Raw genomic sequence first — 72,089 nt, forward strand, 5'->3', positions numbered from 1 at the left:
CCAAGACAACCTTACAAACCCTCTCATTTATTATCAGGGACACATACAACCTTAAAAATAATTCTCAGTTTGAGAAGAACAATCCCTCTCATTCTTATTCATACTAACAAACCTATAACTCAGTGCCGATATCGGCCCATGAAACATAGGAAAAGCTTCGAAACTTTGAAACTCTGAATGATGTTTCTTCCACAATAAGAAGCACGCACAAGTTTTCTACTTTGCGAACAAAGTTTTCTAACCTTTCTTCCTCTTGTTCTTATTCATACTAACAAACCTAAGAGCCATACTAGCCAACTTAACAACGAAAAGGCCAAATACTTACGGGCAAATTCCTCGCAGAATAGCATTCCTCCTTAGATCGGTTTCAAAAGGCTTTAGAATTTTCATCTCACACAATATGCATATATGATAGCATCCCACACTACGCCAAAATAGACAATAGATAACGCTAGTTAGATAGCGCTTATTTAATTAAACGCTATAAATTAAAATAGGGATCAAAAGATAGCGCTTTATAAAATAAACGCTTTAAAAGTTCATATGCATAGATAGTACTTTATCCAAAAGACGCTATCTATATGTGATTTATATTTAAAAAATAAATAAAAATTATATGAGAGACCAATATAAAGCGCTTCTTATTTTTTAGTGCTATTTATTATTTATTAAAACAATTCTAGAACATTTGTTCGTGGTAATTAACCTAATTTAGAGGGTTAGAATAGAATGTATAAAGACTCGTGGGGTTTTAATATTTTTTTTAAGAGGTTTTAATTTTATTCTTTATTTTTTCGCCCTTCTCCTTCTTAACTGTTGATTTTTTCAGTCTTAAAATACAAAATCAAACCTATAAACCCTAAGTTCCTAAGGTGCATCCTCGTTCACGACAAAGAACCCGTATGGGCGTTTGACGTTCACCAATCACCACCATCAATGTCTTACTTGAAACTGCCAGAGCCGCTGTCAACGACGTCGTTAACCATCAAAGAATTCACCCGTCGTGTGTGGTTGTCCATTTCATATCGGTATGGTTGTAGGTTGAAATTCAAATTTTAGAACAAGGAAGATTTTTCAAAAAAAAAAATTATGAACCTTAGTGTTGTGCTCTGTGTAGGGAAAGAAGGCAAGAATGAAGAGGAAAAATCGTATTTGAGTGCGTCACGAAAGGTTCTGAAAGCTGACTGCGAAAAAACTCCGAAGGAATCAACCCGACGTGAACTTCAAGAGTTGGGAAACACGTTAGGTTTTGGTTATTATTCAACATTTCCTTTCTTTTTTTTACAATTTCATTTTTTTAGTTTTGCTTCTCTTTTTTTTTTTAATTTTATTTGTCGTTGTTCTATATGTGGTGAGGTATTGGATGTCAATTTTAGGACTAATTTTATTTTCGAAGAACCTTTAATCGATTGTTTTTGGATCTGTTTGAAAAAATTCTTAGTTCTTCAAAGTTTCGAAATTTTTTAAATTAGTCTCGATTTAAGGTGACTTTTGTTTTAAACGTATTTTTTTAACTTAAAATATATTAATTTGAAATTTTCAATTGTATTAAAATTAGTTTAAAGGAATGTTGATTGATAGTGATGGTGTGGACAAAAGGATACTGTTTGTCGTGGTAATGGTAACAGGATAACATATCTAGTTTTATCTATTTTTATATAGATATATTTAGTGTATATATATATATATATATATATTCATATTATAGTGCAGGTTTTTATGCCAATTTCAACATATATTACTATTTTGATGTAGCATTTATAACATAACATTATTGAGATATTTATGCTTGTTTGAACTCAATACAGATCTTGATAGACTCAAGAATGACAAGGCAACTATCCTTACTGAAACCGTCCATGTGCTAAAGAACTTAAATGCTGAAGTTAATTGGCTTAAAACTGAACATAAAGCACTTTTTGAAGAGTCACACAAAGTAAGGTTATTATTGGTTTAAATTTTTATCACAAGTTTATAACTTCAATCTTCTACTTATTTTCTCTATCAATTTTGTAATTTGCAGCTAATGCAAGAAAAAAATGAACTCAGAAGAGAAAACTGACTGTAGTTGGAAACATATTGTAGAACCTGTGATGAAACTTTATACTGAAACAACTGATGTATCCAGCATTGAAGACAAGGAGATTGCACTTGTTTGCTGCTATAAGGATGCAGGTTCAGACTTTGGATCATGCCAAGCTAAGGAACTTATTAATCACCTTGAGAGTGTGCTAGCAAATGAATCAGTAATAGTCAAGAGTGGCCAGAATACGTAGATGTTAAACCACAGGTGTGTACACCAATATTCTCTAGGAATGAGTTGTTTTTGTATATTCATTTTATTTCTGGGATATTGATATCACTCGCAGGCAGCTTCATCACTTATATTTTTGCATAAATTAATTCCACATGAAAACCTGTTCTGCAAGTTAGCTAAACTTATCTTTCATCAAGGCATTTGAAAACCATTATTGTAGTTGAAGTGTCTAGTAAAGGCACCATGGTAGAATTGATGAGCAAATTCGCTTTGTGGTTCTGCTTTTGAGAAATTCCAAGTGTTTTGTATCATTTTACTATTTTACTTGTAGCCTTTAACAAATACATATGGTGATGCATGTAGGGTGTGAGCAAGGGACCAATGGCCAAACGAATACTTTCTGCCATGCAAATTTAAAAGGGAATGTACCTTGATTTTATTCTGTGCATAGGAGATGATAGGTATAATGAAGACATGTTTGAGATGATCACCAGGTCATTGGGTTGGCCGATGATTTTGTTTTGTGCATGATAGGTTTGATGAAGACATGTTTAGGATCATTTAAGGAGTGTGCAGAACAATGATTATAGTTATATATTTTCAACATTATGTATTTTTTTTATTTACATTGTAATTTCTAATTGATGTACTTTATCTTAAATCATCAATAAAATTAATTATGGTTAAATTTTGTGTACTAATTTATATATTTTATTTATTTTATATTATAATTGTTTTTAATTAAATTAAGAAATTATATATGCATATGAGTAATTATAAAAAATTGTAAATAAAGGAGGTTTCAAACCTCCATAAAATAGGCAAGAATAAACGAAAAAATAAATAAATTATAAGAAATACATAAACAACGCTTGTTGAATCAAATGCTATCTATAAGAGCAATGATAGACAACACCTTCTTGAGGATACATAGACAGCGCTTGTTGAGCCAAGTGCTGTCTATAAACTGTCATTAGATAGCGCTTTTTTATAAGCGTTGTCTATTAATAGACATCGCTCCAATAGACAGCGCCTGAAAAGCGCTATCTATTAGCAAAAAAAACGCTATCTATTGACAATTTTGGCGTAGTGCCAGAAAACATGTACAGGCATTAACCAAATTTGGCATGTCTAGTCTGGACATAGTTGGATTAAAAAATAAAATGATGTGATAAATAATTTATATTCCAATTTCTTATATATAATATTAAATCGTAAATATTGGTAGAAAACAAAGGATTCAAAAGATATGAATTTAACTGATACAAGCAATACCAGATGTATGTATCAAAATACCACCTTTTAGAGGTGAACCTTTGAAGTGAGCCCAAAACTACTTAAACTTCATAACAATATCATCAGAAACATCAATTTCTGATTTCAGTTCATTGACTCTCCCGAAAACAATGAAAGAATAAAAATTCAAAATAAACTTGATCAAATTCTTTCTTTCCTTACATTGAATCATAGTAGATGACTCTAATTTAAAGTGTAAGTTCAATTGCTGAAAGCACTTAATCCATGCTTTGTTTAAGCATATTAAAACATATATCGTGTGACAGAAGAATCATAATGTTTTCCTTAATACAAAATCCTAAAAGTATAGGAGAATCATAAAAATGATATCAATGCAGAGTAAAGATTTAAAACACCGTATTGCAAACAAATCTTGTAGAGTTATACATGAAGACAAAGGAACAAATTTTCCAAAATAAATGAGTAAAATTATGATATAGAGCTATTCCTATTTAACTATACCATAGTCGGGAAGAAAATGCAGAATGGAACATATTATTAGAATCCAAACCATACTAATAAATAATGAAACAAAGAGGAACAAGTAGGACCTTGCGTGCTTGTAGCCATAGGAGAAAACTATCCTCGTCAACGCAGCGGCGAGAGGACGCGGGATGCAATTTTCTTTGTGAGCAAGACAGAAGAAGCAAAACCTAGTTTTCTTTGAAAGCAAGAGAGATGACGCAGCTACCAACATCGGTGGCAAGGGTTGGTTGTGCAACGACTATTCCTTTTTGGGCTCACTAGAAGAGATGAAGGAGAACATGGGTGTCTCTCAGTCCCTTGGCCCCGTCGTTATGGAGAAGAAATGGAAGAAGAATGGCCACTGACGGTGCATATGAAACCCTAACCCTCCTTCTTTTCTCCCCGTCCCTTCGTTTCTAAACCTATCTTTCTTTCTCACGCGTCCCACCTCTTCTGAATCAGTTTAATGCCACGACAAAACAGTTAAAAAAAATTTAAAATCAAAATCCTAATTCCATGTCATGGGACACATATATGGGTTAAAAAGAGGTTAAATTTGGTGAGTTAAAGTATCATTTTCCTATTTTCAATTAAAGGTACATCATCATCAGTCTAAGTTTAGTGATAGATTGAAGGTATTAGCCAAATCGTAATAAGTTTCAAAAGGCATTTTGTTTCGCATTTTCAAAAATATGGACCTAATTGAAACTAAAAAGAATCGTAGGACCTAATTGAGTTTTTGAACAAAAACGTGGACCAATGGAGTATGTTAACCTACATTAAAACACGTAACTCTATTTTTTATGGCGTCTGAACTCATTACATTGTCTTAAGTGTAAAAAAAAATACTTGAGAAAACATTGGTTATAATATTTTTATAACATTCATAACACCAAGATTAAAGATGCAAAAGTCTTAATCGTGTTTTAAATTTTACTCTTCATTAAGGTTGTTGATGTTGTTTTTGAGTAAGTTTTACAACACCTAACTCACTTATTATGGCTTCCAAATTCATTCCATTGTTTTAAGTGGAAAAAATACTTCAGAAAACATTGGTTATAATATTTTTATAACATTTAGAACACCAACATTAAGGGTGTAAAAGTCATAGTCGTGTCTTAAATTTGACTCTTCATTAAGGTTGTTAGTGTTGTTTTTGACTAACTTTGACAACACCTAACTCGCTTTTTATAGCCTCCCAACTCATTTCATTGTCTTTAGTGGATTAAATACTTGAGAAAACATTGGTTATGACATTTTTCTAACACTTAGAATACCAAGATTAAAGGTGCAAAAGTCATAGTCGTGTTTTAATTTTCACTTTTCATTATGGTTATTGACAAAATAAATATGGAAATAAATAATTCACATAAAATGCTAATAACATTCCATTAGTTTGTCTTAAACGACTACAAGGGAACAATAATACATAAAGAAAACATATTACATTGTCAAACTTACACCACATCCCAAAGACTAACATCGGTAACTCTACCATCATCGATGGATGATGGACCACAAACATTGTCAGACTTCTCAACCTTCATGAAATTGACATAAAAAGACATCGTCTCGATGGGGACCATCACTAAATGCCAATGAATCACATGTTGAACACCTTCATCATTTCTTAAGAAAACAAAGTCAGAAGTTCCTTTTTCAACAAATTGGGGAGGGACATGGTACCACAAATGAATTAATTTTGGCTCCCATGGTCCAAACAAATGACTTCTAATGATCGTGTACATATGGCTTATAGTAATCCCATTTGGAAAAGTACAAAAGGAAAACCTTCCATTTTCAAAATATATACCAACATTAAAGGAATTTAAAACATTCATTTCCTTAGTAAAAACCATCTCTACTTCGTCTATTAAACAACTCCACATCTTCTAAACATACTACCACCATCCTTTTATAGTCTATTAAACAACTCCGCATCTTCTAAACATACTACCACCATCCTTTTATAGCACTGAACTATCAACAATCACAAGTCTTATAGCCCTTCTTTGCAAATTGCGCATCAGACAATTCAATTTTCATTACACTTCACTATGAACTTCATAGGATTTGACTTCTAAGCTTTATTAGGTAAGCATGACAAATACTAAGTCTCTCAATGAATGCTCTGACATGCATTCTACCACAAAGACAAAACTTAACACTTTTATCAGGTAAGCGTGCCAAAACACATTTTTACTTTTAGTACACTAAAATCTAACGTGTCTTATAATAAATGGACTAACTTAGCCTCTCAAACGAATGCTCTTACATGCACTCTACCACAAAAACAAGACCTACCACCTTTATTGGGTAAGTGTGCCAAGGCACATCTTTACTTTTAGTACAGTTGAATCTGACGTGTCTTACAATACATGGTCTAACATAGTCTCACATGCTCTCACAGGCACTTTGTCACAAAGAGAAGACATAAGGTTGAACTTCGTAGGGACATAGGCTGACTCCTTATTTCAATCAATAGCAACACCCTAAATACTTCCCTTATAAATACCAATACTTCAAACCTAACCTATCATAATCTTTTATTGCCTAATAAACCCAGCCACTACAACCACTCTCTACAGATCAACACATCCACTTCTTTGAGATGGAGAACTTTGCCATCAATGACCAAGAAAACTATTCAAATTCCTATCTCATAACCTTGTTTTCAAATGGACAAATCATTGAATCTCAAGATGGTGTGCAGTTCCAATGTGAAAGTCCAAAACTCTTTCGCATGCCATACTACTGCACATTCAACCTTTTGAAGAAAAAAGTGTGCACAACTAAGGAAATTCCAACCACCACATCCATCAACAAGTTGTACTTTTGAAGACCCACATTGAATGAACAAGGAGCCATTACGTATTATGCTTTTCAAATATCAACAAAGGGTGATGCTGCACAGATGATTGTTTGTAAGTCTTATTTCCCCATTAACACAATAATTGAATTCTTTGTTACCTTCACAAGGTCGACTGAAGAAATACTTTCTCTTCTACACTTAACTCCCCTATCCTCTTCCACAAATCCAAACTTTGTCTCGTGTTCACTAGCAATACTATATTATAGAAGACCTCTCAAACGGGCAAGTATCACAAACAATCCATATGGTTATGGTTTATACTGTTGGCAAAAAGAAGGAAGCCCATTGATTTTGAATGATGATCAAGCAAGAATGAAGACAAAATGTTTAAATGTTTAAATGTTATCTTGTAAAATAAAATAAGTGTGTTGTAGAATAGTTTAATTAAACGTAGAATCAACATCATTGCATTTGTCTCTCTAAAGGATTCTTATTTTTAGAAAAACTGCAGTGATAATCGATTATCACTAATGATAATCGATTATCTGTGCAAAACTTTTATTTTTCGAAATCCTACTGGAATAATCGATTATCTCTTGGAATAATCGATTATCCTGTTCAAAATTTGCTTTTCAGAAAACCTACTAGAATAATCGATTATCCTTGGCAGTTGGAACATGACGTTTCAGTTTTTAACCTAATTTTTGAAAACCCTATTTAAGAAACTGCAGTTCAACTTCGAAAATACCTTTTTGAGAAGCTAGAGTGCTAAGTGTTGTGACTACAAAGAGAGTTCTCTGAGTGTTCTCATAAGAGCTATGAAAAACCTAGTGTGGGTAGAGCGATAACTTTTCCTGAGAGGGTTTCTAGGAGATTGAGTGTTGTTGTTGTTGCTAGGAAAGCTAAGGTCAAGGTTCTCTGTGTGATTCAGAGAAAGGTGTTCATCTCTTGTGGCTTCAAGAGATGTGTTTTCTTTCCTTATTCATTCTTTATTTGATTGTAATATGATATTTGTTAGTGATTTAGTTATCTCTTTATTTGAAGAGATTAACAACTGGACATAGGATCTTTTGATCTGAACCAGTATAAATACTTGTGTTCAATCTTCTTCTCTATCTCTTTATTTCATCTACTATTGTGTTTAAAGGAATTAATATTTAATTTAATCGGTAAAATTTTGGAAAAATTTTAAAGTATTAACTTTATTACTTAAAACCAATTCACTCCCCTCTTGGTTTTTGTCCAAACCCTAAATATTTCGTTGCGCGATACTAGCATATACTTCATATCAAAGACTCCTACCACCATGTCGATCCCCCACAAATATACCTTCAATGAGCTTCTACAAAGAATAACCCAAAAAATACATTGTGGGGATCGTAAAATAGTAATCGAAATTGACTACCTTCGTCCAATTAGGGTAGTTAATAAAATCTTATCCATGATAAGGTTGAAATCAAATCAGATAATAGTATTGCACAAATGACCAATCGTTGGTAAAAAGTTCAACGTATAGACCCATCTGTGTATCATCCCTATACTTGGAAATACATTGAATTGTTCATCCAAAGAAGAGATATATACATCCATCAAACGTCTGACAAACAATAGAAAGATATGAAACCTTGGAGTTATGTCAATTCAAGATATAAACCACCATTATTATAATTTTTCAGTTTCATTTCATTTCATTTTCAATTATGTTAATTTTGTTAGGTGTAATTGTTTTCATTCAATAAATATATTTCCTATTCACTTATACATTTTCAATTTCATTATTATAAATTCTCTAATTAAAAAACATATTATAAAAAAATAACAAACAAAAGCAACTTATTTAAAATATATATTTTTTCAATAAATTACTTAAAATGAAAAAAATTATAAAACATCTTTACAACTTGGTATAATTTATTCTTATACTTTTTTTCTCTGCATATCTATTAACAACTAACATTTTCAATATTTAAATAAACAATTCCAAACTATACATTATTTTGTAAATATACATTCATCAATTCCAAAATATCCATTCATGTTATTATTAATTTTTAATAATTAAATTTTAATAACTATTCTTAATAAAAAATATAACTAAAAAAACATTTCAAAAATTAAATTTTACAAAATCCAACCATAAATATAAAATGTTTTCATCTTATATATATACAACTCTTTTTTATCTTTCAAAATTTTATGAATCACTACAAATATTATTAAGTTATTTTCCCCATCTTAAAATATTATATTAATTTATTTAAAATTTACTTTTTTTAATTAAAAAAAAAATCTAGCTTGGAATTCGACTCCAGGGAAATTGAATTCTAGCTGCTATGCCAGCTTGAATGGACAAAAACGTAGGTCAAAATTCAGTTTCTCAAGAATAAAATTGTGAACTCAAACTAAAACCATGATACTGCAGTAAATATTATTAATAGTATGCTATATACGAAAACTGAAAAGGAATCAGTGTTATGTTAGAAGAAAAGTAGGGTCGTCTAGTCTTTACTTTCTCTTTTGTCTAATGTCTTCCTCGTCTAATCACCTTGTTGTAGTTTGCGTTTACATCTTTTGTCTTGTGTGATTCCCTCTCATTCTTAACTATTTTTAAATATTTCTGACTTTTAGTCTTAGTCGTTCCTCTTGTTTACGCATTCAAATCCACTACAAGCTTTCTTTTCTTAGACAATCAACAAATATTCTAAGAGTACTTATTAAGGAACTGTCGAGGGCACTATCATTGTTATCGAAACCTCTGCTACCTATGTTATCGAAAGGGAACTGTCGAGGTGCTTATTGAAGCCTCATGGGAACCCGTGGGGAACATTATGCAACGGTTTCCTTTTTTAAGTAAATATTATTAGAGGAGAACTAGATATTAGGTCCTGAATTAGGACTCAATAGTTCTACCCATTATTAATTACTTAGCGTTTTCTTATTTTTTATTTAGTTGTTTGCATTTTTCTTTAGCCGTTCTTTTCAGGGTCAGACCAAATTCTTAACAATCTTGAAAGGAAACCTTTTCGCTCACTTAATTTCATTATGCTCTGCTGCAATTTGCAACACAGTATCAGTTTAATTGAATAAAGTTTAATCCTTCTATCATATACTTTCAACATTTATTTTTTGGAGATTTCTTCTCAAACTCTAATGTTTTTTCCAGCAAAGACTACACATAAAACGTCACACACCTAAAACAAATGTTTGAAAGATTAACATTTGTCTCTAACAATAAAAAAAAACTTCTCATTTATGACAAGGTAAAAAAGATCTACTTTTACCATCTTCCAGAAGAACAAGAAATATAGCACACATCTCTGAAGAAAACAAGTGAAACCCAGGGACTAGCAAAGAATGAGCATGTCTTATTGAAAGTGTACTTGCATATCATATAATACATGGAACAACCTTGTATTGCATCTCTCATAATCATCCTTTTCTCTTCTATGTAAAGGGAATTAACAACTTTGTCCAGAGACAATACCAGATTCAGTTAAGAAACTAAAGTTACCAACAACCATTAAAACTTAATCTTCCCCTTCCTCTCTATTCCTCTGGACAGCTCCAAAGTGTTTTACCAGTATGTCTACAACAATAGGCACCAGATTCTTGCAAGGCACACCCTTCTGATACAACTCAGCTAAATGTGAATCACTTCCAATTCTTCCTCCAAGGAAAATATCCACACCTTCAGTGGCTTTACCATTCTCATCCCTGGCCATGCACCCCATGAAACCAATATCTGCAACTTGCACCTGCCCACAGGTGTTGGGGCACCCAGTCCAATGCATCCTCACAGGCCTAGTCACAGCCACTTGCCTCTCCACTTCCTCAGTAACTTTCAGTGCCCTCTCCTTTGTCTCAATTATAGCTTGCCCACAGAACTGGTTCCCAGTGCATGCCACCAGTGTCTTCATTAGCAGAGAAGGTTCAGGTGAAAACCTGTCTTTCAATAGAGCCTCTTTCAGCAAAGCTTCAAGCTTTGAGTTGTCCACATTTGGGATTATTATGTTTTGCTCCACTGTGAGTCTTAGCTCACCACTTCCATATTCATCTGCCAAACGGGCCAATTCATCCATCTCATCTGCTTGGATTCTACCTACTGGAATGTGAATACCAACATAGCTTAGACCCTCTTGTTTCTGTGGATGAACACCTAAGTAGTCTCTTCTTTCCCATTGTTTCTTAACCAGATCTTCCTGTGCTCTCTCCAGCTGCTTCCCTGCCATTCTTTTCTCCACCTCTGACCTGAATACTTCTATCCCCTGCATTTTATCAAACACTTTTATCACTTATCATTTTCCTTCTATAAATTGCATTGCAATTTGCATTACTTTTTGTTTATATTGATTACAATTTACAAAAACAGCATAATCTACTTACGAGTTCGTCAATCAACCACATCATTCTTGTTTTCTGCCTGTTCCCTCTGAAGCCAAGGTCCCTATATGTCTCAAGGATAGCTTTACAAACTGGGATTACATCATCTGCTGAGACCCACGCATCGAGTGGAATTGCTTCAGCACATCTCTTCGCACTGAAGAAACCACCAACCAGTAAGTTGAATCCAAAACGACCGTCCTTATTATTAGCCGGCATGTAAGCCAGATCATTGATGAGGGGATGCTCAAACAGATCGTGGGATCCCACCACACACACATTCCACTTCCTGGGCCTGCACAATTTCAAACATTGAATCTAAGGACCCCACATTAGATCATAAAATTTAATGCTCAACTACCATGATTCATAAGTGGATGTTTGGATTAAACTCTCGATAAGCTCTCTAAGAAAAGAACAACAACAAGGAAAAATGATGTTACTTCAATAAATAAGCTTATGCAGAGATTAATTTCATTTTTCCTTCTTACATTTTTCTACCAGAAGTGCTTATGAAGAAGTTTTTCCACACATACTCCACAAAGTGTATACTTACAAGTTTGACATGGCTGGGTTGCCAAGTGAATTGGCAGTGATGAATTGAGATAACAAGTTGTTGTAAGGTCTAGTGTCAACAATCTCATCAGGGTCAATGCCTGCAAGAGGGTTACCCACAGGGTTTCTCACATTATCCATGCCACTCTGCAGACTCGTCAAACCAACATCTGCTAGTCCCTTAAGAATTTCCGGCACATCAGGTAGCACCACACCTCTGATTTGCCAATTCTGCCTCGTTGTTACATCAGCACACCCATCTTTTCCGTACTTCCTGATCACACTCGCCAAATATCGAGTCTGAGCACTAGTAGTCACGCCATTTGGAAGCTTCAACCTCATCATGAATCTACCATCTGGTTTTGCAAATGAAAAGAAATTAGCCCAACCAACCTTTAATGTGTCCTCTGTGTGAGTTACTAAGACTAAACTCTGGTTTTGGTTTCAAATATAGAAGTACAAGCACTTGTAATAGTTTGTGGTCCTCACAGTTTGAGACTCGGTATAGTTTCAAGCTTTCTTTGTTTCAGGATTACATACTAACGAAAGCAAAAGGAAGTTGAAAAGGTGAAACTTACAGTGATGTTTTCTCCTATGAAAAAGGCCAAGCCACTTGAGTCTAACATCAATATCATCCTTGGTGTGCTTGGAGCTCTCAATTTCCTCAAGGGACATCTTAGCCAGATCCTCGATCCCACCTTCCATGAAAAGCTTCATGGGGTCTTTCTCAAGCTTCACCTTTTCTTGAGGGCTGATGCCCCCTCTGTGCTCTTCCTTCAAAACCCAGTACCCATCTCTCTCCTCCACTCTAGGCTCCAACCTGGAAGCCTCCACCGCCTCTGGGGCAGCCGGAGCCGCCGTGGGCGTGGCACAGAGCAATGTCTTGGAGCGAGAGGTGGGGCAGCATGGAGGGGCCAGAAAACGAACAGCAAAAGAAGACATGGGAAGGAACGTGTGTCGAGAATGAGTTGGAGTTACTGTAATGGCGGGTTGAGAGAAGAGTTTGCATTTTTGTAGGATGAGAGGAGCAGAGTGAACAAGGACCTTACAAGTAAGCAAGAGCTGATCTTCCTCGGATCAAGAGACCCTTCAATGCCACCAAAGGTCACTTCCTTCTCATATTAACACTTTCTTTTACCAAATTATTTTCCCTCTCAAAATTCCATGCAATACCATGCCATCTTTACTTTTTACACAAAATATTGGTTAGTTTTTTCATTCTTTTTTAAGTTTAACTAAAGCATTTATAAATAATTGTTTAATTTTTTTTATTAAACTTGTTGCAAATGATGAATAATATTATTGAGTTTTTATAGGTATATTTGCGGATTAGTAGTTTTTTTTTTTTTTTTTATGGAGATCATTACTAAACAAATATAAGATTCTTGATTTTATGTATGCCCACGGTTTCTCTCTTCTTTTCTTTTTCTTGTGTTTCGTTTTGGACTTTTAAGGTTCATTCATTGTATCTGTGAATCTGTATGCGGCTGCATGCAAAGTTTTGAGATGTGACTTCAACGAAGACCACTAAAAGAGGACTTGAAAATAGTTTATAATAAAATGAGAAAAGAAAAAGAAGCCAATTTGAAATGCAACTTTCAAAGGTCACGTCTGCAACTGGGGTAGCATCTATTGAATTATTTTAAGGAGTAGTTAGTTATTGATCAGTAGTAATTTTAAAATAATTAAAATTAATTAATTTATTGAATTGAATAAAATCTTAAACATGCACTTAATCGTAAATTATTAGAAACACATGGTAAGGGTATGGAAAATTTTGTGGATATGAGACGGATGGCTCCTTAAACCTTAGGAGTTTGCCAAGAGACAAAGGTGATCCAAATATTACGGAACTCTAAAGTGACAACTGTGCATGTCTATGCGTCATTTCGCCACTTGTTTTTTTGCCAATAGATTATATATATTTTTTTTATCTTTTTTAATTTATTGTTTTCAAAAATTTTGATCGTGTTAATTCTTTTTTATCAATTATAATAATTTTAACTGGTGAAGAAAAAAAAAGTAAAATAGAAAGTTTCATAATTATTTCAACTGTGAATATAAAAAACTATAATGAATTTAACCTCGTTAAAAAATTGATTAATTTAGTTACTAATATTGGTTTCGGTTGTAATTATTGTATTTTTTATAAAATTTATTTAAATAACTAGTGTATGGAAATGGCCTATAAAAGCTAACGAATGAGATAACAAAATAAAATATATTAACATTTTTGTTCTTTTAAAACTAAACTCTTAGATTTCTTCTTCTTCTTAATCTTCATAAAAAGGAGAAAGAGACAACTAAAAGGATTATTTTTATGGACAAAAATAATTAAAGTATTAATAATTCATACAATATATAGACGACCAAGAAAACAAAAACTTATAACAATATAACACAAAAAAAAAACAGAAAACTAACTCATTTGTGAGCTTATTCATGATATGTTCTTAAATATTTACATATCTCCAAATATAATGTATTATAATTGAAAAGAAAGTCTTAAATTTCTTTATTCTTTATATTGTTTTAATCCTACACTATTAAATATAGTTTAACTAATATTTTTATGACATATTTAGTAAAAAAAACAAATGTAATATCGGATAGTTTACGTGGATCTTAATGACATATTAATTGTATTATTTTTTTATTATTTTATGTTAATTAATTAAATTTAAGTATGTTCATTTTTAGTTTTGGTGTATAAAGAAGAACGGAGGCTATATAAGTGTCGTTACCATGTATTGCAATAGATGGTGATCATTATTATTAAATAATGTTATAATTGATTGATACACAAAAATATTATTTCTTTGTTTATAGATTTGTGTTAACTTATATGAAAATATTATAGTTTTTCAACAAGTAATGATTATTAGACTCTGAAACTTTACATTACGAAAAAAAAATGTGCGCAAAATATTTTTTAACACTTTACTATGACAAAGTACTTTAGGATAACAAAGTAGTATAGTTTTTATAATATTTGGTCTTTGGAACCCATCTAACTATGATTTAACTCTTTATATTTATGCATATTTTATATATCCAATCACAATGATTTTGGACTTTAATTATGTGATACACAAATTATATATTGCTTAAAATGGTGTTGAACCATTTCTTTGCAATTTTGTTTGTGACGTGATGTATACAGTAAGCTAAATTAATTGTGTTTGAAAGTGATTTGTTTGTAATTTAATAGGTAAATAGTTGATTCATTATAACAAGTATCGATATATTTCATTTTTAGTATAATAAAAAAAATCTAGTTTTAATACGAAATTTAATTTAATTAATTTTGTTTGAACTTTATTAATGGTTAAAGTAATTAAATACATATTTAGTCTTTAGTAATTAATGTTAATATACAATTATCATTGAATGAAACTAATAATTTTAAACTTATAAAACAAAAGCCAAAGAGTAAAAAGCTTTTCTCCAAGAATAATTAAATAATAATGTTAATTTCTTTTCTTTAATAAACACATGTGACCGTTACCAAAACAAAAAATTTGCTCAGTTACTTTAACAATTAACGGAGTTTAAACAAAATTAAGAATTAAAATTTTGTATTAAGACTATAACTATTTTGTTATTATATTAAAATCAAAACATGTCAAATATTTATTGTTCTAAATTGACTGTTTACCTATATTTGACTTAGGTTAAAAGTAAAAAATTGCACATATAATGATGATTATTACTAGGGATAACAATTTGGGGCGGGTCAGGCAGTCTGGCCAGCAAGTTCGCACAAAAAGATGCATGATAAATTGGGATGTTGAACCTGCTGACCTGCAATGGTCAGTCCCGCATAAGCCCATAGTCTACGCGAGCTAAAGGCGGGACATGATGGACTGACCTGCTTATAAAATTATATGTTCTCATTTTTTTAGTCCTCACATCATTCATTACGTTGTTTCTTTAAGTTCTTTCTATTATTATTAGGTTAAAATACTTCTTTGGTTCTTGTTTTTGTACCAAAATCTCAATTTGGTCCTCATATTTTTGTTAGTCTCAATTAGGTCCACATTTGTGTAAAGCAGTAACAATTAGGTCCTTTTCGTTAGTATAGAACTAACATCGTTAAGTAGATGCCACATGTCAGCTCCTCATTTTTTTTTGAATTTTTTTAAATTTTGATTTTTTTTGAATTTTTTTAAAAAATATTTATGTCACGTGTCACGTCTGTAGTGTGCCACGTGTCAATCTAATATGGTGACACGTGTCAAATTATTGTATGAATCTTAATTTGATCCTCATATTTGTTAATTTGATTTGATTTCAGTCCTAAATATTTTCAAAAAATATTCAATTTCATGTGCTCCAAATTTCAACCAAATTTAATTTTTATATAGATGTTATTATAATACTTTTATTACAAGTGATATTTCTATTACATATTTTAAACAATATTAAATTTATTTAAATTTATATTTTACATTATATTTTATTTAAATTTCATTTTAAAATTATAAATATATAGATTAATAAATTTATATTCGAAATATTTGTATAACATTAAATATCAACAATTTTTTAGAGTTGGCTTAAAAATAACAATTTTATAAATTCAAATGTAAAATTTCAAAACATTTTTATAACAAATTAAAATAAATATTTAAAATTTTAATATTAAATACACTTAATATTATTAAAATATTTAATAAAAATATCAATTTTAATAAAAATAATCATAACATTATATAAAAGTATAATTTGGTCTAAATTTGGAGTGCATGAAATTGAAATTTTTTTAAAACAATTGGGACTTAAATCAAATCAAATTAACAAATATGAGGACCAAATTGAGATTCATACAATAATTTGACACATGTCACCATATTAGATTGATACATGGCACACTACAGACGTGACATGTGGCATAAATATTTTTGTAAAAAAATTAAAAAATTCAAAAAAATAAAATAAAAAATTCAAAAAAACGAGGAGATGACACATGGCACCTACTTAACGGTGTTAGTTCCATACTAACGGAAAGAACCTAATTGTTACTGATTTACAAAAATGTTGACCTAATTGAGACTAATAAAAATATGAGTACCAAATTAAGATTTTGGTACAAAAGCGAGGACCAAGGGAGTATTTTAACCTTATTATTATTATTATTATTATTATTATTATTATTATTATTATTATTATTATTATGTTTATGTTTATGTTTATGTATAATCATTGTATATAAGATAATGATTTTAGTTCTTGAATATGAAATATCTTTTTATGCATTTTTAGGTACATGTCTTGTAAGGTGACATTTTTCTTGTCTTTGATTAGGTAAACTAATTGGAATTATTTCGATAGAATATGAATATTAGTTATTTTGAAAAAATAAAAAGAAAAATTATTTTGCTCAAAAAAAAAATATTTCGCTCATCACAAATGCGGGTCAGCTCGCGAGCTTGTGGGCCAACTCGTAGGACGGGACAAGCCAATCCGGCCCGTATTTTACGCGCCAAAACGCGGGACGGGTCAAAACGGGCCGGATTGACCCGCTTTGCCATCCCTAATTATTACTCTAATACTTGTCTTAGATGACTTCAGCGATATGATTGAAGCAAAAACTGTTGGTTAAAATAGACTAAAAATTAAAAAAGAAATGAAAAGCATAAAATGAAGGTTTCACCAAGAATTAGCATTGTAAGTGACTAGAACTTAAAAATGAAAAATAAAAGGTGAAGCATATTTATATTAACCTTCTGGATAAAATCAAAATAATACTAGGGTTTTCTATATTATGTAATTAAAAATACAGTCTAGGTCGATTTCCATAGGACAAATATCAATTTATATTTCATCTTTAATATTTTTTTTTTCATACAAATTGAAATTGGAGATTTAAGAATTTAAAAATAAAAAATGTTAATTGGAAAGCAAAATTTTATATTAAAATTAAAATTAGTAGTAATCAAAACAAATTAATACATGTACTCAAACAACCAAACAATTTAAAAATTATAGTTTTCTAAAGATTATAGTTAAGTTTAAATAATTTATCGATTAAATCAATCAACTAAATCAATTTATACAATATAAATCTTTATATATTTTAATTTAATTTGTATAAATTATCAAATTAAGATTCAATTAATTCTAATTCAAACTATAATTTCAGAACCGTAACTTGATATCAGAAAGAGTAAAACTAAATTAGAAAAAGAAGAAAAAATTCAAATCAACGAAAGATTAACGTAGAGCTCAATTTGTGTTATTTTTTGTTGGATTTGTGAATTGATCCTCGTAGACTTAGTTTCATGAAAAACTATGATTCTTTGTAGGTTTTATGACTTGTAAACATTAGTCATACATAAATATAAACATTTATGACTTTGAATTTGATGTATATAAATCTATGCTTTGTGTTAAATGACAATTTTATGCAACATTCATGATCCATAAGTAAACTTACTATAGAAAGATCTATGCAAATTGATGCAATGTTAATCATTGTTTTTGCATTATATCGACAATCTTATGTAGAATATGTGACCTATGAATAGTAATGTCGCATGAGTTTGAGCATTTACGCTATTTGATTTAATCGATGCAATATGTATTGCTTCTTTTCGATGAGATAAAGCATAATTCTTTACATTCTTTGCAAGATTTGTGAACTGTGAAAACGTTGTCAATTAATGCACTTATGATCTTCACTTTAATAAATGAAATGTGAATCATAGTATTGAGACCGCTGGGTATTGGGTTTCATGATTCCTTGGAGACGAAGACGAAAAAACAAAAGAGGAGTAGAGATAATAGAGCACGTAAAAGGAAAGGACAATGGCAGCATATAAGGTAAGCTTCGAAACTTTTCTCTTGGTTGTTTGAAAAACTTCTTTGTAACAAAGGAAGAGACCTATCTTAAATAGCTTTTAGGGAAAGGCAAAACCCTAGGTAACTGATTCTAGATCAGTTATCAGAAAATAACAAAATGAAAAAAAAAACTTAAAAGGCTTTAGGGTTTAAATACCCTCCCCTCAAGTTGGATGATGGATGCTCAACATCCCAATCTTGAAAATGTTTTCCTTGTAATTGGTGCAGTGAAGGATCTTGGTGAAGACATCGACGAGTTGATCGTTTTAACAAATCAGAAGAAGACGAAACAAGTTACGTTGAAGCCTTTCGCGAACCACATGACAATCAATGTTTATATGCTTAGTACATTCATGGAAGGTGGGGTTGTGGGCGATGTGTCTTGCGAACTGATTATCATAATAGAACACAGTAGGAAAATTGGTCTGAATATGCAAGTCGTGGAGGAGATAATTGATCCACTAAATCTTGAATGTAGTAGTGGTAAGCGCCCAATATTATGCTTCTAAGGAGGATTTGGAGACGGTGCTCTACTTTTTAATCTTCCAGGAAACTAACGAATCACTTAGGAAGATGCAAAAACCAATAACGCTTCATGTGGCTTCTGGGCATGTAGCCTAGACAAAGTCACTGAATCCCTTAATTTGGATAATAGTTTCAGCAGGGAAGAAAAGACCACGACCTAGATCAGTCTTGGTGTATCAAAGAATATGTTGAGTTGCTTGGTGATTGTAAGACCCATGGAATTAATTAATTAAATAAATAATTAATTAATAAATGTGGGTGGGAAGATCATTTATGGCATTAATTTTGATTGGTATGATTTGGAAGAGTACTAGTTCAAATGGTTGAGAGTACTTGATTGTGTGAGAGGACTTGGGTTCGAGTCCTATGTATGTCAATTGTGTGTTATTTAATTATTATTATTTTGATAATATGTTTAACCATGTTTCTTATGATATAATGCTTGAAGTGTATTAGTTTAGCAAGAAACGTGAATGGGTTAGATGGTTTAACATTGATTTGGCATTAGAATGATGATGGGTTCATTGATGTTGTATTTCATTGAATTCCAGTATAATTGATAGGTAAAATTGATGAAACAGTGTGAATGGAACTTTAGGGTTTTCATATTGGTTTTTTGGTAGAACTAAATGTAATAGGTATTAATTACAGTATAATGGTTGTTGGAGTTAGTCAAAGCGATTAGTGTGCCATATTTATCATGTTCTTGGGAAGCAACGACTGAGGTAGGTAGAGGAGATCCTCGGAAGGGAGTGAGGGATGCGTCACGGGTGCTGAGAGTTTGGGATTTTTCCCAGAAATACTTGTACCGCCTGGCAGCACTGGGCTTGCCACTAGGCGCCATCGCAGAAGCAGTGAGTCTGCGTGGCTGCAACTGTAGTGCTGGTTTTGGGGTATTTTGATGTTTAGAGAGGAAAGGAAATGGAATTGGAAGATGTTAAATGGAGAGTTGGAAATGTTAGCGTAAGGATAATCTTGTAAGAAGCGTGACTTTATAACTTGAGAGCGGAATAAGTTGGAGTCTTGTGGAATTTAGAACTTAGAGTGTGCAATGATTATAGGTATAGACTGTGTACACTGGATTTAGTAGAAAGGTTGGGTTTGAAATTATGTAATCCAATGGACTCATTGATATAAACGTGTGAGGGCTGGGAAGCAAATTGTTAAACCAGAATATAGTGAAAAATATAGCTTGCAATTGATTTACAGATGTTGTACTGAATTGTAAAGTATGGAAATTGTAAAATAGGAGAATCAAATATGTTGGGGTCAAACGAGATAGATCATAAGCACAAGTGTGGACACTATAGACTGTGGTTATAACCTTAGGACTTAGTTGAGTGAGTAACAAGGGATGGACGCAAGCAACAGTGCCTAAATTCAGACTAGTACAGTGAAAGTGGCGTTACTGATATGGTGCCTGGCGGTGGGGTTAGGCCGCCAGGCGATAGTGAGGGAACAGTGGGGTCCTGGACTTGGTGGTGCCTGGCGGAGGGGAAGGTTCCGTCAGGCGATAGCGACAGAAACAGTAGCTCTGGAGCAGCGTCCGCCTGGCGGTGTGGACGGTCTCGCCGGGCGGTGGTTCAAACTTTGTGTTTTTTTAGGCGCTTGGCGCCTGACAGTACGTGTCCCCCGCCAGGCGGTATGGATGCTGATAGCGCCTAGCGGTACGTGTCCCTCACTAGGCGATTTGGCTGTTGTAAGTCCTAGTTGTTGGACTTATTAGGAGTGATGTACAAGGCTTTTGGGTGATGCTTAAAAGGTAAGATTGTTGGGTTCCTTGAATTGAGCTCGGAACGTATCCCTAGAGTTGAGCTTGTGATAGGGGTTAAGTACGTACATTCCTCGAGTTGAGATCGGAATGACATCCCTCGAGTTGAGCTCGGGATGGTGGATGAACACGAGAAACCCTTGAGTTGAGCTCGGGTTGGTGAGTGTTGCCGGTGTGAGTGTGCTGGTTGTGGCCAGTACAGATGGGTCCAGATGGATTGCCCTCCTCAGCAGATAGCTGACGAGTTTGGTAGTCTTGGGACGTTACGGACTATGTTTGTATTTGGGAACTCCACTTGACGTTACGGTGTATGATCTGTGGCAATGGTTCCCGCACGTACTCTGTCAATTGTGGCCGATAGGTTTGGCAGCAAATTACCTTGGGGTAATCACTAGGAGAGGTAGAACACGAATGATCTGGTTGTGGCCAAGTGATAGAGAATAGAAAAAGAGACTATATTTTGGGTCTTTGCATAATATATATATATATATATATATATATATATATATATATATATATATATATATTGTTGGAAGGGGGAGCCTTTCATCCATAAATGAAGAACAATTTTGATGATGTCTACTGATCTAGGATAAAACATTGCTTGGTCCAGTTAGGATATGCATTAGGAAATTAGTTTCTCTTTATCAAATGTATTTCAGGCCTGCTGTGCAATTCTGCATATGATTAGTTTTTTAACTAATGGATTAGCTGTGAGTATGGTACAAAGTAAGTGAAAATATACTCACGATAATCGATTAGGTAAATTGCTAATCGAATTAGTGACAGCAAAAACCTTTGTATAAAAGCTGTTTTGGAATCTGTCTTGTGTCTGGAAAAAATCAGAAAGATCACGCAGTTTTCATCTGAGATAGAGCCATCTGAGAGACACAAAGTTTCAGAAGATTCTGCAAGATAACTCAAGTACAGATCCAAGAAGAATTGATGGTTGATTCTACCATGATGAATCTTGCTTGATTCAAGGAGCATCAAGTCAAATATGCATAGCTTAGGTGTTTTCGTTTCTTGTTTTGTTTTCTGTATTTCTGATTACAGTAGCTTCAGTGTTTGAAGTGTGGACCTAGGTGCAATTGTGTGGATGCATTGCTCCTAGGGGGAGTTCTTGATTGTTGAATCAAGTTCTTGGGTTTTGGGGGTTAGAATTACATAGGTGTGCTTGTAATTCTTGGAACCTTTCTGTTTAGTGGAATCCTCCTAAGTGTGTTACTTAGGAGAAGACTGGATGTAGATTCTTTTTGAATCGAACCAGTATAAATTGTGTGTCTTGCTTCTTTCTTCTCTCTCATAATCTTTCTTGATTGATTTAAACAGTCCATTAACCCAGAACTGCGAAATTGATTAATTGAGCTTTAAAACCTAAAGATTTATTTAAGATTCATCTTAAACCATATAAAAGCTTGTTAATCAATTCAGATCCCTTTGTGGTTAAGATAATTAGACAGATATGTTTTTAACAATTGGTATCAGAGCTAGCTAATCGCACGATAATCGATTAGAAAGATCCTGATATGTCTAATACATCTCAAACTTTGCTGAAGGGGCATCCATCAACAGGCCACCTCTGTTTGCTGGTGAAAACTACCCTTTTTGGAAAATTAGAATGAAAATTTTTCCTGAATCAGTGGACAAAGGGGTCTGGGATGCTGTAGTTAATGGACCTTTTCAACCCATTAAAGTTGTGGAAGGCAAAACTGTTCTTAAAGAGTTCTCACAGTGGACTCTTGATGAAAATAAAAGGGCACACTATGATGTTAGAGCCAAAAATATTATATCCTCTGCACTAACTTTGGATGAATTTTACAGGGTATCTGTGTGTGAATCCGCCAAAGAGATGTGGGATGTTTTGGAGGTCACCCATGAGGGCACGGATGAGGTAAAAAGAGCAAGGAAGAATACTCTCATTCAAGAGTATGAAATGTTCAAAATGAAGGCTGGAGAAAGCATATGTGATGTACAGAAGAGATTTACACACATAGTAAATCACCTTTTAACTCTTGGCAAGATCTTTGACAAAGAAGAACTGAATATCAAAATCTTGAAGAGCTTAAACAGGACATGGCAGCCCAAAGTCACTGCAATTTCAAAATCCAAAGACCTCACTAGCATGAACATAGCTACACTCTTTGGGAAGCTAAGAGAACACGAACTAGAGCTTGGAAGACTCAAGGAAGAAGAGGATGGAGAAAAGAGGCACACAATAGCCTTGAAGAGTGCTGTAAAATCTGCAGCAAAACTGAAGAAAGCAGAAACTGTAGATGACTCTAATGATGATTGCAACTCTGACAGTGAATCCTTGAGACTAATGGTGAAAAAGTTCTCAAAATTTCTGAAGTATAAGAATAAAACTAATAACAGTCATGCAGAAAACAAGAAGCAATCCAGATCTGGAACTCAAACCTGCTATGAGTGTGGCAAGACAGGACACATCAAGGCAGATTGCCATGTGCTGAAGATGAAGCAGAAACTGGAAGAGAAAAATGAGGCAGAGAAGCACCTGAAGAAAAAGAAAGCCTACATTGCTTGGGAAGAAAATGATTCCAGCACATCCAGTGAATCTGATGACAGTACTGAAGAGGAAAATAATCTGTGTCTGATGGCTAAAGCAGAATCATCCAAAAGCAGTGTGAGTAGCTTCACATCTGAACATGAGGAAAATAATTACTATGAACTGCTTGATGCATTTAATGAACTGCATAAGGAAGCTACAAAACTGCAAAAGTCAAATAGCAAGTGTAAAGGAGAGATTAAATGGCTTGAGGGTAGGATAAAACAGTTAGAAGAGGAAAATGAGAATCTAATAACTTGCTTGGAGAAATTAGAAAAATCTGAAAAGCATCCTAGGTCCAGATGTGAGCACTGCCCAGGACAACTAGAAAAGATAGAGTATTTGATGAAAACTCTCTCAAAATTTACCCTAGGAAGATCCAACCTAGATGCTGTACTAGGATCTCAAAGGAGTGTGCTGAATAAAGAAGGAATTGGTTACAGTGGCAACTCTAATCGATTATCGTGTAGAAATTTCCTCAACATCAGCAAACCATCCTTTATTATCTGCACTTACTGTTCTGAACCTGGCCATTTTTCTAATTCCTGCTACTTTAAAAATTGTGGGGTTCCTAAAGGAGAGTACAAATGGGTACCTAAAGGAACACCTCAAACCACTAACATGAAAGGACCCAAGTTCAATTGGGTACTTGCATCTTCTCTTTAATCTTTGTTTCAGGTGTGTCTTGATGCAAGGAAAACAATGTAGCTTTTATATAATGGATGCTCAAGACACATGAAAGGAGATGTGAAGAAGTTCTGCAACATATCTTACAAAGCCAATTATTGGTCATGTTACAAGAGGTGTTAATAACAAAGGTCAAATTTTAGGCATTGCCAAGGTGAAAAGTTCCTCTTCTATTGTGATATTGCAACTGATTTAAACTGATGTTGCAATACTTAATTGCTGATTTGATTTATGGCTGTCTGCACTCTGATGTAAACCTGCGCTACTGATTTCACCTGTTGCGTTGTTAGTATTGTCATACATTGTATGCCTACTGTGTTCAAACTGTGTAGCTGCTTGCCTAACCTTGGCCTTAATCCATTATCGTGTTCTGTCTGAAGCTTAGTCTGTGTTAAGTTCTACATCACATAGTTGCTACTTAATTTCTCAAAAGGAGCCCGCTAATCCATTATGCGAAATTGTTATGCATTCTGGTTGTTATCCTGGTTGTTATGCATTATCTACTGCTGCATCTTTTACTTTGTTGCGCTATTTAGTTTTTTTTTCCCTGTCCCATCTTGAATATGTCTTTTTGCTACTGTCCAAAAAGGGGGAGAATTATTTTGCCACTGCATTGATAAGCTATACTGATAGGGGGAACATAAAATGAAAGTGATATCTGTTATATGCCTGTGCTGTTGTTTGCCTTGTGCGCCTGTACTGTGTACTGCTGTTGTTGTTTGCTTAATGTGCTGCAGGTAGGCTTATCACAGTCCATGTTTTGGACATCATCAAAAAGGGAGAGATTGTTGGAAGGGGGAGCCTTTCATCCATAAATGAAGAACAGTTTTGATGATGTCTACTGATCTAGGATAAAACATAGCTTGGTCCAGTTAGGATATGCATTAGGAAATTAGCTTCTCTTTATCAAATGTATTTCAGGCCTGCTGTGTAATTCTGCATATGATTAGTTTTTTAACTAATGGATTAGCTGTGAGTATGGTACAAAGTAAGTGAAAATATACTCACGATAATCGATTAGGTAAATTGTTAATCGAATTAGTGACAGCAAAAACCTTTGTATAAAAGCTATTTTGGAATCTGTTTTGGGTCTGGAAAAAATCAGAAAGATCACGCAGTTTTCATCTGAGATAGATCCTCCAATATTTCATCTAATATTTCACAATTTCCAGACACTAAAAAAGCTCGAGATCATCAAAAAACAACAAGAAGTCATAATATATTCTTGAGTGAAACATATTATGCTTGTATTAGATTTTCAGTTTTTCACTCACAATATACAAGAACTGTGATTTCTAGATGATCAGATAAGAGCACTAAAACTAAGCATTAAATATGGATTTGCACTTCTACAGAAACGAGTTTAAATTTAAAGTGTGATGTCTTTCTCATATAAAACATCAATGAGTTGGCCAAGAAACTAGGCATAAATAAAGCCATGCCATATTCACTGCCATACTCATTCCTAAAACTCTAGCTAGTGCTCACCTAAGTGAAGCTAATTCAGGAAGAGCAGAGATACCATTTATAGCATGCTACACAAAAATGACTTCAAACTTGGCACAAGGATTGTTCTCCAAGTGACTCCTGAAATCTGCATCACCTTTGAAGCTGAAGGTATAAAGAGCTTGTCTCTGTGTCAAGCCAACTGGGTATATTTTGTAGAGTTTTAAATCACTCCCCCCTCTTATAACTTCAGGCCTTTCAGACTTCCATACAGGCACATGATTCAAGGATGTGAACTTCAAAACAACAGCAGCCTTCACAGCATCCAGAGTTAAATTGCTAGACCTGCCATTTGGAATTAAAATCATGAATTGTCTTTGCGTTATTTCAAGAGCCATAATGGTAATAGTCACAGATGGTCTGAGTCTGATGAAACAGAATCATAAGATATTCTAAGATGGTAATAGATACCTCAGGTAAATGGACTCCATCTCAAACCTTCCCCTTTCTCTGACATAGATATGATATACAGTTTCTGGCCCTCTAGTGCACTTGCAAGGACGTCTCTTAAAGCTTGGACTATTTTCTTCCTTCTCTCTACTCACTGTGGCCAAGTGAATGCAGAGGCGGCAGGATGAATGCACTGCTGCCATATCCACAAGGGCCTTGAAGGAATCAGATGGACCCTCATACTTCCACCTATATTAGTAAGATAATTCAGGGTGCATCCTAATAATCACAAAATAAAGAACAACACAAAATCCATTCACATTTTTAAACCAGAAAAAGGGAAGTTAATCAAACAACTTCCTTCTCTTCAGCATTTAATTTACCTCAATGATTGATTATATGCTTCGGGATTTTCTGCTAGGTATCTCATGGTCTTTGCAACCGACTCAATATCCTCTATCTCTTTAATATGTAAAATTGAACCAGGAGAAGGAGCAAAGTCCTGAATATTTGGAGCACCAACAACCACAGGGACAGTTCCTACAATTAAAGAGATTAATATTGAGAACCAGCATTAAAAGTGAGTTCATATGATATTTCAATTGTGCAAAATTTAAGAAACCAGACCCCATTCTGTTTATATGGAAATGCATTTTTCATGTTGAAGCGTCCCAGAATACAAGAATATGACTTGATTGCACATTAATATATTATCAAGTATTAGAGAAAAATTTGTCTTTCAGGAAATTATTGTAAATTTCCACTTCACTCAGTATGATTTCTTGAATTTATGCCAACAGTACACTATCACCAAGTGTATCTTGCACACTATTTTAAGTTCGGTTCATCATTTCAAAGTTCATTCACAAATGCTGAGTATATTGCCGGTTTATGATGCACACAGACACAATATGTGTATCTCATACACTACACCAATGCATTATGTATATCTAAAAATATATAAAAAAATCATAAAATATAAAATTGCAATTCTAGGAAATTACTAACAAAACTAAAAAACTATAAACCTTTGTTATCATAAATCACTCTCTTTTGTCTTCCCTTCTTAAATCCGTCAAGAGACAAAGCTTCAATGTTCCTATATTATGAATATCATAATTGCGTCTATGTCTTGTATGTATTTCTATTAATTTTTTGTAATTTTTTAAAGGCTTGGATACTTCATAAATACATATAAGAATCAGTACATCGGTACCAACTATGTATTTGGATACCCGAAGCAGATCGAAATACTGGTACATTGTTGGCAAATAGTTTGAAGCAACGAACTCAAGAAACTGATAGTGGATCATATTCAAGTGTGAAAAATTCAAGGAGCATTGTGTAAGAGTTAAGATGATTAATTTCAACTAAAGAATGTCTACTCCAGCCTACAACCATAAAAAGGACTAGTTGATCAATAAATTTAAGAATTTCATTATTTGAACATAAAAATTTGACAGTATAAGTTTTTTAATTTTATCTTTTCCATATACATACATCTTGAAAATTCGCCATAAAATCAAAGGAACAAGGTTTGTTGTCTAAATTTTATGTTCAAGAAATATTTTCCTGAATTTAGTCGTGAACTTTTTATCATCCTTAATTTTGCTGAACTTACTTAAAGTTGAGCATTCAATTCCATTTCAACAGAAAATCTTAGATGTAAAAGAAAATCAGATGGGATATAAGAGCCAAACTAAAATGTTTGTGTAGCCCACGGAAAACTAGTGTTATATTAATAAATGTAGTATATATAGAAAATGCAAGAGAATAGAGATAAAATATATACATATCCATACCAGCAACAAGGGATTGGAAGAATTTTTCAGTTACATAATCTTCCTCATTCGAATTTTCAAATGCTAAGCTAAATTTGTAGTGCTTCAGGGCTTCCACTTTGTTCACTGCAATAGAGTAAGATAATAACCATAATTGTATTCATTAACAAATAACAACAGCATCGCGTAATCTTTGGAACTTCGGAAGTCATTGACTCAAGCAGAGGAGTAATTTCCTTAAACTTTAAAATCAATTAGTCATACCACAGTCAAACTATTCTTGGATTTTACATAACAATTATAATTGAGATTCGCAATGTTGAGTTGTGAACATAATTTGTTCATGTCCAACAACATATCAAGCATCAAGGATAATTTTGTATGTTTTCCCTTCCTGATCATGTGCAGAAACTAGAAACGAATTCATTTTAAACTAATAATAAGTGCAAGAAAAAGATAGAACACTTCCATGTTTCACACTCCTCCATCCTTTCTATGGGAAGATTCAATAAGAAAAATTACTCTTCAGTGTCAACAAGGAACAAAAAGGTGGAAAGGAGAGAATTGGAAATAGGGTGGAGAAGTTGGAGAACAAACTGATAGTATTACTCAAAACCCTGATCTGAATTCATATTTCCTTCTTCTTTTTCATTTTTCACCCTTCTAATTTAAAAATGCACTATATCCTCAAAGCCGTTTAGATAGTTCTTTCTAAAACATTAGACAATGCTTTTAGACAAATAGTGATGCATTTCAAAATTAGTGGCATTTGAAAATAGACAAATTTCTAGAGGAACTAAAACCAAATTTGAAAAGTTTAGAGGGACCAAACACATACTTTACCCTATGCTCTAATTAAAATAAGACTTTGATCTCAGTAGCCAGTTTTGACCATTAATCTAACCTTTATGATGTGAGTTATGAAGATCAAACTTCAATTAATTAGATTACAACACTAAAAGCACCTAAAGTTCGGAACCTAAGTTTGTTCCTTCTAAAAATATAAAAGAACATTAGAAAAACAAGTGCTCTGACAATGCTATCAGGTCAGTGAAAATTAGAAAAGCTTTTGACCCAAAAAAAACAAAGTTATCCCAGAAATCCAGAAGCATTTGCAGGCACATTGCAGACATGTTACAATCTTTTAGTGTCTAAATTCTGCAATTAAATTGCTTTCTCGCTCTTTTTCAGAGCAAAATAAGAAGCAAACATTAATGTACAAAACAAAGTGCAATTTCAAAAGTAGAAAACATCTATAATAATATTAACACGGATAAAAGATTACTAATAATTATTGAAGTTGAATCTAGAAAAAAAATCACAATGTACCTCTTCCATCACGGTTCCTGTGACAACCACCATAAGAATCAATCTTGATGTTTGATTTTTCAAGGCCCTCAAGAGCTTGCAACCGGAAATTTCGAGCACCACAATTGGAAATGAATGCAGCTGCAAGAGCAGCTTCAGTTTTAGGCTGCACAGGTGCCATTATATCATACTCAGCCCATGAGAAATATCCAACAGGAACATCCGAAGATAGACTAGTTGTCATTACAATGTTATATCCCCTCCTAGTACACAAAGACATTGTAATATTAGTTCAATTATTGACATTTGAAAAAAAAAAGAAAAACACAATTGGAACGAATTACTGTGTCCACTTTAACAGAGAACAAAAAGAAAAAAAAAAATCAAAGAACAAAAGTAGCTAGAATTGCAATGATATCACATTCAAAAAAATGTAGGCATCTAATGAAATAACACTTTACAACAGTGCTTACCCACCGTCTTGCCATGGCAATATTGTTCTCAGCATAGTATTCTGCTGATTCCATTGATCGCAGAACACTAGCTGTCCCACTTGGTTGAGGTAACCCAAATGCGGCATCTGGCTTCTTATCCCCACTAAACCCAAATTTACATCCAACCGAACACGACTTCCACTCCTGCATTTGAATGAACTACAATTTAAGATCAACAAGAACAATATCTGGGACTTCGTAATTATAAGGAGGTTCATGAATTACATCTTGACCAATTATCAGCATCAAGCAAACATGCCAACAAAGAGATTTGGATTGAATAACAAGATAAGGTGTTGTTAAAGAGAGAAACAACGAACTTCACAAAAATAAATATCCACCACAATGAGTTGGAGGATCCTGTCATTCAACAACTAGCAGGAGAGGAAACAAATCCCCCACGCAAAGACCTAAATAGCAGAAAACAGTAATTCTTCAACGCCACTCTCAAGTACAATGTGACCATGTGTTCATCCATGACCATGATCGACACACATCCACCACTACAGCAAAAACAAAAAGTCTTTACACTAGGTGAAGTCGGCAACATGGTCACCCAACATCATTCAACTCGTGTAAAGATCAAATTTTCAGAGTTAACAACTTCCCCCATTATCCTTCTTGGTCTCTTCCTCCCCTCATTCACGAATCTTATCTCCTGATGAGAGCTCTGATGGCCTTCTATGCACGTATTCAAACCACTTTAACCAATTTTCGATCATCTTTTCCTCCAACACCAATATCTCCTCCTTTTGAGCTAAATACCAACCTAGTGAGAATCAACTAAAAGTCCTAAGCTTCAAAACTAAAAAAAAAAAAAAAATCTACCAGAAGATGCTTAAACCAACTATACTTATAATTAAGAAAAAAGCGACAACAAAGAGAAGACAAGAAAAACAGAATTAACCAAACCTGGTCAGCTCCAGAAACAAAAATAGGCTCTTTGGAGAAGTCCCTGGAATATGTGACAGCATCCTCCCTCTCCAACCATTCCTCACAACTATCCAATTCAGAAGTCCGATCAGAAGCCACCAAACCCAACCCCAAATCTTCACCTTCAACGACCGCTCGAGAGCGGTAAAAGAAGTCAGCGAGGGAGTCAACCATGGCGGCGTTTTTTGCCATATCCAACCTACCCAGAAACGCGATCTCCGCGATGACCACAAGGGCAACCACAAGAGGCATTAGATTGTTCCATTTCCTCTTTGGGTTGCCACCCGTAGCCAAAACGGGTAAGCTCTCTTGTTGGGTGCCCTCTGTTCTCAAGCCTCGAAGATTCGTCAAGAGACCCATCATTCAATTGTGCCCCCAACTCCCAATTCCGCAAAATAATCTAAAAATGAAAGGGGAACAGGAAATTTTGGCTTTATGAGCACGATTCCATGATGGGGGTGCTTGTTTAAAGAGAAAGAATGATAAAAAACACAGCTTGCTGTTTTTTTGTTGTTATGGGTGGATGGTTCCCTGAAAGAAAAGAAGAAAATGCAGCGGTTGAGTTTAGTCACGGAAGTGGCTAGGATTTTCAATTTTCAAAGTCTACGGGATATGGTGAAACTTAGTGGAACCAATGATCAACGAAAAATCAAAAGAACCTGAAAAAACACGACAACAAAGGCCTCCTAAAATACTGCTCCTAAATTTCTGAATATGACCAAACGGCTTTTATTAACGGTATATAATTTATTTTTGGGCTTCCACTTGAGTTCTACCGAGTCCATATTTTTATTTTCATCAATAATTTTGGGCTTAATTGTTTTTTTTACCTATTATTTGTTTACTTATTTATTTCCTCTTATCTTTCAAACGTGATTTAATTTAATTCTTTATTTTTTAAATCAATATAACATGTTTTATTGTAACTAGTAAAAAGTATGGTTCATATTTGTTCACTTTCTTTAAATTTTAAAGTAAATATAAATAATTTTAAAATTTTATTTTAAATATTTTTTATTTTTTATAAATAATTTCTTTTAAAGATACTTATTTTAATTTAAAATTAATTAAATGAATGAAACATTAAATCTAACAAAATAAAATTAATATTTTAATTTAAAAAATAGTTATTTATTAAAGAGTAAAATTTAAATGAGATATTTTATTATATATAGGTATAGATAACATTAACTATAATACTAATTCAATCTAGTCGAAGTACAAGACTAAAATTACTAATGAGATTAAAATGATAATTAAAGTTCAATTAATCAATCTCCGATTATCCGGACTATTTTACATCCATGATGTATTATAGATTTACTGATTTTTCAATGCTTATTTAAAAAATTTATACCAATGCTGGTTTTTAATTGATTCACAATTTTTTATTCCCACAATACATGACCATTAAACTTAAATGCAATTTCATAGTGTTATTTACTAATAAAAAAAGATTTTTATACCATTATCCTCCAATTTAAGTTGTATATTATTTGTAGTACTTTTTCTAAGAGAATTTTTGTTTTGTGCATCTCATTGTCTGTTGTATATTTCCTCTTTTGTAAAAAAACTACTTTTAAATAGAGATTCCTGAACTAATTAGGAAAGAAGAGATTAAGAGAATGAGATTCTGTAATTTTAAAGATAATTCTTAAAATTTATAAACATGATTTGTCTGTTCCTCTTTGCTTTGGTTTGAAGTAAGCACAAAGAATACACTAAGATAATGATAAGTAATAATTAATAAAATTATCGCTGCCATCATGGTGGAAGTGAAAGTTCTTTTTTATAATCCTTAATCTCTATTTTCTGATGATGAAAATTGAAATGTTATCTTGGTGATGCATTATTTCTCTCAACTTGTTCCTCTTTCAACAATTTTATATGTTGGGAGATGGTAACGGAAGAACTGTGAACACCATAATAAACATGTTAAGGTAGGTAGTGGAGCAGTTCAGTGTGTTTTCGAGTTATTATTATAGTATTAGTGTTTCACCTATAAATTTTGGAATTTGCTACCTTAAAGCTGCACTGTAACTACTCTATTCATATTCATGTGGACGTGGGAATTATTTTTTCTATATTTTAGGTTAAATAAGTTTTTCGAATCTCTTTCTTGTTCAACTTGATATCTTCAAGAAAATGCCAGCATTTTTAATGCGTAAAATTTAATAACCATAAAAGGTTAATCTTCAGAGTATTTTTTTTTTAATAAATGAAGTTAAAAAATGTGATTATTCTAGTATTAATTATAGTATGATATTAGTAGATATAGTAATTAATATGTGATGTTGTTGATTAAGAATAAATGAATATAAAACTAAATATACATATTTTTATAAAAGTATTGAATATTAAAAGAAATAAAAAAACTAACTTCAATAGTCAATAGACAAATAGTTTATAATATGACAGTGTCTTAGTCGTTGAAGGTTGTTTCTCATCTTTTATCTAGTCTGAATTGGATTGATGTTGAGGTCATGCATTGATAAAAAAAAAACATATATCATGATCAAGATTTAGTATGATAGAATAATCATTATACTATGATGTAGTTAATTGTTTGGTATGTTTGAGTTGATTTAAAAGTAATTTAGATGTATTTTGACATAAGTTTATAAATGGGAAGTGTTTAAAAACATATTTATTATATGAAAAAAATGGTTTTAACAGAAATTTTAGTTTGTAATACTCAATGTTAAAATCTATTACGTCATTTAGGTAAAACGGTTCTTCCAATTACTTTGTTTTATTGTAAGGGTTTTGACTTAAATGTATATAATTACATTTTTTTTTATTTAAGCGCAAGTTTCATAGTTCAAACCCAAACGTGACAATTCTTATCATTTACAGAGGAGAAATCAAAACTATGACCATATTGCCATTGGAATAAAGAAAGAAAATGTTTGAAGGGTTTGTGTAAAAATCGTAACAACTATAGGTCACTGGTAGAAACGGGTGAAAAATAAAATAAAATCAATGAATAAGAAGAAAGAAATAATGAGCCATTGAACACTAAAATTATTAGAGAAAAATTAATTATCACATATAATCTATAGCTATCACATTATAATAGTGAAACATGTTCTAATAAAGCTTTTGACATTCTTCGTCAAGATATTTAGGACCGTATTTTGTACCTTCTTTATTTGGTCATAGATATTTTCTTACATTAGTTGATGATTACTCTAAGTTTATTTGAATCAAACTCATGAAAAACAAATATGAAACAGGAGAACATTTGGTACAATTTAATTCTAAACTGAAATATTTTCCAAGTGATAATAGAGTAAAGTTTTTGTACAATGATTTTTCTCTCAAAAATAATATCTTTTGATTTTGATTCATGCGTCATTCTATAAAGATTATGATTGGGTCGTGTAGTTTGTACTGTAAATTATATGTGATAAGTTTGATATGAAACAATCTTAGTTTTCAAATTTTAAAGAATTTGTCTTCGTATCGAATTGAAAGACAAAGTTATAGAGAGGTCAACGAATACCAAGAAAAAAAAAAACTATATTAAAAAAAACTATAATAAAAGCGATTGTAATTGTTACAATCAAAACAACTAAAGAGAAAAAATATATGTACTTTTCATTTCCATTACCCATATTTACAGTAGAGTAAATTTTTCTTTCGGGTATAAAAGCTGGCATCATGAATTGATATTACTGCACCAAGGGCTTTTGACTCCGATTTTTGATATTCTGTCTCAATTTTAGAATCGAGACATATAGGGACGAGGTTAAAAGGGGATGATTTTTTGTCTCGGGTGTCAATCGAAGCCATAGAGACGCTTTTTTGCTCTGGTCACGCCTAAACCGAAGTCATAGATCTGCTTTCCAACTGTTCCAGATCTGCTTCCCAGCGTTCCAGATCTGCCAGATGCGCGTTTCTGTTGGCTACGTGAACATCATTTTCTGCAGATCTGTGTTGATGATGTAGTTGCAAGAGTATGCTCTCCGACGATTTGGCTTCGTGTGAACGTGGACGAGTGCTCCGTCAAAGGTGTTCGACTCTAGGCGCAATGGTGGAATGCGCGAATCTGGTTCGCAATGGGTGGAGAATGATGATGGCCACGTTTTGCGTGTTGGATGTGTTTGCGCTTTTGGTCCACCGGCGTTGCTACATTTGCGTGGAGCTCCATTGCAGGTGCATTTATGCGTGTTTAGGTGCAGTAGTTTCATCGCTGTTGAACATGATTGACGACGCTACAGTGGAGGTTTCGTTCTTCTCATTCAAGGCACAATGGACCTGCTACGTTTTTCGTGGGTGAGGTGCTGCAATGGCTTCGTGAATGGTGGCTGGTCTAATGCGTTTTGAACCCTAAATAAACTATATTGCCTCAGTTCAATTAATAACTTAGGCTTATAATTGGTTTTGGCACCAGTCCTCTGTCACCAGAGGCCAAATATGTGAGTTTTTGGCTTTAGGTCTCTGCAACCGAGGCATATACTATCTTTTGGCACCAGTTTTTTATCAACTGAAGCATAAAACAATTTTTTGTTTCGGGTGTTCTGTGAACCGAGGCATTAAAGTTTGGTGGAATTGCAAAAATGTCACTGCACCATTATATGCTTCAGTTTTTGGTTAACCAAGGCATATAAGGCGAGTTAAAAACAATAATCTGCACTAGTTATAACAAGTCATCAATTTAAATTTCTCAAAATCACTAACTTAGTCTTCTAAATTAAATTCTCAAAATCAAATTCAAAGTCCAAAAAATGTAACTTGTCCAATAAACCAACTATAGAAAAAATATTAAATATCTCTAATATATTATTCTACAAATTGCCAAAATAAAATTTTCTCTGCTAGAACTCAAGCACGTTTCCTAATCATTTTGCACCTCCAACTACATCTTTATCACCATCTGCTCCCGTATAAAAATATGATCATTGTAGTCACACACAAACAAATGTGATAAAACATACAAACAACCAACCCTACAATCACAATTCACAACAAAACAATGTAAAAATCACATCATGTCCCTCAACCAATATTCTAACCATACCAATGATCATATCCTACCGTTCATAACACATGTTGTCTTACAAAACAACTCAAAACACATTATCAAAGTAACAATGCAACCACTTTTGATCTCATACCAATTCAACACATAGTTTCAGGTAAAGACATTAACCCACACTACTTCAATACATTTCTTATGTAATCATGGGTACTATATTGGATTTGAATCAGATTTTGGATCAATCTATATTGATTGATTGCCTCCATTATGTTGCTCCTAACAAATACAACTATTTTAGATTTTGAATCTTCCACATTATTTCCGCAAGAGGTTGTTGTAAATAATTGACAAAACACGAACAATAAAGCACTTCCTGAGGCGTGTATATTCACTACCCTTAAGGACTTATCTGCGATGTGTTATGTAAGCCCCCCAGGATACAACAGGAACTTCTCGGATCTTTCGAAGATCTCAGAACTAACAAGGTACTCTTAAAAGAGTGAATAATTAGACCCAAAATAAAGAGAGGAAAGAAGAACTAGTAGAAGATATAGAAGAGAAGAAAGAAAGCTCAAGTGGTGTCTCTCTAGAGGAGGCAAATGACATCTATTTATAGATGGGGGAGGAGCATGCAAACCCATGGCTAGCTGAGAAAGCAACGGTAATCTTTTAAAACCACGATCAAAACGGTTCTTAACATTATGGCCAAATCCAAACTGAAAAACGCAAATTTTATGAGTGCAGCAACGTCACATTAAAATTACCATTTCACATCTTTTGAAATGGAATAATAACGTTTGTTTACAACAATCCCCCACACATTGCAAAATATAAGAAAAGAAAGATTGAAAGAAGAAAATTTTGGGTCTCATAAGATGTAATGCATTAGAGCTGGTATAGCAAGCTATATGAACTAGTCCTAGACATATAAACTTAACACATAGTGTAAATGGTATATCAAGCTATATGAACCAAAGTCACTTGATGTGTGTTAGTGGTTTATTAATCACAATACACCTTCACAATCCTTGCTGTTAACGCTGTGTTGCGCTTATTAGGCCATGCGCGTGCCTGATATTCATGAGTGCTCTAGAGATCATGCCAAGATCTCATACAAGTGGCCGCCACTTGACACTCATATAGGTGATTTCATCAAGTGTATGTTGCAAATCATACACCACCCGTAAGGGATTTGAAAATTAATAAAACTTTGTTTAAACTAAAATTCTTATACCACAACGAATTTTAATTTACAAAGTTTAATCTCTCAATAATGCAGTCTCTATCACTTTCACATACATCACAGAAATGGACATAATTGATTTAAAAACCAATTTAGTGCTATCAGAACTAACAAGTGACTTGTTTTAACCCATATGAATCTTATTCATGGGATCTCCAATCACAAAGGTTGGGTTACCATTACTTGTTTGTGTGCAAGTGGCTTAAGTCTCATTCCCCTCAATGTTTCTAAAATCATATTTCTTCCTAGGGGTTTTGTTAGGGGATCTGCTAGATTCCGTTTTGACTTCACATAATCAATGGAAATAGTTCCACTCTTTAGCAGTTGCTTAACCAGATTATGTCTCAATTATATATGTCTATTCTTTCCATTATAGTTTTTGTTTTTAGCTATAGCTATTGCCGATTGACAATCACAATGTATAGATACAGATGGGGTTGGTTTTATTCCTAGAGGAATGTTTGCTAAGAAGTTTTTCAACCACTCAGCCTCACTACCAGCCATTTCGAGAGCAACAAACTCATATTCAATTGATGATCTTGCAATAATTGTTTGCCTGACTGATCTCCATGTAATCGCACCACCCCCAAGTGTGAATGTATAACCACCAGTGGACTTTGTCTCATTTGAATCAGAGATCCAGTTAGCATCATTGTACTCTTCTAGTACAACGGAAAATCCATTATATTCAATGGCATAATCCATTGAACCTCTTAAGTATCTCATAAGTCTTACTAGTGCATCCCAATGTCCTTGATTAGGACATTGAGTGTATCTACTCAGTCTACCTACTGCATAAGCAATATCAGGTCTTGAGAAATAAATTCTCCTCTATTTTTCATTAATTTAGAGTTAGCATCATAAGGGGTACTCACTAGTTTAAAGTCATAATATCCAAACCTCCTAAGAAGTTTCTCAATGTACTGTTCCTAGGATAGTAATATACTATCTCCTTTCCTTATGATTCTAACACCTAAAAACACATTGGCTTCACCCATGTCTTTCATTTCAAATTTAGATATTAGAAACAATTTAGTTCTAGAGACTATATCAATGCATGTACCAAAAATTAACATGTCATCCACATACAAACATATAATGACACATTCACCTTTTTTAGATTTAGAGTACACACATTTATCAGCATCATTAGGTGAAAAACCATCACAAAGTAACACATTATCTAGTTTTTCATGTCACTGTTTTGGTGCTTGTTTTAAACCATACAAAGATTTTAAAAGTTTGCACACCTTATTTTCTTGACCAGGGACAACACACCCTTCAAGTTGAGTCATATAAATTTCCTCCTCTAATTCACCATTCAGAAAAGTAGTCTCAACATCCATATGATGTATCACTAGCTTATGGGTAGCCGTTAGAGCTAACAAAACTCGAATAGAGAAAATCCTAGTCATAGGGGCAAAGGTATCAAAGTAATATATGTTGGGCTTTTGAGTAAAACCTTTCGCTACTAATCTTGCCTTATATTTATCTATGGATCCATCAAGGTGATACTTTATCTTAAAGATCCACTTACAACCAATGGGTTTTGCTTATTTGGGCAAATCTACTAAGGTCAAGTATTATTTTTCTCAATTGATTCAATTTCAGTCTTAATAGCCTTATCCCATTATTTTGCATCAAAAGCACTAGTAGCCTCTAAAAAACTTGTTGGATCATTTTCAACTAGATAAGTACAAAAGTCATCTCCAAAAGAAGTTTCTTTCCTTTGCCTTTTACTTCTTCTTAAACCCTCACTCATGGCATCACTATAAGTATCTATAGGTTGTTCAGATGTATCACTAACCTTTAAAGGAAATATATGTTCAAAAAACTCAACATTTTTTGTCTCCACAATAATATTATGTTCAATCACATCACTTTTAAGAATAAGAAACCTATAGGCAGCATTATGTTCAGCATAACCCAAGAACATACAATCAAAGGTTTTAAAACCTATTTTCCTTTTCTTAGGATCATGTAACATTACTTTAGCTAGGCACCCCCACACTCACAGATATTTAAGATTAGGTTGATACCCTCTCCATAACTCATAGGGAGTTTTACCCGTTTTCTTATGAGGTATCCTATTTTGTAAAAAACATGCAGTAAAAAAGGTTTCTCCCCAAAGGTTATCAGGTGCATTAGAACTAATAAGCATGACATTCATCATTTCCTTAAGAGTTCTATTTTTCCTTTCAGCTACTCCATTAGACTCAAGTGAATATGGTGGGATTACTTCATGGATAATACCTTCTTTTACACAAAAGTCATTAAACAACGCATATTCACCACCTTTATCGGACATAATCCTCTTAATTTTCTTATTCAATTGATTTTCTACTTCCGCTTTATAAGTTAAAAACACATCAAAGGCTTCATCTTACGTTTGATTAAGAATACTTTGGTGTATCTAGAATAATCATCTATAAAGGTTACGAAATAATTTTTACCACCTTTATACATGGTTTATTTTAAATCAGCTAGATCAGTATGAATTGACCCTAACAATTATGTTTGACGTTTTACATGATAACATGTTTTCTTAGTTATTTTGGATTCTACACATACATCACATTTACCACTTTGTTTATCATGCATATTAATTAATCCTAGTCGTTGCAATTTCATAACATACGAGGAATTCACATGTCCTAATCTAGCATGCCACATATCATATGAGTCAACGATATAAGCATAAGAACATGATTCATTTATAATTTCTGAAATATTGAGTACAAAGAGACATTGATCACAATATCTCTTCCCCACAAAAAAATTATTTTTTGTCATTACAATCTTGTCATATTCGAATGACACTTTAACCCCCACTTTTCCCAGTAGTGCTATAGAAATTAGATTAACTCTGATAGAGGGCACATGTAGCACATCACTCAAGGCCAGAGTCTTCCCAGATGTGAGTTTTAGAAGAACCTTTCATTTTCCAAGGACTGGAGTTGTCCTGGAATCACCAAGATAAACATGTTCTTCTCCATCTTCTACACTAGTGTAGAAGGTAAAAGCACTCCTATTTGCACAGATGTGCCTGGTAGCACCAGAGTCTACCACCCATTTGCTCATATTGGTCATCAGATTTACTTGAGAAACGACTGCAACTATAGTATCTTCCCCTTGGGCTATATTTGCCCTAGGAGGATTTTCGTTTCTTGCTCTGCGCCTGCACTGAGGTGCATGATGGTTTGGCTTCCCACATACGAAGCAATTACCCTTTTTCTTAAAGACGAGGTTATCCATTGGGACGAGAATTCCGAAAGTTATTTTTCCTTTTGTGATTAGGTTTGTTCTCGTACCTTTTTAAAACAGGTTTGCCTTCTACCACATTTGCCTTTGCGGATAATGCTTTGGCCCTTGCAGTAGCACTCTCCTTCCTGTTGGTGTCTTCTATTATGATGTGTGTAATGAGCTCTTGAAGCATCATTTGCTTGTGTCTATGTTTCAGCTGTTGTATATAGTCAGTCCAGGATGACGGTAATTTCTCAATCAAAAGTTCTGAAACAAACTCATTAGGCAGGAGTATGTTCTCTACTTTGATATCTTCAAGTAAGTTGTGATATTCGTTGATTTGAATCTTTATGTCTTTATCTTCGATCATCTCCCAATGGCAGTAATTCCCTATGACGAACCTTTGTCAGACGACATCCTCAACAGTATATTTGAGAATCAATGAATCCCAAATTTCTTTCGCTTCCTTATATGAGCAATACACATCGAACAAATCATTAGACAGGGTGCTAAGTAAGGTGTGTCGACATACCTTGTTTTCATAAGTTCAATGTTCAACTTGTTTGCCACTGGATTTGTTAGGTTTTGAAGATGAGAGAGTCATAGCTACTCCATACATGTCTAGAAGAGTAGACACACGTTCTTGCCAGTGTCAAAAGTTCTGCCCAGAGAATACCTCAATTTTTGATACATCCGGAAATGGTTTCGCGAAGACGGTTTGAGTTCCGAAACTATTTTGATTCTCGAGAATAGTAAAGTTGTTGTTGTTGTTGTCAGCCATAAGTCCTTAAGATTGTTGTAAATAAATAACAAAACACGAACAATAAAGCACTTCCTGAGGCGTGTATATTCACTACCCTTAAGGACTTATCCGCAGTGTGTTGCGCATGCCCCTCAAGATACAACAAGAACTTTTTGGATCTTTCGAGGATCTCAGAACTAATAAGGTACTCTTAGAAGAGTGAATAATTAAACCCAAAATAAGGAGAGGAAAGAAGAACTAGTAGAAGATATAGAAGAAAAGAAAGAAAGCTCAAGTGGTGTCTTTCTAGAGGAGGCAAATGACATCTATTTATAGATGGGGGAGGAGCATGCAAACCCATGGCCAACTGAGAAAGCAACAGTAATCTTTTAAAACCACAATCAAAACAGTTCTTAACATTATGGCCTAATCCAAACTAAAAAATGCAAATTTTATGAGTGCAACAACCTAACATTAAAATTGCCGTTTCACAACTTTTGAAATGGAATAATAACATTTGTTTACAACAAAGGTCTAGACCCATTTATTTATGACCATTTGATAAAAAGATTTATTCTCTTCATAAGAAAGAGGAGATAGAACTAATAAAGAGTACTTTTTCGATTCTTCGTTACACCCTTTCATGAGTTTTCACCTTTGATAGAGTTTACATCTTTCCGACACTCCTTATTTTAATATTCTCTTTCCTTTCTTGTTCTTTCTAACTAGAGATGGCAAATAAACCCGTCCTCGTGGTATTGCCTGAACCCGTTCCTATTTTGACGGAGAATCCCCATATTGACTAGGTATGGGTATGGATAGGGATGGTAAAAATACTCACACCCGCGGATATCTGCGGATAAAATCCGTGGCGGATAGTTACTACCCGAGTAGCGGGAATTTTAATACCCGCTTATAAATGGGTCGGGTACGAGTATCATAGTATCCGTACCCACAAAAAATTAAAATTAAAATTTAATTTATATTTTATTAAGTTAAATTTAATTAAAATTAAAATTAATAGTATATTTTATTATGTCAAATTTAATTATAATTATAATTACAATTTAATTTAATTTATATTTTATTTTTATAATTTTATATTAAAAAATTTATAAAATATTTTTTTTAAATATTTGCGGGTATCGGGTATCCACGGGTACCCGCAAGTTTAAAAATATTTGCGGGTATTTTTTAAGTGGATACCCGACGGGTAAACAAGCGGGTAGCGAGCGAATTTTTTTTTAGTAGATTGGGTTACGGGTAGGCACTATCCATGCCCGACCCGACCCGTTGCCATCCCTAGGTATGGGTATGGGGAATCTCCGATATTTTCAATTGGGTACGGGGGTGGGGATAGGGATATACATATCCCTGCCATAATACCCGTCCCCACGATATCTCCATCATCGTTTAAATTATTAAAATATTCACAATTAATTAAGTAACCCTATATATATTTTCTATTTTTTATTTTTTTTAATTATTTGGTTTGTTATGAAACTCATTCGCATCTCCAATATATTTTTTATTTCTAACATTTGAATATTTTTATTATTTTTTAATATTTCTATTTATTGTATATTTTCCTTTCACATGAAAATGTTTAATACTCTCAATTTAAGTGTTTAATAACATAAACATTTCATTTACTAGGTAATATAAAAAAAATACTTATTATTATTAATTTTTATTTCATTTGAAGAACTTTTTTGTTTTGCTAAAACAATTTTTGTTATTTCTCAACAATTGAGTATATATGTTGATATTTGAAAAGTTTTCTTAGATCTCTAAGATTTTCATATTATCATACCCTTAATTATACATTTGTTTTCCTTTGTGCGATTACTTTCAATAGTCTCCAAATTGTTTATAAGACACATATTTGTTAAAATTTTAATATTTTTATTTTTTGTTTATTTTCATCATGTAAAATACTATTTCGATATATTTTATCTAATTATTTTTTATTTTCTAACTCATTACAATCATACTTTAGTTTTTTCACTGTAATTGTATACATAATTTTTATTTACTACAATATAAAAATTTAATGTAATTGTCATGAATATTTTTTTATCACCATCCAACATATATTGAAGTTCAAAAGATACAAGATCTATGTTAAAATTTTATTATTTGTTCTTTGCGTCATTTTAATCAAGTGATGTATTATAACTTTTATTAGTGCATAAAAAAGAGATTCATTATAATTTAAAAAATTGAAGTAAACAAACGTTTAAAATATATTTTAATTTGAATATTTTTTCCTTTTACATTTTTATAAAATAATTTTGAATTTTATCAACTAGGTTTCATTAATGTTTGCAAATTTAATAAATATTTTGATTCTTATGAAATTTTATTTAGTATTCTAATCTAAAATGTAAATAATTATAATTTATTTCAAAGTATTTGATATCGAAAAAACAACCATCCTCCTAAAATTTAATATTTGATAATATTATGTTTTCTTTACCGTAATTTTTTATTATTTTATAAAAATCAATTGAAATTAATATTAAAGTAGTAAGAAAACGAGTACGGATATGAGTACGAGATTATACACGTTACCCGATACAGATGAGGATGAGACAAAAGTTTGATACTCGTTGAGTTTGTGAATGAGAATGAAGATGAATTTTTTTATTAGAATGTGTATGGATAGCGAAACTCGTCATCCCTATTTCTAACTAAACATATCATTAAAGAAAATAATATATATAACATATCAACCAATGATTTGTTGATATATTTTTTTATTAAACTAATTTGATAAAAAAAATAATATAATAACATGTCATTTTGAATGAACAAATCAACATTTTATTTTCATTATTATTCTAAAAGATCAAACAATGAGATCACACTTCCCACCGGTTCAAATCAAGCTGACAGACTAATTTAAAAGAAGAGTCTCAAAGCCTTGATTTTATTTGCACAAATCACTTTCATTACCACATAGTGTAGGATATCAAGGCCTTACTATATAAATAAGATTACTAGCTATCCTCGAATTTTTTATGCAGCAAGCAAATATGGTAAAGAATCTTCCAATTTTCTGGTGGATTATGCTGCACTATAATTAACCTAAGAAAATAATCAGCATCGCGTTCACATATTTGTCGCTTTTTTTTAATGGAAAGGGTTTTGATGTTTTATAAGTGCTATTTTAAATTTCTCTAAAATAAATTAAGAAATGGAATAAATTTTCTTATTTTAATCAAGTATTTATAATTTTTTTATCTTTTTTTTTTCATTTCTATATTATTGTAAATGCATATATGAAAAGTAAATAAAAATTAGATGACTAATAAAAGCATAAATAACAAAAAAAGTAATTAATATTATTTAAAATTTTAAAAATAACAGTTAAATAAAGTTTTAAAAATGGTTAAAAAATCAGACCATTAAAAAAAATAGGAGGACTCGTTCACACGCTACATTCACGTAGAAGATCTACAATTACAAGTTCACAAGAAATCTAACCAAGTACTTCCAACAAGTCAAATTAAACAGAAAACATATGGGACAATTTAATTGCACCACTGCCCAAAAACTACGGGACACAATGGGGAGAAAAAATGTTCGCGAACCATAGTTCAACTCACATAAACAGATGCCAGAACCTAAATAATAAATCTCATTGCTAAGAAAAGAAAGTCATAATAATCATTGATAAAAATACAACTCCAACTTTATCTTTTCAACTACTTTAGGTACAATTATTGTAATGAAACTTGATGAAGCTACATAAAGAAATGTAATACTAATTTTGGAATACCTAAACGGTTCGTTAAGTATCCAAAAATTCGCTGACAAAAAATCATATAAAATCACAATTTTTACTATGTGTACGCAAGTTGCTATTAATAGTTTCTCCGTTACACTATGTTACATCAAACACCCATGGATAACCTAACCAGCGCAAAATTCCACAAGAATAGAGTTGTTGTAACGTTTGATTTTCCTTTACAGAAGTCTCAACAAATTCTTGAAAGAGCACCATGCAAATTGTCAGTTCTCTCAATTTGTATCAGCATCCACTGTAAAAGCTGATGGTTCAATGTGTTGCATATTCTTTCTTACCTTTCCCTTAGAAAGTATGGCAGATCAGACTTTGGGAAATGGACTCTGGGAGTTCTGATACCAATTCATGTCCTCTATTTTCTGAGGTTCCATTACTACTAATTGAAATATCTGGTGTGTGAAGTTTTCCAAACGGCACACTCTGCAGGTTAAAGGAATTTGAAAAGATATGCAAGACAATCCAAGTTATTTGGGACTTTTATCAGACAAAGAATAAAGATTCCACTCTACTTGATCACTGCTTGAACCATCAGCTGCACCTTTCTTCAACCTTTTCACCAAAGGCATGCAGCATGACTTGGCTTCTTCATCCTTGAAGTTTTGATCGGTGACCTCTATTGAAAATACATAGAAATATAGAATGATTGAATTAATCCCAAAAAGAAAGACTACAGAAGAATCTATTGAACAACTTTATTCCCTATCACGTAGTCTCACAAAAAGTATCTAAAAAGATACTGTGAAAAAACAAATATTTGCTCCCACTCAGTTAAAATAGCTCTTATTTGATTCAAAATTCAAATTTTGATATGCTCTATTTTACAATATACTGCTCTTTAAGAACTACATGCACTGTATTACTAAGCACTGATCGTTCTGTCCATGGTTGACCCAATAGCTCCCTGTTTATGTTGGACAGATTATTAATTTACTTCTCACAAAAGTTAACATAATAAATTCTGCCAGTGCTTACATTGAATTTTACAGGACTGAAAGCAAGCATCATAAGAACATTAAGTGAAACTAGTGGTTTGTACAAGATGTGACAGGATTTTATAAGTACATAATTAGAACATCAGAACAAGGGCCGAGGTACTCTGTAAACCCATTGTATGTACGAGGAACAAAGGCTAAGTACATAAATCATCTACTCTAAATGTCCAAATCTCAGCATAGAAATAAACTACATCGTCTATATATGAAGGCCCATAATCAAAATATACTCTCTCACTCACCCCCTACCCCAGCCCCACCCAAGGATAGTTTGAAGTTTAAATTAGAGTATTTTACACACCCAGGCTTCAATAACTGCCATTAAAACATTATTATTCCAAAAGAAATGTCATGTGCAAATTGACTCTCTTAATCCGTTTTCAGTACATGTTAAAAGGAATTACAAGCACTATTTGAAATTATTTCAATTTTCTTAAAAAATCCTAAATACAATGTGGTTATGCAATTAAAAATTAAAAAGAATATTGACTGCAGAACTGATTCAGAGATAAGAACGTAACAGAGATACACAAATAACACATTAAGTTATATATATCATGCATAAACACAAATAGAACATAAAGTTATACATATCATGCATAAATATGAGAATTATGACATAGGTTTAATTTTAATCCATAGTTATTTCTATCTGGAAAACATGTTTCCTTTTTTCTTCACACAAGGATATACAATGGGAAAAAAACACAAAGTACCATTATTGCTACAGTTGCAAATAGATGAAGTCCATTGTCATCAATAGTGGTGTAAATGAGTTCCACTGTTTGTGGTTTATTCAAAGTCTGGCTCATAAACAAACAAACACAAACTTAAAAGTTAAGGCTTGATTTAAGTGAGTCATGCTCAACTCAAGATTATGGACTCGAATTAATAGTTTTAAGTAGTTCATATTTGTATGTATTACCTAACTACTTAAATAGTTGTACTCTTATTTAGTATTTACAAGGAAAGTCATAATTCTGTACATTATTAACTTATATATAACTCAATAAATCAAATTTTAAGTGGATAACTGTGCCGTCCGGCTTTGTGATGCTCAAATTGAACATGATCCTAATTTTAGGCTCTTGGCCTTCAAGGCTTGAGTTGAGGGGGCTGTATACCGTATGGTCTCACTGGTCTCACTGACTTGGTTATAGGCCGACCTCAAGGATGATTCAAGGATGGATTCAGGCACGTACCTTAGATGACATTTCCTTCCACATGGTAAAATTTTACTTAGATTGGCAATAGGCCAACCTCAGACTTTTAGGGCTTACGTGTAGTGCTATGCTTGCAGTCGAGCTCAGATATTTAAAGACCCATGAAAGATAACTAACCACAAAAAGCACAGTATATGGCAGGTGCTATTCTCTGCGATGTTAACATAGGGTGAGGTTTCCTAGTTGGCATTACCTTGCTTAGCAAGGTCCATCACCAGAAAAGGGAGGACGTTTTTAACAGTAATCTCATCCATGAATAACCCGAAACATCTTGTGCAAAGGAATGGGAAAAAAAAAAAACACTTTGAATGCTTTTGGCTTAAGAACATAATAACTTTAGCTACAACAGTAACAACGAACTTTCTTAAAATTATTTATACCATTTTCATCATCAAAAATTTCTTTTACAGATTCTAAGTCATTATTATGAATATAAAATTATATTTTGATACAACTTTACTTCACTTGCTAACATGAAAGTATCTATTGATAATTGAATACTAATTAACGAATACAATTATTTAAAGTTAAATCCAATTGAAAAGATAATCAAGCCATGCACAAATTAAACTACGCCAAGCTCAAGCTTTAGTTTTTTCATTCTTAAATAACGTAGCTAAACTTCAGTTATCTCTTATTGTCATGAGTCAGTCCCGAACTGTAAGTGCTCAACTCGATTATTTAACACCCCTAGTCATCATCAACAGCAGCATAAAGACATTCATTGGCTAAATATTTTTCACCTAGTGCAGTCTAGGGAGGGTAAACTTCTACAATCTTACCACTGCAAGCAGAGAGATCATTTCCAGGATTTTAACCTATGACCTGCAGCCAGATCGCAACTTTACCATTGTGCCAACTGCCAAGGAACACCCTTTTGCCAGTAACAAAATATTTTAAAAAATATTAACTTCATAATATAACTAGTAGTCTATAACAACAGATCCTCAACCAAGAGTACTACAAGCCATCATTGATAAGTTTTTCCAGCAAGTAAACCCAAAACTAACTGATACAGAGCTTCCTTTGTCATTTGGTACAAGACAGATCATTTAGACCCCATAAAAACTGAGAAACTCCATGTTCTATGAACTTGAATAACTGACCAAAATAATTTGATAATGTTACTGCTGATTGATACAGGTATTTTGAGAGAGAAAGGAAACAATCTGTATATATATGAAAGCCATGTACTGAAGGATCAACAAATTATGGGGTGATAGAAAGTATCACATTCTAGCTTACAGGATAGCCAATGTGCATTAAAATTAAAAGAAATAAAAATGAAGGTACCTGTAGTACTGCAAGCCAATTCTAATGTTGAACTTCCTCTTGCATAAATTTCCTTATCACAAAGCAATCCATGCTTGCAGTTGATAGGCTCTCCCAAACTACAGCCTCTATCCACAGATGTAAGTTCAAATTGACTTCCTGTAAGAACATGAGAATCAGCAGTGCTCTCAAACAAAGGTGAAATTCTTTCAAGGTTGATCCTCTTCTGGCAGGCATCTTGTAGAGCCACGGTCTGAAAGCAACAAAAGATAATAAAGCATAATCGTGCAGGCAGATGTACAAAAGTTATCACATCCACACCACAGAGATGATGTTTGAATTTATGTCTGACCTGCTTAGGCATATTATGTGAATTTCGCAAAATTCTATACTGACATGCTTCATCTGTGCTATTTTTTATGCTCCAACAACGTAAACGAATAGAACGATGCAATTCATTCACAAATGAGGCTTCTAAAGAACGAATATATAGACTGTGCTGCTGATCCGTCCATCTAGTTGACTGATCCTGGAAAAAAGTTTGAGCTTAGTATGTCCGTGCCAACTAAATGAAGAGAAATTTTTCCACCTTCACTAGAAATCACGAACATGGAATACAATTTAAGATTGTGAATTCAAACTATCATATTTATCAGCAAACAAATAAGTTTTTATAAATAGCCTTTGAAAATAAGTCATGTCAAGAACCAAGCGATTTAAGTCCATGTAGGAACTAAATTAGTTGCTATACAACTAATAAATTTTTATTATAATTCCAATAACAATGTCTAGACAATCTGAAAACTAAGAGCCAATAAAAAGTATTTAAATGACGCTTCATCTGAATTAAATCCCTCATTATCTTTAAGTTTTTGCTGCACATACTAATTGACGTGCCAAGGAGAAAAGGGACACCAGAAAATATCTCCATTTAAAGAGTAGATACACACCAAAAGCACACCCGTTGCCGCTACTGAAATCATATGCGAAACCACGGATGCTAAACGGTATAAACAATTTTGGACAAAAGAGAAAACAAGCACTTTTTAAGAGGCCAAACATAAGAGATTGAAGAACAAAGTTGATTTCAAAGTGTCAGCATCCACCGTCAAACTCAAATCTTACAGAAGAGAAAACTGTCTGCAAATTTATAACACGATTATCAATTTCAGTTACTTGATGCTATTCATCATATCAGTACAATTACTCCCCCTCCTCCCCCGGTTTCAGATTTCAGATATTCTCAACTAATTAATTGCAGAATTTAACCAACAAATATCAGATACTAGCCAGTGAAAGCATGCGAAGCATAACTGCGCGCTTAAACACCAAAAAGAAAAAACGCAGAAGCACCAAAAAGACCAGGAATTCAAATAGCTAATTACAGGCACGTTCCCGTTCGAGCTACGCTAAAAACTTCTAAGATCAACCCCTTAACACAAGCTCCGACCACAAAATCGAGAAACAAAAACGAAATAAAAAAATCCGTTACGATGTTGGCAAGAGGAATTGGAAAAGGAGTGAAGTTACCAGAAGCGGAGCGGGCGCGGAATGAGACGAGAAGTCCTTGGACGTGTCCTCGACGGTGACAGCAGAGGAGTCAGAGGTGGAGCGAGTGAGGTACTCAGGCAATGGTTCCGGATCGGAGAAAAGCGGCGGCGAGAGGTGGCGACGGAGATCGTGCGGTTCCATGGAGCGTGATCGGAATTTCAGCGGAGAAGAAACCCTCTGTGTTCGGTTGAGGGGAAGAGAGGGTGTATGCGGGGAAGGAAAAAGGCTCCACATGGCTTCGCTTTTACACGTGTCAGTGCCATCGTTGGGGTGCCACGTCATCCGGCAGATAATATCTTGGGGTAATGTGAGCCAGATATTTTGAAGGGTCGTTGAAGAGAGAGAATGGGGATTCTGCGCATTCATTGGCGCGTGCAACTCATGCCCTATTTTATCGTATCCGCGCATCCCATGCGCGTAACTTGTTTCCAACTCGTCATTCATCAACTCAATTTTCACTTTTTCTACATATGGAAAAATTGGGTTATCATAAGCATTTATATATATATATATATATATATATATATATATATATATATATATATATATATATATGGGTTAAGTATGTTTTTAGTCTCTCAACTTTGGTCTAAAATTGGAATTCGTCCCTGATCGAAACTTTGATAAATTTTGGTTCCTAAACTTTAAAAATGAATGAATATAGTTCTTTTAACCCAATTTTGTTAACTTTTTTCTAAGTTTCGAAAGCATTTCTCAATAATTATTGGAGTTGTTTACGCCATTTGACACATTCTCGACTCAATATTTACTGAGATATGCGTTCGAAACGTAAAAAAAATTAACAAAAATTGGGTTAAAAAGACTATATTCATTCATTTTTAAAGTTTAGGGACCAAAATTTATCAAAGTTTTAACCAGGGACGAATTCCAATTTTAAGTCAAAGTTCAGAGACTAAAAACATACTTAACCCTATATATATATATATATATATATATATATATATATATATATATATATAATTTATATTTGAATTTGTCATGTATAAGTTAAATTAAGACTAAGATAAAAACAATAATCAAAAGGAATACATGGCTAATAAGATTTAAATATGAGCCATAGCTCTTTCATATTTTATTCATAGAATAAATATTCAAATATTTGTCTTGTATTTATATTTATATTTGTGTGAGTATTCGTTATGCGGATATTTGTATATATTTTTAATAACCACTAATATCTATAGGTACCTATAGATATTTATAAAAGAAAAATTAATATTTAACCATATGTTTTAATAATAAATTTAAATAAAAATATAATGCATATCATTTATAAATTTCAAACAAAATGTAAATAACTCATTTAAATAGTATTGAATGTCAATTTACAAAAAGATGAAGATTTTGTGAGACCAGTTGATCAAAAATAACTCATTCAAAATTAATGTGTTATTGTTTTAATCATTTTTTTAATTTAAATTAGAATATAGTGGGTATAGATATCCACGGATACGGATACTATAATAACCATGCCCGTCTCGTTAACATTCGGGTATAAAAAATATCCGTACCTGTTATCCGTAAGTATATTCATTTATGATATCCATTTCCTATCCACTGTGAGTTTTATCTGCAATGACTGCAGATACGAATTTTGTTGACATCTTCAATTGAAATGTTCGAGAAATAATATAAGTTTACCTTTCAATCAATTTAGAGTTAAATTTTTTATGCAAGTGAAACACACTAAGTTAAATAAATACATAATCTCTATATTTTAACTAAAATGTTTCTGTATGTTTGTTGACATTTTGAATAATCTAAAATTTGACTGTTTTAATTAACTTTATATAATCTTGGCCCAACCTAATTTATATCCTTAAAAAACACGCCCGGATTAGTTTAACGAAATGATATAATATAATACAATCTAAACTTTTTCTAACCTGAATAACATAAAAAAATATTTTCATAAACACAATTTGAATTGTGGAATTGCTAAAAGCATCCATGTACATATGATATTTTGCAACTATCTTATCGATTATGAAAAAGAACGAACAAACTTTTTCTCTTCTCTACCTTTACTTCTATTCATGAAAAAGACAGAAATAATTGTGATATGATTCATCCCCAATTTTTTATTTTCCAGAGAAGGGAGAAATAAATTTTCATTTTTCTGTTTCCTTTCTCGTGTCCCTTGCACTACCTGTTAACCTGTCAATGATTGAAAGTGGATTTCTCTGGCCAATTATGTTTCAAGTCTCTCTTCAACGAAGTTACAAACATATATATTATATATCTAACGGTTGATTGGTCAATTAATCGTAATATTTCTTTTATCAGCAAATAATGGTGATATCACTCAATGTTAACCAAGATTGATAATGTTAACTTAATATTGACCAATTTTAATACCAAAAACACTTAATTGACACTAATCAATCTTGTGATCAGTTTAGTCAAATCATTAAATATAATATTCAGTATTCTTTTAGCGATAAAACAAAATGTTTCAAAAAGTTATAGTACAATATAGGATCATAGTAACCTCAAAATGACAGTACATTATGATTTAGAAAAAAGAAACTAGGTTTTGTTTAGGAATATAATTTTTTTTCTTGCAAATTGTTGTTTTTTACATATTTTGTTTAAGTATGGACCAATTCCCTCCCGCATCTTAGTTTGCAATTCCCTGCAATTTTACTTTGTGTTTACCATCTTCCTCTGCGTCTCAAGAGTTTCTATCTTCGGTTTGCATCATAGGAGTCAGTGTTTCCATCTTCATTTATGTCACTGCGTCTACACCATCTCGTCTTCATTCGTTTGTTTGTGCATATGTTCGTGTGCTTACAATGCGTCTTTCTCTAAACACTCTTTGGCCTCTATGTTCTTCACTATTTAGTCCTCTTAATTGTGATTCTTGTAAATTTTGTTTTCTTATTTCCCTCCATCATTGACGCCTACTCTTAATCTTGTTTTGCCTTATCCTAATTATGGTTTTGCCTTGTTTTGGTTAATTTGTTTGAATTTAGGGTTTGCACTTTTTCTCTCCCTAACTCAGTGTCACATATTTTGTTCTTCTACTATCATTTTCTTTTATATTTAAATAAGAGGGTTTGAAAGGTAAAAATAGTTTTGTTATTTTAAAAAAGGCATTATCATTGTTTAGCAAGGAGAGTTGATATGCCACGAGAGTTGTTGATATAGCCCATTGATTTATACAAATTTTGGATTTTAAAAAAGGCTTTATCATTTTTGAGAGGTTTATGATTTACACAAATCATAATAAAATTTTCACCTTTACATTTTCCTTCTCTTATTTTTTTTCATATGTTCCCTCCTATTCTTTTCTAAACCTTTGTCATTTCATTTTCCTCCCACATCTTAGTTCGCAATTCCTTCCCATTTTACTTTGTGTTTACCATCTTCCTTTGCGTGTCAGGAGTTTCTATCTTCGGTTTGCATCATAAGAGTCAGTGTTTCCATCTTCGTTTATGTCTTTGCATCTTCACCATCTCATCTTCATTTGTTTGTTTGTGCAGATGTTCATGTGCTTACGGTGCGTCTTTGTCTAAACACTCTTTCGCCTCCATGTTCTTCACTATTCAATCTTCTTAACTATGATTCTTGTGAATTTTGTTTTCTTATTTCTCTCCATCATTGAGTCCTAGTCTTAATCTTTTTTTGCCTCATCTTAATTATGGTTTTGCCTTGTTTTGTTTAATTTGTTTGAATTTAGGGTTTGCATTTTTATCTCCCTAACTCACTATCACAAATTTGGTTCTTCTACTATCATTTTTTATAAATAAGAAGGTTTGAAAGGCAGAAATATTTTTTTATTTTATTCAATGGATTTGTAGCGCGTTATCATTGTTTAACGATGTGAGTTAGATGGAAATTGTCATCCATTTGACTAAGTGACTACCGGTTGGGTATTGGATGCTGTTACAAATTCTAGACTCACTAAACCATTTCATTGTTTTTAATTATATAAAATGGGCTTTCAATTTTGTTATGAGTTTTTTTCTCAAACATTGGAATAAATTATTCATGCATGAAGGATCTTTGGCTAAGTGGATAAGAATATTGTGTTTTTTTTTTTTTTCCAAAATAGGCTAACAAATTGTATAATGGATACCATATGCTGAAGTGATTTAGTTGCACTGTTTTGGTAATTTTAGTATCACAATCATGAGGATTTATTCATATTGTTAAGACATTGTTGAGTTCATTTTCATTCTTATCTTCCTACTCGCCATCCCAATATTTATTTGGCCTTTCGTTTTAATATCTTTAAAACTTTTAATATCTTTAGAACCAGGGAAATGCTCACCCCACCCAAGAACAAATATTTGGTTTAGTTTTACATAGATGTCTTCCAGTTCCTTTGGTCACAAGCATAATCTCGTTTATAGTAACTGAGAGTGTGGTTGGCCTGGGAAATTCATCATACACACAATACTGCATATTTGTTTGGTGTTATATAAGTATTTTTCATTTGTGCTTAATATTTTTCTTTTATCATTTCAACAAATTGGTGACGCAAATGAGCTTGAGTCTCCTTTGCATCTAGTGTTAGCAACATTTAGTGTGTTTATGATGTTTTTTAGGATGAAAATATATTTAGTCTATTATGAAATTTGAGTAATTATGATCTAAGTTGTAATTACATTTTGATTTAACTTACTTTTATGTTACAATGGTGATTTTGAGAATGAAATGTTTTAATAATATATATTTCAGCACTGTGGTAAAAGTTTGTCATGTCTTTTGTCACAATGAAAGTATTTAAAGGAAGTTTACAAATAAATATTGTTAAACAAAAACGTAAGCACCTCAAATGGTGACATACATTGTCATATATAAGAGTTTTTAATTACTAACAAATTATTGTATTTAGGAGAATAGGAACAAGCAAAACGAAGTAGTAAACCCACAAAATAAATAATTTAAACAAATGAGGTTTAAAATCTCTATAATATAATCGCCAAATTGAAGAGGGTATTAACCCCTACAAAAAATTGGAAAAAGAGGAGGTTTTAAATCTCTACAATAAAATAATTACAAATAAAGAATGTTTCAAATCTTCACAAGATAATAGTTGTAACGTCCCTACTGGACATTACTTAAATAAAATAAATAACTAATAATAGAAAAATGATGTCATAATTTTATTATCCCCAAACGTGGGAAAAATTTGAATTTCATACAACACGCTAAAATTCAAATTTAGCAAAATACATAAAAAACCATAATCATTTTACAATGTCTCAAAATAACCGAATGAAAACTAAAAATCGTAAATGATTATAATGCAATCCCATGCTAGTCCCCTCTTCAGCACTACGCATCAACAGCAACACCTGCAATATCATCTGTTCTCGTGTAACAAGTCACATGATCATCGCCAAACACAAACATAAATGGTGAGCTCAGAAATAATTAACATATAAGTTAATAAAATCAAGATGCACCCAAGAATGTTATTCTATTTAGTTCTTGGCCAAGACCTTGATTCTCCAATGTTTTTCAACCTACAGGTCACACAAATAATTGACCATGGACTTAGGATATATGATGCTCCCACAAATCTGCCCGCTCGTGGTCCTACCTCTACGAACCTCCTCGCTCGTAGTCCAACTCTACGGACCTCCCCGCCCATAGTCCAACTCTACTGACCTCCTTGCCCGTAGTCCAACACACGTGATCCACTAGCTACGAACCTCCCTACTCACAGCATCTCTCAAGTGTGAGCACGGAACATACGAACCTTCCCGCTCGTATCTCACACAAGAGTATCAGGATATGAACCTCCTCGCTCATATCATTACGTGTTCACCACAATCCATGAACCTACCCGCTCATGGCATAGCATCTCTTAATCCAAGTCTTACATCACAACACACCAACGCATACAAGAATACCCACTACCTGTAGCCAGGCGCCAAGTAGTAATCAGACCCATTATCTTAGGGTCTATCGCCTGTGGGGCACACCTCACCGCCAGGCGCCACACGTTGCAGGGAGCATCCCTGATAGCCTATCGCTTGGCGACCCCTCCTGTATCGCCAGGCGCTATATCAGTAACGCGCCAACTACTATTTTTAGCACCTAAACCAGACCATAGTTTAATCCAATTCATTCCAATGCAATAACAACCATTCTCAAATTATTGCTTAACTCCAGACCCATACTCACATCACCTATATTTCAATCTTTTATATTTACCATGCAAGTTTACCCAATTACTTCAAGACGGACACTGTAAAATAAACATCACCAAGTCATCATCACATACCACACCTAATCCGCACCAGTTTTGATCACAAATCCTACCAAAAAATTCAGCTTGTTTAAACATCATACACTTATCCCCTCTTTTTAGCATTTCACTCCATTCTTCCACCTATATATCCAAAGTCACAAATTCTCACATTAAAGCATCTAAATTCTCAACACTTCTTAATCAATACTCTACATCTTCTCTTCTTATCTCCAACTAATTAAACCACCAAGGCATATTCCATACTCATTACCAAGTCACTTCTAACATAGCCCACCACCCTACTACTCACATTGCCTCAATCACAATGAATTCTTGTGCACTAATTCTTCCAGTTTTATTAACCTAATTTCTATTCCAATTCACTCCACTAAATCTCTCTCACAACCAACCAATTCAAGGCACACAAACTACCTCTATACCAGTCATCGCCTGGCGGCAAGCAGGGTGCTACCAAGCGGTATGTTAACACCTGGGTAAAAACCCCAAGTTTCTGTACCTACGAAGAACTAGAAATTTCCAGAATTTGATCTAGATACTAATTGCACCAAAACACAACAATTCGCACATAATTTATCAAACCAACACCCAATAATATTATTCTTTACACATCATACAACCCTTGAGCTATGAAAAGACAAATTACAGCTTTTGCACTTCCAAACCTAACCTCTACTCTTGGTTACTCATACTTAACTACTCCAAAGCACCTTCATAACTCCAATTTCATAATTTTTATACATTTATCACATACAAAATTCATAGGATTATATTTCAGAAGTCGCAAAGACTCCTTCACCAAACAACACACCAAAACCATCATTGTCAATGTCGCGCCGCCAGGCGGTTCATATCAAAACCCAGAAAACAAGAAAATTTGATGCGTCGCCTGGCATCATATTTATGACCGCCAAACGGTTTCAGGGCGGAAACTCAGAAATTCACGAAAACAGCGTATACAAAAAGGGATTTCATGCAATTTTGATCACAACAAAGCACAGTATATTATACACGAATAAAACATACGAAAGCAGCTCCCCTTACTTGTTAATCCTTGCTCAAATTTGAAATCCCAAGCTTATTCTGTGATCCACAAGAGTCCTCCTTTGTTCCCCCACCAATTTAGTCTGCATTCTCTATGTCTATGTTATAGATGGTTGTTCTGATCATCTCCTTTCAGAGTGCACTCAAAATGGCAGTTTACACACTCCTACCACTCCTTTCTATCATAATTACTAGAGTAATAATCTCCATTTACTCTCCAAAATGAAAAGTTAATTAAAGGAGATGGCTATTCATTAGTCATTAACAAGGTGTTTCTCAGCCCACTAGGCTGCCCTTCTTGGCAGCTAGGGTTCCTCTGTCATTTCATATTCACGCCAAAAAGAATTTGGCAAAAAAAGAAAGCTTAATTCATTCTTAGCAAGGTTTGAACACACAACCACTCAATTACAAGGTGCACAATCAATTCAACTAATTCATGTTTCGTGATAATTCCTACACCTTTAGGAATTTAATACCACGCACCAAGGTAAAATATATTACTAAAACAACAAACAATTTTGGCATACATAAGACTTAAACTTATGTCCTCTCAACATAACTAAGTACTCTCAACCACTTGAGCTAGTACTTTTCCACATCATAAAGACTAATAATTAATGTCATAAATACTTCCATTAGCCGCATTTATTAAATAATTATTTAAATTCTCCAGATCTTACAATAGTCACCAATATGAGAGGTTAAAACCCTCCACAATATAAAATAGATACGAGAGGTCATCAAAAACCTTCACAAGAAGGGTGTGGAGAATATATATGTGGAGGTCTTAAAAACCCCACAAATTAATTTGCAGAGGGTAAAAACTGTTGCAAATTAATTTGCAAAGGGTAAAACCACCCGTAAATTGAAATAAAAACTTCTACAGAATAACTTTTTGTTTTATAGTGTCAAGTGGCCTAAAGGAAAGCTAATGCATATGTATGTTCAAATAACTAATATATGAGTGCGTAATTTTTTGAGAATGTCATAATTGAGATACTTGAGCTTGTATTTCAATACTTATGTAGAATGTATTTAATTGATGTATTTTAAATTAGATTGAATTGTTTAAGCTAATATATACCTAGGATGGTTATCCCGAGCCAATTTGTGATTTGTAATATTAAATATAAGAATCCATTACTAAAAGGATATAATTTTGCTTCATCGATAGTCTAAATTATATAGATTAGGACATCAGGTGGTGAAAATCTCACGGAGAGTTTTTGTACTATTGATACACATTTGTGGATGTAAAATTATTTGTACAATGAACTTACCTTACCTTAACATTTGGAGTGAAGGTCTGCATGTAGGTAAGAAGTACTTAGTTTGAGTCAAGTGTCAGTATCTAGTGCAAACTATTTAATACAAGTATTTTGAAAAATATATTTTATATGGTATAAATTGTATCCATTGGATGCTTAAGTCGTAGATCTAAAGTGTTTTAGAATGGATCAAATAGAACTTGTTGAACCTTGTTTTGTGATATATTTGTGTTATGATTTGTTTGTATATTGATCTTTTTTTTTTTTAGGTTATGCTTCTTGGGGGTTCTTTGTATGACTTTTTTTGTTATAGTTGTTATAAGTACATGGGAAAATGACACTACATATTCAAGAGATAATAATAGATTAGCTTAAATGATTTCATCATATATATATATATATATTATATTATGTGTTTACATATATGTATATATTCTTTCATATATTTGAAATAATTTGGTTTGCAAGTCTACCATAAATAAGTTACAACTAAATTAACTAAATTATGTATATGTGTGGGTAAGTAAAATGTAACAGTTAATATAAAAATTGAAGATAAAAAACTAAGATAAAGATATGGGTTGTGTAAATAATGAAACTTGTTAATGATTATTTAAACATGTAATGATGTAAATGAAGAATTTGTATACTAAAAAAATTAGAATCCAATTTGATTCAAACGCTGATCTTGTGTACTTGGAGACTTCAAAAGCATGTAGAAGGTATTGAACCATTAATTTACTTTCTAGAAGGTATGAACTTGAAGGGGAAGAAGATTGCAATGCTCAAAGAACTTAGTTGCGCCTATTGTTTCAACCCAATCATCAGGACAACCAAATGCAAATAATTAAAGAAAAAGAAAGTAATTTTTTCATATAAAAAATGATAAACCCACGATTAGTGAAAATTGTTGATTGTATTTTAACCATTTTGTTTCATGGTTTTGTTTATCTTTAGCTTTTTAACACAAGTTTGCTAAAATAGTTTTCTTTTCATACATTCCATCTTTGTAAGTATTTTTTTTCTACAATAAGGTATGTTCTTTTTTCTTTAATATGAAAGATATATATTCAGTCATACATGTTTCCTTCATCTCTTTCTAATCCATGTTCTCTATTCTTCCTTATATGCTATTAGAGCATTTTTAGTTTTTCATGAACATATAGAGCATCTTTAATCTTATCTCGAAGAAACTCCATTTTTTTTGCTTGAGATTTAACAATACAAAAGCCAAAATGGAATTCAAATAAATCATGATTATCCTTTGAAATTTGAGATACACAAAATATTTTTCTTTTCAATTAAAGGAACATGAACGTGATTATGCTAAGAAAAATTCATATTAGAATCAATTTGAGTGATGGTAGAATGTCCTATATCTAATATGCTAAGGCTTTTATCATTTTCCGTATGCACACAATCTAATCCATTATAATCTTTCTTAACAACCAAATTAGTAACATTAGGAGTCAAAAATTATTGGTAGCCCCTATGTCTAGGTACCAAGAATTATCTAATGTATTTAAGTTGGTAGTAAGAACCATCCATTGTATTTAAGTTGGTGGTAGGTAAGAATAACTTGAACAATGATCTAATTAGTGCTAAATGTGGGTACAAAAGGTTGATTTAGACTTGGTTCAATAAGATTCTCATCAAAATGGTGTCAATAATTAAAAGCATTGTGACCCTCTCCGATGCTATTGGGAACCTTAACCAAAGTTGGATCTGCCACCATGACTTTCTCTTTGACAATCACATCCTTCACTGATTCAATTGTTGTGAGTGTCTCAATAATATGCTTGATTTTAATGAGATAATTTTTGATTGAGCTATAGTTAAAATTTTAATTGTTTGGTTCTAAATTTTGTTTGAGATGCAAAATATGAGTGCTAGATTTGCAAAATTTTGAAAGATCAGATACATCCAACCACACGAACCTTGAATTTGGCATCCATTAACTCTAGTAACCACGATTTTAGCAGATTGTCTTGTTATTCTTAGTTTTCATATTATGGATTCAAAAAAATCTTTTTGTTAAAAAATTGGCCAGTATGTTGAATATGTTTCTTGAGAAACCCTTTGATCATTGATTCTACATGTTGCATCTAGGTAAGAAAGTTATCATGTGAAAGTTTGAAAGAGGTCACGTAGGAGAAAATGTGCGATATGAAAAATGATGGCCATGGAAAAAGATCACTTTGGCCAAACTAATATTGTGGCTTACTCTTTCAATCATCTTATACCCTCAACATCACAAGTTATTATGATGAAAACTATGCATCTATTTCTCTTGACATGAAGTCCATATCAAGTTTTCTATCTTCTTGGGAGATTACATAGGTTAATGGCGTTAACGATTATTCCGAAAATGAAAGTAAAATATTTTAATAAAATGACACCATAATTCATTAGATTGAGGTAAAAGTATTTACTATCTCATTATTTGTTCATTTTAGTAAAAAACACCTTTATTCAACCACGATTTATCAACAACAAATGCAAAGTTCTCTCTTGTTCCTTCTCACAAAGTAATATAACACAAGTTTGTCAAAAAGTTCTTAAGATGTTCATAATAATTCCATGAGTCAAGCTTATTCACTTAATAAATATTTTAGATCGTAATAGATGAAATTTGTTTATGAGACAATAATAACTAGAGGGAGATCTATTGCAGAAGATTCTCTAACAAGTAAAAATGTTAGAAATTTATAGAATATACAAGTATTGAAATGAGTGAGGAAAATTGAGTATGTACACTCTATATAGTTGATACGTATTTTCTAACTTGTTAGGTCTTTGAATAAAGATAATTAAAAGATAAAGTTAATTGCTAAGTATATATAGTTTGATAGATAAGATAATAAGTCAATTATAATTGATTGTTGTTATTGTTTATTATTTGAGTTGTTAGGATATTTTGTTATCTATAATTAATTATAAATATATCTTCAAATATCTTAGTATATTAAGTATTTACCTTGGAGCCCTACATTGATTTGTAAAGTGACCCTTTTTTTGACAATTCCAACAAGTGATATTATTTCAGAATTTTGGTTGTGATCTCCCTCTAGACTTTGATCTGCCTCGGCCTTGATTACGACCTTTCTGGCTACTTTTTCCTCTAGTTTTAGTACTCAATGTTGAACTAGAACTAGAACTGGAAGATTCCCCTGAACTTTTCCTACGAACATCTTCGCTTAAGATCAAGATACAGATGTTATCAAGCTTCAACTTGCTATTACTTGCAGAATTACTAACTGTAGTAACAGTTGCACTCTAACTTTCTGGAAGAGATGATAATAAAATTCATGTTTTCACCTCATCATCAGATGTTATCTGCACTGATGTCAACTGCGCAATAATTGTATTAAATTCACTAATATGTTTAGTAACCGAGTTACCTTCACCAATTTGTAGGTTGACTAGTCTGTAGATGCCTTCTCATACATATTTGACAATGCCTGCATCAAATCTACGGTTGTTTTCTCGTTCATGATATTGAACGCAACATTCTTGGCTAATGTCAATCAGATCACACCAAGTGCTTGCCGATGTAACAACTCTCATTCTGACTGCTCCATGTCGGTTGGCTTCTGCCTTGTTAAGGGTAGATATAACTTCTTCTGATACAGGTAGTCCTTTATCTACATCTTTCAGAACCCGAAGTCATTGCCATCAAACTTCTCAATCCTCACCTCCCTTTCTTCTAATGCCATTGCTCCTGCTGCTTTGAAGAAAGCTCGTACTGCTTTGACGACAACTTTTGTTACTTTTGAAGAAAGCCCCCACTACTTCTCTAAACTGAGATTCACAAGAAGAAAAAGAAATCAAATCTTTTCTGATGTGGAAGATTAGACAATGCTCCAACCATAGAGCATACTAAGAAAAATGACAAAAATGATTCTTGATACCAATTGTTAGGAGCAAGGCAATAAAAGAAAGAATAAATGAGAGAAAAAATAAACGACACAAGAGTGTAATGTGGTTCGGCGTACAATGTATATGCCTACGTCTACAATTACAGTAGAAAGTATTTTTATTTCTCTGTATCTCAAGCTTTACAAATGGTCTCCTATATAGTAAAATTAGGGCTGGGCAAAATTAATTAAACTGATCCAAATTGCCAATTAACTATACTATATTAAACTAAATTTATTGAACTATTTAAAGTAAAAATTGAACTAAATTATTTAATAGTTTAGTTTTAAAAAACTAAACCATTGAAAGTGCAGTTCAATTAACTACTATGGTAACTTAAACTACTTTGAGTGTGAATTGATTTGAGTGCTCCAAAACTCCTGAGATTCGCTCAATTGGCCATGCTCACGCTGCAATGCGCCAAGGACCGGTGGTGATTAACTGAGAGCTCCTAAACTATTGATATTATTAGAAGGCATGATGATATGAAAGGAAGGTGTCTCGTCTTAACCAATAAACTCTTTCATGTTTCGTTTAATTAGGGTAGTTGAAACAATTTTTTTTACACCTATTTCTTTATCCTTTATTTTTTATTATTTTTTAGATATACAAATATTCACTTTTATTTAAACCATTTCATCCTGTAAAAGATGTATTGGTATCAAATAATTCTTTCCTAGTAGTTAATGCAACCAGAAACTTCACAAACTGTGTGAAACCTACAACAAAAGAGTAAATTAGAACTTCAATGGATTTTTCTCTATTTACATTCACCCTCTTTGACTTATTTTTACTGTAATGTTTTTCAAATTATATAGTATATGGTGTATGTAGTTATTATTTACATAGGATATATCTCTTGTTATATCTCTATATTTTTTAACGGTTGATAAATGTATACTACTAAAATTATACTAATTTAACTTGCATTAATTTAATTAAGGTGCTGTGATTTAAAAATAAAATTGATATTATATTTTTTCATCATAATTAATTAATAATTATTTTCACTTCATCACAAAATTGAAAATAATAATGATTATATATATTTAACAATATATTATGTACTATTTGAATGTGATACCATTGACATATTTTTTAGATATATAATAAATCAATAGTTATATTAATTCAACTAAAACACTTTTAATCTTGAAATAGTAAAATAGGTATGGTCTCATGAAAACATATGTTTATATTATATATATATATATATATATATATATATATATATATATATATATATATATATATATATATTTTATGCTTTTTAGTTTTTTTGTTGTAGCACATACTTTGCACAATTCAATAAATTAAGCATGAAATAGAAATAGAAGATGCTTTTTAAATATAGTGCAGTTTGAAAAGAGTTTAATTCTGAATAGTTTAGTTCAGTTTATATTGCAGTTCAATTCAGTTCAGTTCAATTAAGTTCAGTGCAGTTCAGTTTGTTAGAATAAAAAACAGTTCAGTTCATCTGAACTATTTTTCAATTTAGTTCATCTGAACTATTTTTCAATTTAGTTCATCTGAACTATTTTTCAGTTCAGTTCATACGAACTATTTCTAGTTCAGTGTAGTTTTTAATAGTACAATGCAGTTTAGTTCATTTTGGCCACCCTAAAAAAATAGAGAACCATATCTCACCGTCCTAAATGATGTGAGACTAAATCAAACACCATAATACTAACATTTACTGTTGGAAGGGGGAGCCTTTCATCCATAAATGAAGAACAGTTTTGATGATGTCTACTGATCTAGGATAAAACATAGCTTGGTCCAGTTAGGATATGCATTAGGCAATTAGCTTCTCTTTATCAAATGTATTTCAGGCCTGCTGTGTAATTCTGCATATGATTAGTTTTTTAACTAATGGATTAGCTGTGAGTATGGTACAAAGTAAGTGAAAATATACTTACGATAATCGATTAGGTAAATTGCTAATCGAATTAGTGACAGCAAAAGCCTTTGTATAAAAGCTGTTTTGGAATCTGTTTTGGGTCTGAAAAAAAATCAGAAAGATCATGCAATTTTCATCTAAGATAGAGCCATCTGAGAGACACAAAGTTTCAGAAGATTCTGCAAGATAACTTAAGTACAGATCCAAGAAGAATTGATGGTTGATTCTACCATGATGGATCTTGCTTGATTCAAGGAGCATCAAGTCAAATCTGCACAGCTTAGGTGTTTTCATTTCTTGTTTTGTTTTCTGTATTTCTGATTACAGTAGCTTCAGTGTTTGAAGTGTGGACCTAAGTGCAATTGTGTGGATGCATTGCTCCTAGGGGGAGTTCTTGATTGTTGAATCAAGTTCTTGGGTTTTGGGGGTTAGAATTACATAGGTGTGCTTGTAATTCTTGGAACCTTTTTGTTTAGTGGAATCCTCCTAAGTGTGTTACTTAGGTGAAGACTGGATGTAGATTCTTTTTGAATCGAACCAGTATAAATTGTGTGTCTTGCTTCTTTCTTCTCTCTCATAATCTTTCTTGATTGATTTAAACAGTCCATTAACCCAAAACTGCGAAATTGATTAATTGAGCTTTAAAACCTAAAGATTTATTCAAGATTCATCTTAAACCATATAAAAGCTTGTTAATAAATTCAGATTCCTTTGTAGTTAAGATAATTAGACAGTTGTGGTTAAGATAATTAGACAGATCTGTTTTTAACATTTACAAAATTCTACATTTTAATTACACATTATTTAAAAAATTTGATCAACTAATAAAATATAATGGATTAACATCTGTTATGGTTGTCAGAATATCGAAAATAACAATAAATAACTCTACCATAGATAGATGTTTATGATTCCAGCTGGTAAATTAATAAAGATGACTTGTTCTTTAAATGTCTTTATATTATATCGTAGAATTTGCCACTACAAATAAATTTATTAGGATAGTTTTCTTATATATATATATATATATATATATATATTTATTGTAATTACGTTTTCGCTGCACTTTTATTTGTTTTCTTTATAAATACAAAATATGTATATTCAATTATCTGTTTTCTTTATCGTTACTTTATGATCCATGTTCTCTGTTTTCCTTACAGACATAATCATGTAATTTATTTTGAAGTTGCAAAATTATAATTGTGATGTTCTATTATTAAATTAATGAGAAAATATAGTAACAGTATAAGCTAAGATATTTTGAATTGAATAAAGGTGGGAGTGGAGTTACCTGGGTTGGATATGGTGGTGGGGCTAACAATGTCGCTATGTGAAGAGGGACAGTTTCTCTGAAAACGACCACTGGTTTCTTGGTTGTGTTGTGTTGCGTTTTTCATAAGGTCGAGATACCTATGTAATTATATGATCCTGGGTAATAGATTTATTCAATGTAGATAATGCATTTTGGTTTCTATTTACCAATCGCAATTGTACATTCTATATGAAACCTATATTGGTTAAAAAAAAAGAGACTTTTCTGTGTAAACAAATATTTTTAATTTGAATATTTGTTTGTACTTTTGCCGAACATTTGTAACCTTAAGAATCTATGTTGTCTTACGAGACTCTTAAGTTAGAATCTATTATTTTTAACGAATAATAGATATAGGTTTGTATAAAACTATTCTGGATACACTTGCTTAAACTCATCCTATCATATCAAGATGAAGTTGGTAGGAAATAAACTTGAGAATAATAAAATAATGAAGGAGGAGACAATAAAATAGTGAGGGAGAAGACAATGACACCTGCAATATAATTCAGCATTAAATTTGATCAATGACACTAACACTTTGATAAAGAAGCAGGATTTCATTTCGATATCTTTTGAGAGGTGAATATTGAGAAGTCTACAATAGAATCAAATTTTCACACTTTTATTTAGCAGTTTTTCAAACTCCAATACTATCAATGGAAGGGATGTGATTAGTTGTAAACAACTTTTATGAATGCTAAAAGAAACTATTTTTGAAGTGGTTTTACCCGTTTTGCTACCTAGAACAATACTAGCTTGAAGGTAACGCAACAAAAAATATAAAGCTATTTAAAATAATATTTCTAAGTTTGTCTCGATTCCTATATGGAAAGATTATCTCTCCTTGTCCTATGATTACAGTATAAATATAACATTTAAACAAAAAAATGAGTTTAGAATATATATATATATATATATATATATATATATATATATATATATATATATATATACTCATTACCCACAAGTATTCATTTGCTATCCGAATTTTATTCGCGGATACGGATTTTTTGACATCCATATATATATGGCTGTAAAAAAAGTCCGTATCTTTTGCGAATAAAATTTGGATAGCAAATAGATACCCGTGGATAATGGGTACATGTATTTTTTATACCTGCATGTTACGAGTAAGGGTATCATAGTATCCGTACCCCTAGATACTCGTACACGCTATATGTAACATCCCTAAGGAATATTACTTAAATAAATAATAAAAGAAAATATTGAATATCAAAAGTCGAAATATAATTATTCCCAAACGCGGGGAAAATTTAAAATATTAAAACACACGCCAAAACTTATAACATAAATAACAAAAATGTTACAAGTTCCAAAATTCTTATTCATAAATGAAGACATAATAAAATATATATGAAAATCTCCTAGCTCTAATCCCCAAGCTAGCCCTCACTCCGTCGCCTGAGCATCACCTGTATCAACATCTGCCCCGTGTAACGAATCACACGATCATCGTCATACACAAACAAAAATGGTGAGCTGAGAATATAAAAATAACATATATAAAATATGCAAGATAAATCATACACCCATCTTATTCACTCTACTTAGTTCTTGGCCAAGACCTTAACCCCAAGACTTTACAATCTTAAAATCACACAAAATGGTTAGCCTTGGACTCGGGAGTATGATGCTCACATTAACCTGCCCGCTCGTGGTCCTGCCTCTACGAACCTCCCCGTTCGTAGTCTTGCTCTACGAACCTCCCCGCTCGTAGTCCTGTTCTACAGATCTACCCGTCCGTAGTCCAACACATGTGATCCACAAACCCCGTACCTCCCCGCACGTGGCATCTCTCAAACGTGAGCACGGAACATACGAACCTACCTCGCTTGTATCCCCACGCGAGAGTAACTGGATATGAACCTCCCCGCTCATATCATCACATGTTATCCACCATCCATGAACCTACCCACTCATGGCACAACATCTCCCGATCCAAGTACAACATCATTGCTTAAACGCAACACAACACAAGTCAACGTCTGCAGGATTTTCGCCCGGCGCAGCATCAAACGACGCCAGGCGGAACAGGTCCAGACTGCCTGGCGGGACAGTCCCCTTCGCCAGGCGCCCGATTTGCACGCAAAGCCTCTGTTCTCGTCGTTATAGCTTGGTGGGTTACCTCTTTGTCGCCAGACGCCGTTCTCACACAGACCCACTGTTGTGGTGTGTACCGCTTGGGCGGCCACACTCTGCCGCCAGGCGCACTCGTGACAGTGTCCCTCCCAAGGTACGCTTATCGCCTGGCGCGCACACCCGTGCGACTAGGCGCCATGTCAATAGCAGAACTTTACTGGTTTTTAACACCTCAATTAGTCTGATTCGAAGTATAACCTAATTCCAAGCGCCCAAATAAGGAATTCCCAAAACAGACTCACAAATCTACCAAACAGCCCTGTTACGCTGCTACCGCCTGGCGGCCAATAAGATGTCGCTAGGCGGCATACCAGATTATGGGTATAGACCCAAATTTTTTTTCACCTACGTTTCCCTTCCTGATTCCATGGTTCTGTTGTCTCGAGCACTACAACCCAACATTTTACAATGCAATATTTCTACAGTCCAACACTTCCAATAATACTCAAGGATCATTAATTTGACTCGGTAGAGGGATTACCTGTTCTTAACATGGACCCCTCATGTTCCCGTCTCCATTGTTAATAATAGTCAGACCATACGAACAATATCATAGCATAACTCAATCAAACAGCCGAATCAAAGACGAACAGAAACATCAACATATTACAAAAATTCACCAAAACAACAAAACAGTATCAGACCTCATGCTCCGCCTGGCGGATTTTAGCCCATTGCCAGGCAACTCGTGCCAAAACCCAGAATTTGGGTGAAATATTATGCCGCCTGGCGGGCATGCATGCCCGCCAGGCGGTTTCTGGGCAGAACCCCATAATTTGTAGAAACAACGCAATTAGACGATAATTCATTCAATTATGATCATCCCAAAGCATAATACAGTGATTACAATTAAAAACACACATAAACAACTCCCCTTACCTGGATTTCTTGCTCCAAATTCGAAATTGATGTGTTCCTAACCCAAAATCACCCTTGTCCTTTGCTTGCACTCTAACAATGATTTGCACTCCAATTCTTTGCTCCCCACGGTACTAATTTCTTCTGGAAAAACTCTACCAACCCTCACACGCACATTCCAGCCCTCTTTTCTCTAATTCCTTTCTCTCTCAAAATTAACTCTCTCTTAATTACCCCTTAAGTCATTAAAACGAATTTTACTTTAAAATGGAGATTAAGGTTGATTAATGGTAAATAACCCAGTGTTTTCCAGCCCTTAAGTTACCTCTCTATTGGCCGCTAGGGTTTTTAAACCCTTTCATATTCATGCCAAAAGGAAAATTTGGCAAAAACAGAGTTAATTAGTTCTCAACAAGGTTTGAACCCACAACCCATCAATTACCAACTCAATGCACCACCAAATTAATCAATTTATATTTATGATAATTCGTACAATTTTAGGATTCTATTATCACGCCAAGCATTCAAGTATATCATCAAAATAATACATAAATTAAAATAACATACAATTGGCATACAAAGGACTTGAACCCAAGTTCTCTCACACAATTAAGTACTCTGAACCACTTGAGCTAGTACTTTTCCACATCATAGCTCTCTGCATTAAATGCCTTAAAAACTTCTATTACCTGCATTTATTAAACAATTATTTAACTACTATTTAATTTTCTCGGGTTTTACATTCCCCCCACCTTTAAAGATTTTCGTCCTCGAAAATAGGACTTAATAGGAAATAAGTGCGGATAGGGTTGCCTCATGAGATCCTCCATCTCCCAGGTCATCTCCTGAGTAGCCTCATCCCATAGCACTTTCACAGTCCTGATCTCCTTCCCTCGCAGCTTCTTCACTTACGAGTTTAGAATCCGCATCGGTCTGGTGTTCACCGTCAAGTCTTCCCGGATCTGGATATCGTCTGATCCCAGTACATGAGATGGATCTGCTATGTATTTCCTCAATTGAGAAACGTGAAATACATTATGCAGATTCGCCAAGTGCAGTGGCATGGCGATCTCATAAGCTGCAGCGCCAATTCTCCTCAAAATTTGATAAGGCTCAACAAACCTCGGAGTTAACTTCCTTGATTTGATGGCCCTTCCAATACCTGCCATCGGTGTCACTCTAAGGAATACATGATCCCCAGCTTCAAACTCTAATGGTCGCCTCCTCTTATCTGTGTATGACTTTTGTCTGCTCTGAGTAGCTCTCATTCTCTCCTGAATTATCTTGACTTTCTCAGAAGTCTGCTGCAGAAATTCTGGACCCAATACCAGGGATTCACCATCCTAGTTCCAACATAGTGGTGTCCTACATCATCGCCCATACAAGGTCTCATATGGTGCCATGCCTATACTGGAGTGGTAGTTGTTATTGTACATGAACTCCACCAATGGAAGCATCTCACTCCAGCCTCCTATATCATCCAACACACAAGCTTGTAATAAATCCTCCAAAGACTGGATCATTCGCTCTGATTGCCCATCAGTCTATGGATGATATGCGGAACTCATCCTCAACTGGGTCCCTAACGCTGCCTGTAGAGACTGCAAAAAACGAGACGTGAATCTCGGGTCTCTGTTCGATACTATGCTAGCTGGCACACCATGCAACCTGACCACTTCTCACACATACAACTCGACCAATTTATCCAATGACCACTTCTGATTAATGGCGAGAAAATGGGTACACTTTCTCAACCTGCCCACTATTACCCAGATTGAGTCATGCGCTTTAACAGACCTCGACAAATGAGTCACGAAGTCCATGACAATACTATCCCATTTCCATTGAGGGATGTCCAACGACTCTAGGGTACCCCCTGGTTGCTGATGTTCAATCTTGGCCTTCTGACATACCAAGCACAATGCTATGAAGTCAGCAATATCGGTTTTCATCCCATTCCACCAAAAGGACTGTTTTAGATCCTGATACATCTTAGTCATACTTGGGTGTATGCTAAGACGACTTTTATGTCTTTCTTCCATGATCTGTTTTCTCAATCTCCAATTCCTAGGTACACATACTTTGTCGTGGAATCGCAGGATACCATTTGATCCCATCCTGTAATCTTTTCCTTTCTCAGTCCCTATCTCGCGCACAAACTGTTGTAGCTCAGCATCATTCTTTTGCCGATCCCGGTCAGTGTCAGAACACTACATTTGATGGAATCCTCACCCAACTGTATACCCAGGTTCATATCCCTGAGCTTCTCAATCAATTCCAGCTATTTCACCATCATACCCGAGATATGCATCCTTTTCTGACTCAAGGCGTCTGCAACAACATTTGCTTTACCAGGATGGTAAAGCAACTCAAAATCATAGTCCTTGAGATACTCCATCCAGCACCGCTGTCTCATATTCAACTCCTTCTGATTAAACATGTATTTCAGGCTTTTGTGATCACTGAAAACCTGGAACTGGGAGCCATACAAGTAGTGTCTCCATGTCTTGAGAGCAAACACTAAAACGGCCAACTCTAAGTCATGGGTAGGGTAGTTTTTCTCGTGCACCTTTAACTGTCTAAAAGCATAGGCTACTGGCCTCTTCTCCTGCATCAGTACATAGCCCAAACCCTAGTAGGATGCATTGCAGTATATCTCAAACTTCTTACTGGTATCTAGAATAACAAGTATTGGAGTTGTGGTCAACCTCCTCTTCATCTCTCCGAAGCACTCTTCGCATTTATCAGTCCAGGAGAAGGGTTGATCTTTTCTAGTGAGCTGAGTTAATGGACTCACCATTTTAGAGAACCCCTCTAAATACCTTCTATAGTACCCTGCTAGCCCCAAAAAGCTTCTGACTTCTGTTACTGTCTGAGGTCTCTCCCACTTCAGAACTGTCTCAATCTTACTCGGGTCTACTGCAATACCCTGGGAAGAGATAACATGCCCCAGAAATTGTACCTCTCCTAACCAGAATTCACATTTGGACAGTTTATCGTAGAGCTGATGTTCTCTAAGCACTTCTAGTACAACCCTCAAATGACCTGCATGCTCCTCCTTATTCTGAGAGTATATGAGAATATCATCTATAAACACCACCATAAACTTGTCCAAATAAGGGCAGAAAATTTGGTTCATATAATCCATGAAGACAGCTGAAGCATTGGTCACTCCAAATGGCATCACAACATATTCATAATGCTCATATCTCGATCGGAAGGGTGTCTTCTGAACGTCCTCTAGCTTGACTAAGATCTGATGATAGCCAGACCTTAAGTCGATCTTAGAGAACACACCTGCCCCCTCTCAGTTGATCGAGCAAATCATCAATCCTCGGTAGTGGGCACTTGTTCTTTATCGTCAATTTATTCAACAGCCGATAATCAACGCACAATCGAGAACTCCCATCCTTCTTCTTTACTAATAACACCAGAGCTCCCCACGGTGATGCACTAGGTCGGATGAATTTCTTCTCTAGCAAATCCTCGATCTTCTTTTTCAACTCTGCTAGTTCTGTTGGTGCCATTATGTACGTTGCTGCCGACACTGGACCCGCTCCAGGGATTAGATCAATTGAGAAATCTATGTTCTTGCAGGGTGGCAACTCGGGTATCTCGTATGGAAATACGTCGGCATGTTCATCTACCACTGGTATTCTACTAATCTGCTCTTTAATGCTTATCTTCTTCTCTTGGGCCATTATCACAAAGCAAGTAGATCCTTGCTTCATCTCTTTTACTGCCTC

The 72,089-nt window shown here is 33.4% G+C and overlaps 4 protein-coding genes across 5 annotated transcripts; all 4 read right to left on the bottom strand.

The window, feature by feature from the left end:
* Positions 1 to 10,056: 10,056 nt before the first annotated feature.
* Positions 10,057 to 12,707, bottom strand: LOC114179008 (ferredoxin--nitrite reductase, chloroplastic). Its single transcript, XM_028065189.1, has 4 exons — positions 12,344 to 12,707; positions 11,767 to 12,121; positions 11,214 to 11,505; positions 10,057 to 11,095 (listed from the first exon to the last, which is right to left on the bottom strand). The coding sequence occupies exons 1-4, from the start codon at positions 12,705 to 12,707 to the stop codon at positions 10,358 to 10,360; spliced, it is 1,749 nt and encodes a 582-aa protein (XP_027920990.1). The 3' UTR covers positions 10,057 to 10,357.
* Positions 12,708 to 25,348: 12,641 nt separating this feature from the next.
* On the bottom strand, positions 25,349 to 31,264 carry LOC114178538 (glycoprotein 3-alpha-L-fucosyltransferase A). Its single transcript, XM_028064516.1, has 7 exons — positions 30,549 to 31,264; positions 29,620 to 29,780; positions 29,164 to 29,405; positions 27,856 to 27,960; positions 26,437 to 26,593; positions 26,075 to 26,302; positions 25,349 to 25,948 (listed from the first exon to the last, which is right to left on the bottom strand). The coding sequence occupies exons 1-7, from the start codon at positions 30,930 to 30,932 to the stop codon at positions 25,693 to 25,695; spliced, it is 1,533 nt and encodes a 510-aa protein (XP_027920317.1). The 5' UTR covers positions 30,933 to 31,264; the 3' UTR covers positions 25,349 to 25,692.
* Positions 31,265 to 44,431: 13,167 nt separating this feature from the next.
* Positions 44,432 to 50,009, bottom strand: LOC114178508. 2 transcript variants are annotated; one of them, XM_028064451.1, is made up of 4 exons: positions 49,610 to 50,009; positions 48,432 to 48,602; positions 48,101 to 48,332; positions 44,432 to 45,205 (listed from the first exon to the last, which is right to left on the bottom strand). In XM_028064451.1, the coding sequence occupies exons 1-4, from the start codon at positions 49,994 to 49,996 to the stop codon at positions 45,057 to 45,059; spliced, it is 939 nt and encodes a 312-aa protein (XP_027920252.1). In that variant the 5' UTR covers positions 49,997 to 50,009; the 3' UTR covers positions 44,432 to 45,056. The 2 variants fall into 2 exon arrangements, with proteins under 2 accessions (XP_027920252.1, XP_027920251.1); XM_028064450.1 differs by having other exon boundaries at positions 48,432 to 48,608.
* Positions 50,010 to 70,975: 20,966 nt separating this feature from the next.
* LOC114175203 (uncharacterized mitochondrial protein AtMg00860-like) lies at positions 70,976 to 71,527 on the bottom strand. Its single transcript, XM_028059966.1, has one exon. It carries the CDS (start codon positions 71,525 to 71,527, stop codon positions 70,976 to 70,978), a length of 552 nt encoding a protein of 183 aa, XP_027915767.1.
* Positions 71,528 to 72,089: the final 562 nt, after the last annotated feature.

This window comes from Vigna unguiculata, chromosome 3 (assembly GCF_004118075.2).
Source record: "Vigna unguiculata cultivar IT97K-499-35 chromosome 3, ASM411807v1, whole genome shotgun sequence".
NCBI lineage: Eukaryota > Viridiplantae > Streptophyta > Magnoliopsida > Fabales > Fabaceae > Vigna > Vigna unguiculata.

What these genes read in the sequence shown, in the direction of transcription:
- LOC114179008 (XM_028065189.1), bottom strand. Translation starts at nt 12,707, where the DNA reads ATGTCTTCTTTTGCTGTTCGTTTTCTGGCCCCTCCATGCTGCCCCACC. An exon ending in AACCCAGCCATGTCAAACTT is followed by an intron (nt 11,506 to 11,766) that starts GTAAGTATACAC and finishes GAAATTGTGCAG; the next exon opens with GCCCAGGAAGTGGAATGTGT. An exon ending in TGTGGTTGATTGACGAACTC is followed by an intron (nt 11,096 to 11,213) that starts GTAAGTAGATTA and finishes GATAAAATGCAG; the next exon opens with GGGATAGAAGTATTCAGGTC.
- LOC114178538 (XM_028064516.1), bottom strand. Translation starts at nt 30,932, where the DNA reads ATGATGGGTCTCTTGACGAATCTTCGAGGCTTGAGAACAGAGGGCACC. An exon ending in TTGTTTCTGGAGCTGACCAG is followed by an intron (nt 29,781 to 30,548) that starts GTTTGGTTAATT and finishes ATTCAAATGCAG; the next exon opens with GAGTGGAAGTCGTGTTCGGT. An exon ending in ATGGAGTCCATTTACCTGAG is followed by an intron (nt 25,949 to 26,074) that starts GTATCTATTACC and finishes TCCAAATGGCAG; the next exon opens with GTCTAGCAATTTAACTCTGG.
- LOC114178508 (XM_028064450.1), bottom strand. Translation starts at nt 49,996, where the DNA reads ATGAATGCGCAGAATCCCCATTCTCTCTCTTCAACGACCCTTCAAAAT. An exon ending in CCGCGCCCGCTCCGCTTCTG is followed by an intron (nt 48,609 to 49,609) that starts GTAACTTCACTC and finishes ACTTTTTTCCAG; the next exon opens with GATCAGTCAACTAGATGGAC. An exon ending in ATTGGCTTGCAGTACTACAG is followed by an intron (nt 45,206 to 48,100) that starts GTACCTTCATTT and finishes TATTTTCAATAG; the next exon opens with AGGTCACCGATCAAAACTTC.
- LOC114175203 (XM_028059966.1), bottom strand. Translation starts at nt 71,527, where the DNA reads ATGCCATTTGGAGTGACCAATGCTTCAGCTGTCTTCATGGATTATATG.